Genomic DNA, 72,089 nt, shown 5'->3' on the forward strand with positions numbered 1-72,089 from the left:
AATTCGGAGTAGGTATTAAAATCCATGGAGAAGAAACAAAAACTTTGAGGTTCGCCGATGACATTGTAATTCTGTCAGAGACAGCAAAGGACTTGGAAGAGCAGTTGAACGGAATGGACAGTGTCTTGAAGGGAGGGTATAAGATGAACATCAACAGAATCAAAACGAGGATAATGAAATGCAATCGAATGAAGTCGGGTGATGCTGAGGGAATTAGATTAGGAAATGAGACACGTAAAGTAGTAAAGGAGTTTTGCTATTTGGGGAGAAAAATAACCGATGATGGTCGAAGTAGGGAGGATATCAAATATAGACTGGCAATGGCAAGGAAAGCATTTCTGAAGAAGAGAAATTTGTTAACATAGAGTATAGATTTAAGTGTCAGGAAGTCGTTTCTGAAAGTATTTGTATGGAGCGTAGCCATGTATGGAAGTGAAACATGGACGATAACTAGTTTGGACAAGAAGGGAATAGAAGTTTCGAAATGTGGTGCTACAGAAGATTAGATGGGTAGATCATATAACTAATGAGGAGGTATTGAATAGGATTGGGGAGAAGAGACGTTTGTGGCAAAAGTTCACTAGAAGAAGGGATCGGTTGGTAGGACATGTTCTGAGACATCGAGGGATCACCAATTTAGTATTGGAGGGCAGCGTGGAGGGTAAAAATCGTAGAGGGAGACCAAGAGATGAATACACTAAACAGATTCAGAAGGATGTAGGCTGCAGTAGGTACTGGGAGATGAAGGAGCTTGCACAGGATAGAGTAGCATGGAGAGCTGCATCAAACCAGTCTCAGGACTGAAGACCACAACAACAACAACAACAACAAAAACAAAAAGTTTAATAGTCTGTAAAAATGTCATGTCAGTGGCTACAGTGGTTCCTGAAATACAGGGAAGCCAAGCCACTAAATTTAACATAGTCGGTATAGGGCGTTCCAACTCCCCTTAATATGTCGAATTTCTACCGCAGTCTCCTCACAAAATTATGTTTGGTAGTTGTGTCGCCGCATTGCACTACGCGGAACACAGTGGCTAAAACTAAAGCTTCATGTGCTTAGCATAGTTGCACGTTCTTGCAGTGCATTGCGCAAGACTTTTCTTTCCTTTAGGTCCTTTGCTGGTGCGTTGTATTTTTAATGTTTATCACGTTCGAGCAGTACAGAGCTTCCGTTACCAAAGGAAAGCTATGAAAAAATTTTACGGCCGCTTCACACCACAGTCAGGACAGTAAGTCGTTTACAGTTCTATGTTGCATTTCAAAATTGTCATCGGGTCAGATTAGGTAAAATTTATTTCAAATCTCATTTCTTATGCAGACATTCTTATTCTTGCAGGGCATTGTTATATTAGCGTGTTGTATCATTTAATGTTTGGAATTATTTAGCCAATTTGCGAATATAAATTTACAGTGCATTTTAGTAGAAGCACTCTGGACAGTCTTTTCTTTCAAAATTTGATTGTAATTTTTTGCATAATTTTTATTCTGTTAGTTTCGTGTTGGAACTGTAAGTCACGTACTGTGACGACAAGCATTCTAGCGCTGGTCACTACACAGCACGATGTAGAATTTCACAGGATAGTTTCTTTAGTTTTCAAGTTAATTGATTTAAAGTTAATTAAAACACAGCTCTTCGGTTTCAGATAATTTGGCGACGCTTTTACGATATAACATTTTTGTAATTACACCACTTTCATTGTTTAGGTTCACATGACAATTCATACACACGAAGTTAAAGAAAAGCAAACCAGTTCAGTCTAGTTCGACTCACAACATCAAACCAATTTTTTATGTAAACACGTTAGATTGTGTACGTGATGTTGAAATACTCCCGTGGCCAGCAAGATCCCCTGCTCTGTTCCCGACTGAACATGTGTGAGACCAGCTCGGACGCCACTCTGTCCCAGCGCCACTGCTAACGATATCAGGGCTAGCTACAGCAGTTTGTGCCTTGCTTGCCTCAGTAAGGGACATAACGCATTTATGACAGCCTCCCCAATCGCACCTGTTCCGTGCATCCAGGCCAGCGGGATACAACGTCATACTGATAGGTGGACTTATACTTACAAGTTCATTGTCAATTTGACTCGACATAATAATCACTGAAATAACTTTACACACTTTATCAACTCATGAAGTTTCATTTCGTTTCCTCTTCCCCTTCTGAATATTTCACGTTTTTGTTTTCTTTCACGCAATGCATGTTATAGTAAATTCCGGTATTCTATAATTGAACATGTCTCGAAACCTTCCAGAAATTACAGTCCCGGTATTTCGTATATGATTATGCCTCAGAACCTTCCAGAAATTACAAATGATTAATCCAGAAGAAGGGAACTGCTGATCCGGCACGGTGTCAAACACCTATTAGTGGTGTAAAATTTGAAAATTTCCCGGCGAATCAACTGTTCAAAAAGATTTCTGGCTAGCAGCCGGTCGTCGTAAACTTCACTGCACGATATTTCTGCTGGACAACTGGAGATACGCCGATGATACTTTCATAGTGTGACCCCACGGAGAAGAAAAGTTAATGGAGTTTCTTCATCATCTTAACTCCATCCATGAGAATATTCGATTCACTATGGAACTAGAGAAAAATGGCTGCCTTCCATTCCTGGATGTTTTAGTTAAACGGAAGAGAGACCGATCGATGGGACATTCTGTTTAGTTCGCAGCTCGTGGACGTGCGGTAGCGTTCTCGCTTCCTACGCCCGGGTTCGATTCCCGGCGGGGTTAGGGATTTTATCTGCCTCGTGATGACTGGGTGTTGTGTGCTGTCCTTAGGTTAGTTAGGTTTAAGTAGTTCTAAGTTCTAGGGGACTGATGACCATAGATGTTAAGTCCCATAGTGCTCAGAGCCATTTGAACCATTTTGAACATTCTGTTTATCGTAAACCCACTCGCACTGATTTGTAATTGCATTCTTCAAGTTGCCATCACGCATCCCATGCCATGTGTGTACTTAAAACCCTTGTGCACAGGGCACACACGGGGTCGGATGCAGAGAATCTGCCAAAGGGACTTACACATTTAAGGACGGTGTTCAGAGACAATGGATACTCGAACCGTCAAATTAACAGGGCCTTCTCAACTAGAGCCAGGAACTGGGAAGTGGATAAAAATGAGAACGCGGCAGCCTAGTCCCTAGCTTTTCATCCATTCGTTAGAAATATCTCCTTCAAGATTGCGAGGATTCTTAATAATTTTCATGTGAAAGTGGTTTTTCGTCCGCCTTCTAAGATTTCGGATTTGCTGGGATCGGTGAAGATTGATTTGTTACTGAGGAAGGCGGGAATTTACAAAATACCGTGTCATTGTGGTATGGCCTATATAGGACAGACAACGCGTACAGTGGAAGAGCGTTGTACTGAACATCAACGTTGCACTCGCCTACTACAACCCAGTAAGTCTGCACTTGCGGAACATTGTATTTCTAACGGACATTCAATGGAGTACGACAAAACTTTGATTTTGGCCACAGCAACAACTTTTTGGGACTCCATTATCAAAGAATCCGTTGAAACACGCATTGCGGGATATCTAATGAACCGTGACAGTGGTTACCAATTGAATAACGCACGGAATTCCGTCATCTCCGAAATTTTGTCGAGACGAAGACGCCAGAAGACTTCGATAGCTGCGGCCAGCGACAATACTGAAGCAGCTGAGTATTGCAGTTCCACCAGCGAGGGCGCTGTCGCTGGGCAGTGTGGCCCTTCTGTCTCCGCGACTGCAACGCATGCGCGGCAGTATTATCAGCGCACTATATAAGACGGAGCGGAGAATGTCTTCGTTAACAAAAGTCTGTAGGCTGTAGAGCAGCGTAGTAAGCTGCTGCCAGCCCGCCCCCTTCGGGGGGAATTGAAAATCAATAAAAAAAAAGTCTTCGTCAGTCCTTGTTCGGCTCACTTGAAGATGGCTGGCAGTTGTCCAGCCGAAATATGGTGGAATGAAGTTTACGACGACCGGCTACAAGCCCGAAATCTTTTTGAACACCTATTAGTAGTTTCATCAAGGCGATCAAGGGGCGGACTCCATGCTGTGCTCGGAAGGGTAGGGGGAATAGCCACAGTTTGTTACTTTCCCCACTTCCACTCCTTCAAATATAACTAGCAGTCTCCACCTCGATTAACTAGCAGCTCAAGGCCGTAATATGACATTTTCAAAATCTATAAAAGTTACGTGGCTCTACTTTCTGGAAGAAATGATGTAAAGTATCTGAATGATTAGTGTCCCTGCCATCGATGTGGAAGGATACGATTTCTGTTCCTGATACCTCCTCACATTTTTATCGCAGGTACGGAGGTCTGTAACGGGATCCAGTCAGCTTGTGAGACCGAATAAGCACCTGTTTGAACAAAGGGCGCGCGCATCATCAGGATGGATCTACTGGCGGTAATGGCCGGAGAAATTGGCGACATGCTGGTAACATCTCTCACGACCAGAGATCGCTCTTCGTACTGCCTTGTAGCCAGTAGTCAGCCAGTTGGAACAGGCACAAGGCCTAATCCATAAGCGGTATTCACGTTTTTATCATTTTATTATATCAGCACATTAGCATAAATTGCAAGAAACTGCAGTTCACAAAAACACACTATTTGAAAACAATTCGTTCAAACATTGGTGAATCACGTGTCTCACCAAGCTGCTTTAATAACTGTAACACCACCAAAGTCTCATAATTTTAACAACGTCATAATTTGTTAATCTGATGGAATTACGCTTTCCTGGAGACATATGAGTATCAGCTTTATCTTCGGTAAGGATAGAAGCTGAAGTAATGAATTCGTACCACAGCCAGGACTTGAATCTAGCTCTCCTGCTTATTAGGGAAATGTGCTAACCACTTTTTTTTTTTTAAATCTCATTGGTTCGTTATTGCGCGTTGCATTCGTTCGAGGCGGACGTCCCATGATAACCGTTCAAGTTCATCGTTGATCCGTTCACTCAGTTTTTTTTTTTTTATTACAGAGAGGGACTAACCGTCTGGCCGAACACGCTGGGCTACCGTGCCGGCATCCACTAGACCACCGTTGTACTGAGCCCATTGAAGTTGCACCAACAACCCTAGTCCCGTGCTCTCCCTAACACTCATAATTTGCTAATTTGCACTATATTAAATTGGTATGTGCACACGGCATTATCAGTTTTGCTTAGCACCGTGATTGTGAGCCCAGTTCTGCAGCATACAAAGGGTACAAGAGCATGTGAATGAGGCGAATGCTATTTTTTTTTTTAGTCGTTTCCACCATGCTGTTTTTTTGTTCATGGAATCTCTTCTCCTTTCTGTATTGCCTTATTCATCTTCATGGTGTCTGCCGGTTCGACTAACGCACTCATGAGCAGTGCCAGATTTGTATACGTAGGTTCCGCGGCCGTTTTCACAGTCAATAAAATTCTTCTGGGTTTGAGACCGCATTGTCATCTGTAAAATTCCGACGTTTCGGCTTGGCGCCTTCCTCAGCGTGTGTTAGCAATACACCCTGAGGAAGGCGCCTTGCAACAGTCACCGAAACGTCAGAATTTTAGAGTTGACAATGTGGCCTCAAACCCAGAAGAATTTTATTGACAGTGCCAGATTTGTTGTTCGGCACCAAATAAGGTCAGCCTGTAAGGGGGCTCTTTTTCCTGGGTGGTTAGTTTTCTGCGTACTGTAATGCCTCGAACCGTTTCACAAGCGAGGAGAGCAACTACAATGTATCCACTGTCCAAAGAAGTTGGTAATTTTCGAGAATTTTTTTGGCGTATTAGCAGAATGTTCTATGGAAGGGATCATGATCCCCACGACCCTTTCTACTTGGATCCCTGCCATCGGTGAACGACGTACACCAGGTATCGAAACGTAACTGAAGAATCTCATTCAGCTGATCTTCTGGACCAATCAAAAACATGCTTCAGAATAAACTAAAACCTTTTAAGTACTGCCCACTGCAAACTGATGAGAGAAATTAAGAGTGTCCCCAACAGCCGCTTATCGGTTGCTCTGTATTCAATTCATGTTCTGACGCTGTGTGTATCCTGATAATATGCATGACACACATAAATTAGTAGACAGAACTTTGATATTAATGTTAACTGTCGCAGGTGATAATTGGTTCTACAAAAGGACTGAGTCCATCTCGTAGCTGTCATTTGCTTTAGTATTACGTGCACTGCAGAACTGAGCTATGCTGCGCAGCAGGGGCAGTGAGGGGCACGTTGCAGCAAAAGATATTGTAATCTTTATTATTATTTTTTACTTTAAACTGGTTAAATCTGAAAATGATATTGAGAAATTGCTCGCGTTTACACACAAAAATCACAAATAAAATGTCCGATTCAATCATTAGAATGGCTACAATAAAATATAGAAGAGAGGTTGACATGTGTTTAGACTTACCCCACGAACAGAGATCGTTGCAACATACCAAAATTTCACTGAACGTAGCCTACTCAGTCCGAAACGTCTGACATGTCAGAAGCGCCTTCACTGTTGAGGATATTTTTCTTCTGTCGTTGCAAGTACAAAAATGTGTGATTTTTTCACCAGACGTGTTTCGCTTTATTGAGGTAAAGCATCGTCAGTGGTTATTAAGTTTTTACATTTTGATTTGATTTTAGCTCAAAAACAGTTCGTTAAGAATATGTTGATTTGTAATTACGGCGACTTTCGCTTGATTTCTCACTTAGATCGGGAAATGCGGTCTGCTACCACATCGTTGTTTCTCTGCGTTAGAAACTGATAATTATGGTCTAATTTTTAGTTATTCTGTAGCACTATGCATTGCTTATGCCTTTCTTATGTTTTTCCCACTCTCCCACAACCCCCCCCCCCCCTTCTTTCATAGTTTCATTTCACCTCTTGCTCCTCACATTCTCCTCTAAATCACACTCCATCACACTGCTATACCTTTATATCCACCCGTCATGGTTTCTCCCTCTACAACGCCGAAAAAAATCCCTCCCTAACTATTCCCTCCCTATTCTTACACAGTATATAAATTCACAGAAACATAATTAAATAGAATTACACACATACAATAATCCAATAACAAAAAATAAGAGGTTTCAGCTCAAAGATGAAGTAGTGGAAAGGTTATGTTGGCAACACTACAAAACACAAGCCACAACACACACTTAGAAGTACAAAAACAAACAGAATACAGTGGTGTGCACAAAAGTGTGTTGTGAAAAATATAAGAAATCCGTAGTGTTGCAAATCAACTAAAAATTAGACCAAAATGTCAGTGCCTAATGCAGAAAAACGATGTGCTAGGAGACGGCATTCCCCGATGAAATCGATAAATCAAGCGAAAATCGCCGTAAGTACAAATATTCTTAACGAAATGTTTTTCGAACCAAAATCAAATCAAAATGTAAAAACTTAATTACAGATCACTGATGATGCTTTATTCAATAAATAGAAACGTGTCTGGTGGAAAAATCACGCATTTTTGTAGTTGCAACGTCGGACCAAAAATACCCTCAAGACTTGTAAAGCAACTACGGCCACTATGGCCACACAAATGAAGAATTTAATGTTAGTAGTCATTGGGTCCACAGTCTGCACACACGTATAATGGATCATTATTTGCAGATGACCAATGAAACCATAATTTTCATTTAGTACACTGCGCCCATTCCCCTCCCTTTCTATAAACATCCCCGCAGATCAAATTTTACTCTTCTTCTTCATAATACAAATAGATTGCAATTTCCTTTTGCTGCTAGTTGTGTCTCCCATCTTTCCTTATTTTTCTTGGCGTTCTTCGATGTCTTCTTATAATTTCTCTCCACGCTTTCTTCTTCTAGAGCCTATAAGATAGCACACGTCCTCTTCTTTCTTCCACAGTTGCTCTGTTTCCTTGGTCCAGCTTTAGGGAGAGGGTGAATGTGCTCAGGCGAAAAATGTTTCTCTGCTGAAGGTTCTGGAACAGCGTTGACTGCATTCGCCACATTCTCGTACTTAACCAGAGGATCTGAAAGTGTTTCTTCTGGAACGGGTCCATCAGTCACAAAAGGTGTAGAAACATTACTTTCTTGAAATTTGTCAGGGTGAAATGAGAATAAACCTGTCGCATTTTTATCTGAAAGTAAAAACTGAGATTGAGTAAATGCAAAAGAAAAGAAGAAGGAAAATAAAAGCATTACATTATCGAACATGTCGCTGCGTAAAGTAAGCGCTGGCACGCCAGTCGGGAACAACATAGAAGAGAAGGATGTGACAAGAGGTCAGCCAAACGCACGCTGACTGACCTCCTTCCAGGACGACAACGCGACACTAGCAGCAGCCCCTAGGTGAAGACGACATAAACGCCGCTCCCGACTGGTGGCAGCCCTCTTCTATAGCAGATTCAACGTCAGCTACTTCGTTAGCCGATGCATCGTAGCCTCTTCAGTACCAATCTCTATGTAGCTCAGTTAGACATCAGCAGTCACTGTAGTTCAGTTGACAGACTGTTGTTAGTAACGGTCGCTAGGACCAGAAGTGTTTCTTGTGTTTGTCTATTCTGAGGAAGACTGATTATTTTGTATGTCGTCCTTTGCTTGCGACACATCTGTATAATCGCACTTGTGGATGATCATGTATAAAGGACTACAAGAATTCTCAGATCAAAGTTAAGTATTGGTATTTGTTTTGTTCTAATAAAACTCATTAATACGAGTTGTTTGATTTTTTGTCTAGCGAAACGAGTATGTGGGATTCCTAGACACAACAACATGTACAAATAACATAGTTCTGACGACACAGTAGCAATAACATAGCGACAACCTGTTAACGATTAGAATCCAGAGCTACCAGCTGCCACAGATTGTCTCTGTTTTGTTTTGTCATGAGCTTTTGTGTTTTGTGTGCACCTTAATACTATCTTGTCTTTCCTTTGCAGAGGTATGTTTACATGTTTTAGCAGTGTCTCTTATAGTGTTTTTTCTACTCAGTTTTTTCAGGTGGGCGTTTGCCTGTGTGCTTATTTTTCTCGCTTGCTTTGTCCTTTTATTGCATTTGCCTATTTCAAAACGAGCAACTCACCCCTCCCACCCCCTGCTCAGGCGCCTCAGCTGCAAGCGATAGATGCAACGCAGCTAACACAGATGTTTCAGTTTAAGACACGGTAGACTGCAACCCTTCTAAACACAGTACATTGGTTACTGGCTAACCAAGCAACAAACACAGTGCGACCACCCGACCAACATGCAACAACCGTAGTTCCAAGTGCTGTACCGCCTTCTCGCCAGTTTTTTTTTTTTTTAAAAAAAGGAGGCATGGCTTGAGTGATTGCAGCAGTATTAATCCCACGTCATTGCTCACAAACTATCTGATACTGTGAAACTACATTGCTTTTTGTCAGTGGTAGGAAGTGCAGTCTTTTGCCTCATTCCGAAACTGTTCCAAACGCCTCTCTGAGTGGACTTTCCTGTGATCAGGTTGTAGATTCTCTAACTAACTATTATGACCAACAACTGAATGTGGTGACAGCTAGGTACCAATTCTTTCATTGCAGGAAAAGGTCAAAACAAACTTACCGCGAGTGCGTAACAGATTTTCAGGGTATGACGAGTAAATGAAAATTCAAATGTGCTTGTGGTGCTTTATGTTTAGATGTTAGGTTGCGTGATGTAATCATGTACAATGTAACTGATGTCAAACTTAGAGAACAGATTTGTAAACAGTCAGAGCCATCATTTCATCACTTAGTGCAAATTGTAGATCAGTATGATTTAGGTGCCGTAGCGGCCGATACATTTGAGCAGCCACCAGTTTATCGGGTTGAGTCATCCCTTGCTCACGCACGGCCCAGTGGGCAGCAACAGCATGCATCCGCCAAACCGCGTAAACAGTTCCCTAACAGGTGGCTACATCAGTGAACAGAATTAAGTCATGCCCTCAGTGCTATTCACAGCACAAACGCCAAGATCGCCCGTCCAGACAAGCACAGTGTTACGCTTGTGGCAAGAAAGGTCACCCACAATCTGTATATTTGCAAAGAACAAACATAAACAAAAATCTGGTGACAAGGTCCATGTACTGATAAGCAGTGTATTCAGAGCCTGCTGCAGGCTTTAGCAAAACTAGCAAGCAAACAGTTTCTTCAGTGCTACTCCAGTCCAACAAACTTTTTGTTCTTAGTGGAAAACATGTGAAATTTCAGTTGGACATGGGTGCCTCTGTTACATTGCTAAATCGTAACACATATGAACTGTTAGGCTCCCCATTCGTGTCCAAAACTAGAACCCACCTGACAGCTTATAGTGGCCAAGACATTCCCATTCTCGGAAAATGTACTTAGCCTGCCATGTATCGCTCACATACTAGAACTGTGACTTTCACTGAGCTACAATCATGCGATTGTGAGAACATATTTCGCCTTGATTCGTTTGATTTGTCTGGCTTTCAAATTCAGGACAATGTGTTGTCAGTGACAGCATTCAATGCAAAAGACAGTGTAGGTAGCTTGCTGAAAGAATTCCCTGAATTCTTTTCTGAAGGTTAAGGCAGGCTAAAAATTTTGTTGCACATATTACTATGAAAGACAATGCTCAGCCGAAATTTTGCTGGGCCAGAACTCTTCCCATTGCATTATGGGACAATGTGGCTACTGAACTTAAAGAATCGCAATATAGCGGAGCTATTGCGCCCCAAACCTTCAGGTCGCATTGGCCTCTGTGTTGACTTTAAGTTTACACTCAGACCCACAAACTGTGATTGATACTTATCCATTGCCACCCACAGAGTATCTCATGAACAGATTAGCGCTGGTCGCTACTTTTCAAAAATTGATTTGCACGACGTGTATCTTCAGATACCACTGGATGAAGAATCTCAAACCGTATGTGTTGGGAACACTCATTTGGGCTCGTTTAAATATTTGCATTTGCCTTTTGACAGCACTTCTGCACCCGCCATTTTCCAACGGTATCTGGAACAGCTGACTGCTCAAGTACCAAACTGTTCAAACTACTTGCACAATATTGTCGTAGAAGGTCGTACGTACACCTGAAGAATACATTGTAAATTTGCGTGCTTTATTTCGCGTGTTATCTGATGCATGACTAAAGTATAAACTGGACAAGTGTGATTTTTTTTAAACCTGAGTTGCAGTATGTTGATCATGTCAAGGTGTACATCCTCTTCAGTCACATTTGTTAGCCTTAGGTGACCAGCCAGTTCCTCGCAATGTCACAGAATTGCGGTCAGTTTTAGGAAAAATGAGCTATTATATTCGGTTCATACCGAATGCTGCACAAATCGCAGCTCGATTCCATCGCTTGCGTCGCAAGAACGTCCCCTTTGTATGGACAGATGAGTGCCAAGAAGCTTTTCAGAAGCTTGCTCAGTATCGATGCTTGGTACACTTTGATCCTGACAAACCAGTTGTGTCGCAATTTGACGCTTCCTCTTACGGAATCGGCGCAGTGCTTTCGCACAGATTTGGTGCTTAAGAAGTGCTCTCGCATTTGGTGCTCTCGCATCAAAAGTGTTATCCAAAGCTCAGTGTAACTATTCGCAAATAGAGAAAGGTATTGGCTATTGTGTATCGCGTCAGCAAATTGCCGGCCACTGTGACCGAGCGGTTCTAGGCGCTTCAGTCTGTAACCGCGCGACCGCTACGGTCGTAGGTTCGAAACCTGCCTCGGGCATGGATGTGTGTGATGTCCTTATCTTAGTTAGATTTAAGTAGTTCTAAGTTCTAGGGGACTGATAACCTCAGATGTTAAGTCCCATAGTGCTCAGAGCAATTTGAACCATTTGTCAGAAGATTCCACCACTATTTGTATGGCAGAAAATTGTACTTAGTAAAGGATCACAAGCCACTGCAGTCCTTGTTTCGACCGATGACGCCGGTTCCTGTACGGACTGCCCAAAAATTACAAAGATAGGCTTTGTTGCTGTCTCAATACCAGTACGAGATTGTGTATCGTTCGGCAGCTCAACATGGCAATGCGGACGCACTTTCACGTCTTCCGATTGGCCCTGATACAGACTCTGACGCTTCTGCTGCATCTTGTTGTCACATCGATGCTCACGTTCTCAATTGCTTCAATCCTTTCCTCTGAACCATATGAAGATTGAACAGGCCACGGAAGCTGATTCAGATTTGAAAATTTTGCTAAAATACATTCGCGCATCTCGGTTTCGTTCGTTATATAGCATACAGAACTCCGTAGTGTGCCGCTACTTTGCACTTTGGCTTAGCCTCGCTATACAGCAATGTCTGATTCCTGTTCAAACTGACAGTGGACAGTCACGTGTGTTGATCCCCAAAGCTTTGCAAAAAGAAGTGTTGCAGTTACTTCACCAAGGACACCGGGGGATTGTTCGAACGAAGCACTTAACGCGTCTACACTCTACTTGGCAGCGTATGAACACGCAAATTAAACAGATGACGTCATAATGTCACGCATGTGCGGGAAATCAGTCCGCTCCGCCACAAAAATTCTCTTCTTGGCTTAAGTCGCAATCACCATAGCAACGTGTGGACATAGACTTTGCGTTTCCTTTTTGCAACATTCGTTGGCTGATTGTGATAGACTCTTTTAGCAAGTTTCCTTTTACTGTGCCAATGACTCGACAACGTCATGTAGCACAGTTCAGGTGCTGTCCTCTATTTTTGCCTTGAAGGTTTGCCTGAAGTCATAGTGTCGGACAATGGCCCTAAGCTCACGTCAAATGAATTTGGAACATTCTGTGATGGCAATGGCATACGGCGTCTGACTAGTGCACCGTCCCATCCCCAGTCACACCGCGTATTGGAACATTTTGACAGAATCTTCAAGCAGCAGATGGCCAGACTTCGCACCGCACACACCAGAGATAAGCATTGCAACTGTTTCTCGCCTCCTATCGTTCGCACCCACGAGATGGCCCATCGCCGGCGGAATTGTTTCAAGGCCGCTGCCATCGGACACTGCTCCACCTGCTTCACCCCCCTCATCATCCGGCGCCGAAGGACGGACGCAAGTACCGCTTCACTCCACATGATATTACGTTTTTCAGGGTTTTTAGCAGCAGCAGACGGTGGGGGTGAGGCGAGCTCCTTCGTCGTCTTAGCGCATGCATGTATTTCATTTCAGGCCAAAAAAATGGCTCTGAGCACTATGGGACTTAACTGCTGAGGTCATCAGTCCCCTATAACTTAGAAGTAATTAAACCTAACTAACCTAAGGACATCACACACATCCATCCCGAGGCAGGATTCGAACTTGCGACCGTAGCGGTTGCGCGGTTCCAGACTGTAGCGCCTAGAACAGCTCGGCCACTTCGGCCGGCCATTTCAGGCCCTGACGGATTGTATCGCCGACATCGTAATCGAATTCGCCACTGTCATGTGCACGGTGATCCTTCTGTATCTCTTCCCCCAGATTCAAGGATCCCGAGCACAGCGCAGCCACAGCAGCCGCCAGAGGGTGTCATTAGACACAGCGGGATGACCCCACGGAGACGGAGCTTTCGCCTCCTCCGCCTCCTCTCGTCCTACCGATGGAGATGGACCCGCCCACGCCGCAGCGGCCGACGCCTTCTGCATCTTGGTATGGGCCTCACGAGGTGGATGCGTACCCTTCTGGGCGTTTCCCGTGGGCCGTTTCGACCAGAGCAAAGGCCGGTTTGCAGGACGACCGGAAATCTGACGTTCCCTGCAGTCACAGTTTCCGGTCCAACAGAGCGTCCACGCTCCTCCCTCCTCCCTCCCCTCTACCCCCTCGTTGCTCATTGTCGTGCTCCATACACGGCGACGGTCCATCGCCTTAGTGGAGGGGGGGGGGGGGCAATGTTACGTCGTAAAGTCAGTGCCGGCACGCCAGTCGGGAACAACAGAAAAGAGAAGGATGTGAAAAGAGGTCAACCAATTGCACGCTGACCGACCTCCTTCCAGGACGACAACGCGACACCAGCAGCAGCCCCTAGGTGAAGACGATATAAGCGCCGCTCCCGACTGGTGGCGGCCCTCTTCGATAGCAGCTTCAACGTCAGCTACTTCGTTAGCCGATGCATCGTAGTCTCTTCAGTACCAATCTCTATGTAGCTCAGTTAGACATCAGCAGTCACTGTAGTTCAGTTGACAGACTGTTGTTAGTAACGGTCGCTAGGACCAGAAGAGTTTCTTGTGTTTGTCTATTCTGAGGAAGACTGATTATTTTGTATGTCGTCCTTTGCTTGCGACACATCTGTATAATTGCACTTGTGGATGATCATGTATAAAGGGCTACAAGAATTCTCTGATCAAAGTTAAGTATTTGTATTTGTCTAGTTGTAAAAAAACTCAGTAACACGAGTTGTTTGACTGTTTGTCTAGTGAACCCAGTATGCAGGATTCCTAGACACGACACAACAATTATAAAAAGTTTACCTAACCAAGAGCTGGATACTTGCAACACTGTATTGCAACATGCCCCACTTTGCCCCACCACATAAAACACAAGTAAACTCCCCAACAATCTCTATAAACTAAAATCAGTTATCACATTGTTAAATTACCAAATGGAACTATTTATCACTTGTGAAATTTAATCTATGTCACCGATATGTACATACAAAGTTTTTAAAACTGTAAACAGTTACTCACCAATCCCGATTTAGACCAGAGAAAGAGAACACAAAAGAAAACGTCTTCTACCGCCAACTCTGTTCATCACATTGAAGGTAGCAAGCAGTTGAAGATGTCTACCCACGATGGCAGCAACTGATAAGATACTTCATGCAAAAATGCAAATATTCCAATGTATCCCTGTTGCAATATGCACTTCTCTCCACTACAGCTATGTTTTCAGCCTCTAACGTTGATTGGGACATTGCAGTGCATTACAAGATATGACGTACCCTTGCCTTCCTTCCGCTTCCTTTGACCTTTGGACTGATCTATCCGCCCATTTGCAGGAGAACAACAGTTTATTTAACGTGGACCCCGCACCACGATTCAGCTTGGCGCAACAAATCACCGTCAGACGTGAAAGAAATGATGAGCGGCAGAAAACTTCTCCGAACGACTGACGGGTGAGCCCCGGAGCTTTGCATTTGCGTCCGGACACTTACTCACTTTTTTGTGCTAGCTCTACATGATTACTAAACTTAACAAACGAAAATTTCTCCTTTAAGAAAATTATGCTGGAATAGCACAATTCTTCCAATTCCATCCCAGGAGATAAGGGCTATAAAACACAGTCTTAACCACAAGGCCGCTTATAAAAATAAATCTTAAAATTAAATCTTCCTATCGCTTCTGTTCTTGAAAAAGTAAACTTTTTTGGAAGTTAAAAATTCGTCATAAAATTAAATTCATCCTGAAAATGGAAAATGTTCTCAGATTTTTGAAAACCAAAGCCTGCCTAAAAGCATAAAAATCCTTGAATCGTTCGTTGGTCCCCTCCCCGCATACTGGCCAATAGAAATTCGGCAGAACGTGAAACTTTAGTCCTCTTACTCTAAATAATATTCCTCTTTCCGAAAATGTTCACATCATACAACTGTTACATTTCCTATTAACTATCTTTTCATAAACCGAAACATCTCTTCCAAAATAACAACTTATATGTGTTCTCCACATATTGACAGAATTTCAAAAGTTCATGTCGCATAACTGTTACACCTCATATTAACTACTGTCCAGTTAACCGAAAGATCTGTTCTAAAATAACGAGATATATGTAAGTGTTCTTCATATACACTCGTCAAAAAAAGTTTTTCATCACCCCGGTTCCCAGAACTTCTGAAGATAGACGTTGACTGTGGATATTGTATCACAGACACAGTTCCTTTGACTGTTCAGAGATGTCACGGCTCGTGTTGCCTGTAGTTCATCCATGCCTAGAGGGTCAATATCGCGGTTCGATCGCGTCCGAATTGGTATTTTGTGCCAGGAAGGGCTCTCAACAAGGGAAGTGTCCAGGCGCCTCGGAGTGAACCAAAACGATGTTGTTCGAACATGGAGGAGATACAGAGAGACAGGAATTGTCGATGACATGCCTCGCTCAGGCCACCCAAAGGGCTACTATTGCAGTGGATGACCGCTACCGACGGATTGTGGCTCAGAGGAAGACTGACAGCAACGCGATCATGTTGAATAATGCTTTTCGTGCAGCCACAGGACGTGGTGCTACGACTCAAACTGTGCGCAATGGGCTGCATGATGCGCAACTTCACTCCCGACGTCCACGGCGAGGTCCATCTTTGCAGCGTGCAACAGATGGGCCCAACAACATGCCGAATGGACCGCTCAGGATTGGCATCACCGATGAGTGTCGCATATGCCTTCAACTAGACAATCGTCGGAGGCGTGATTGGAAACAACCCGGTCAGGCTGAATTCCTTAGACACACTGTCCAGCGAGTGCAGCAAGGTGGAGGTTCCCTGATGTTTTTGGGTGGCATTATGTGGGGCCGATGTACGCCGCTGGTGGTCATGGAAGGCGCCGTAACGGCTGTACGATACGTGAATGCCAGCCTCCGACCGATAGCGCAACCATATCGGCAGCATATTGTAGAAGAATTCGTCTCCATGGATGACAAATCGCGCCCCCATCGTGCACATCTTGTGAACGACTTCCTTCAGGATAACAACATCGCTCGACTACAGAGGCCAGCATGTTCTCCAGACATGAACCCTATGGAACATGCCTGGGACAGATTGAAAAGGGCTGTTTATGGACGACGTGACCCACCAACCACTCTGACGGATCTACGCTGAATCTGCCGTTGAGCAATGGGACGATCTGGACCAACAGTGCCTTGATGAACTTATGTATAGTATGCCACGACGAATACATGCATGCATCAATGCAAGAGGACGAGCTACTGCGTATTAGAGTTACCGGTGTGTACAGCAATCTGGACCACCACCTCTGCAGGTCTCGCTGTACGGTGATTTAACATGCAATGTATCGTTTTCATGGGCAATAAAAATGGCGGAAATGATGTTTATGTTTATCTCTATTTCAATTTTCTTTACAGGTTCCGGAACCCCGAGGTGATGCAAAACTCTTTTTGATGTGTGTATTGTCACAATCCTGCGACACTGGATCACCCTCTCGTGTATTCGTCACTTTCCAATTTTTTCCCATGCCTGTACCAGTCCAGTGGCAGCTTATTATAAAACAATCTTTCGGAAGTCACGTAGTGTATCCGTGGCATTTTAATGAAACTGTATTATGCCTTTTCATCAGCTCTTTACTGCTTTTTATCCTAAGTCGACTAAGGCAAAGGTAGGATTTTATTGAAAATTTGTCTTATAGTTAATCCCACGATTCTTAGAAATTATCGAACTCTGATGATTGATGTAATCAAGCTATTCCTAGAAAGCTGCAGATTTTGTCTTTGGAATGAAGGCTACAAAGTTACCCGTATCTATGTATTTACATCGTTTTATGCCATAGAGAAATGCTTCCAATCTGGCAGTAAGACATGTTCATTTCGTATGTAATTTCACGATGTCGTGATATGAATACAAATTTTGTTACTCGTCCGCTTGCAAACCTGAAACTGATCCTCACTGAGTCACACACTGAGTCAACAAAAGTAAAATATTTAGCTTTACACTTACATCTTTATTTTATATACCATAGAATCAAGGCCCGAGGTGGATAAAGGATGTTGTTTGCTTGCGGAAGTGAGGTTGAAGGAAACAACAAAACATGTCCGTATTTTCATAATATTTAGCTTTTATTTAAACGTGTATAACTTCGAGTTACAGTACGGTAGCAAGCCTAGTGTTGAGCGATTGTTGTGATGTATCATCCCCAGACGATGCCGGCACTGCTGTGAGACGGCCACTAGTGATGTTCATCCTGTGGAAAAAGAAAGGCAGAAATATTAACCATAACGTGGAACAAAACGCCAACACGTGTGAAGGTGAAGTTCATGTGGAGCTGTCGTTGCAGAAGGCTTAGGAAATGATCAGTGCATGATGGATGTTACATTTTGGATGAAACTCATCTCAAAACTATGGAATACACCAAGACAACTTGTTAATAAAATAATTATTTCGCGAAAGACTTCGAGTTTCTGAGGCTCATTTGTAAGTAAATGATAATAATACGGAGACCCCTTCCAGTACCGTGGTATGTGAATGTCCTCATTAGATATGAATGAAACTTTTAATAAACTCTAACATGTTGTCTAATCCATTGTTTTTTGTGTTTAAAAGCTTCGAAGAACGACGGGCAAATTCACAGAAAAATGTCTATAGGTTTCTGCATGACCGTTAACCTCTTTTGTAGTGACCTGAGACCTGAAAAACATTCTATCACTGTCTCTATCTAAGTATAGTTTTGAAGTATCTGCGTTGTCTTAAGAGCTTTCCCTGATCATCTGTGTTACATTAATATGTTTATTTTCAATTTCTTGTTGCAACGACAAATGCTTTGGTACCTAGTCAATAATTGGCAAACTCGTTCGTTGCACGGCTATTCCTCAAAGACAGGATTAACTTTAATGAACAGAATCTATGTACTGTCCATTAATTGTGCAGCTATTATGTCTTCAAGTGAGTGAACTGTCGAAATATAGAAGTATTTGTACTCAAAACTCTCGATACACCCGAGAGAACGAAAGAATTGTAGATCCCGTCATACTGGCGCCTAACATAAGTTATACATAATGCACCTCATCTCCACCAACATTTCGGTGGCTGTTCAGAGATATTTTATGAGTATTTTAATACAAGGGACTCGTGGTCTTCCGTGGCTCATTACACAGTAATTGCGTTTTCTTTTATTTCTTACGCACATTTATCTTTGTATCTATATTATATTGAAAATATCTGCACAACAGTATAAGGATGGACAGTATGTGCAGTGTGTGTCGCTTAGAAACAATCTTTTCCCATTTGCCCATGGTACTTTCTGTTGACCACAGTAACACCCACTTTACTCTTCGCCCTCAAGCCTGTTTTCAGTACTGCTCGATTCTGTATCGGTTTCCTTCTTGCGGCAGTGTTAGTTGTATGTTAACAGTGATATACAGCAGTATGAAGAGTTGGGCGCTATGCACCTCGCGTGTGGACTCACTGAATGCAATGGTACATCAGCTAAACGATGCTGATCTGAGAATTTCCCGCAAAAATGGCAACTACATCACAATGATTTGCATCTGTCAGAATGTCGACTGAAGTTCTCAGCTAGATTTTCTTCTGCAATTTAACCAATCTGAGCTTTTGCTCTTCGTTTACAGGCCAGTAAATACTAATCTTTCTTCATTCAAACAGTTATGACAAAGACACCGTGAAACATAACTTGACCTCTTCGGACATAACATCCTAAGAAGGAGAGCAGTGGTAACTAGATGCATTTAAGTTTCACGTTTTCGAAAACGTTTTAATTCAGCACTACAGCGACACCTGCCGAAGAAAATCCGTGTTCATTCAATATACTGGGTGTTTCAAAACTCTACGAATAGCTTCAAGAATGGATTCCTTATGTAACAAGAAAAAGGTATCGAGTAAACATGGGCTCTAAAATGCACACCTTAAGAATTACGAGCACGTGTTCTATATAAGAGATGTGTTTCATAGCAGCGAAGATCAGCAAGAGGTCATAGCTCTTAAGAATGGCTCTGAGCACTATGGGACTCAACATCTTAGGTCATAAGTCCCCTAGAACTTAGAACTACTTAAACCTAACTAACCTAAGGACATCACACACACCCATGCCCGAGGCAGGATTCGAACCTGCGACCGTAGCAGTCCCGCGGTTCCGGACTGCAGCGCCAGAACCGCTAGACCACCGCGGCCGGCCATAGCTCTTAAGGTATGCATTTTAGAGTCTATGTTTATTCGATTCTTTTTTCTTGATCTAGTCCATACTCTCTCCCCTAAAAATATGGAGGGCAATAAGCTAACGGTAGAGGAGATTCGTTTCACAGTAGCGAAGATGAAGAGATGCTCATGTCACTTGAGCCATGCATATTAGGACCCACGTTTAGCAGACTTTTTTCTTCTTGTTATATAAGGAAGACATTCCTAAAGTTTTACCGTCGATTTTTGGAACACCCTGTATACACGGGTCTACGCCTATATAAAAACACCCCTTCATCTAGGACACCTATGAAAAAGTTATTTCGGATGAGCCCCATGTGGAAGTGTAATAAGCCGCTACTGTTCAGAATGGTATGGATATAAAGTTATAAACTTTCTACTGCTCCTTTTAGTAATTTTGATAACGCAACAGACACGGTTTGCAGCACGTGCACTAGTCGAAAGATTACCGCTGATTCGTAGAAAGTGGTGACAGCATTGCGAAATGCTCGTGTGATTGCGACGAAATAAAAAGTAAAATAACTTACGTACAAATTAAATACCATAGAGTTAGCGGGTAGTGGCAGTTATAATCTTACACTTTTCGGAAACGACAAGGTTCTGTACGAAGAAAGTGTTATCTGCTAAAATTTACTGTACTGTCCAGTTAGATTTTGACGAAATATTAATCTTAGACATTTGACAGGCGTTTATGTAAAAAGCTTATAACTGTGCACTTCACGATATGTGTGTTCTGTACTGGAATGCTGCTCAAAATTGCGAAATTCATTTCACGTACACTTTGCGAAATATTCCGAGCTGTTACTCCGTCACCGACTGAATTTTTTGGAGGTGTCCACCGTGACGTCACTGCTATGCAAGGGAGCACGCGGAAACGAAATTTTACTTCAATCAGTAGCCAGTGTGTGTATCGGACCCACAAAGAAACCGCAACCCCCCTTGAAGATGTCCACAGCAGATGGGTACGAAACGTTGGGTTTCCAGAGAAAATGTATTAGACCACGGTATAACAGATCGGAATACTCTGACAATCGTGATATCTGCGAAGCAATTTTCGAGATCTGAGGAGACAGAGTGTAGGTGTAGGAAGAGTCAGAAACTGCTTTTCTCACTGTGGAAATTAGTACGTAGTCTGGCTCTCACCCAGGGCTTGTCGTGATGTGCGTCATGTGCCGAGTGGTGGGGGGCTCCACCGTGGTGGCTGCCGCCCCAGTTGCTGCCCGAGCCGCCATAACCGTCGCTGACGCCGGGCCAGACGGGCTGGCTGGAGCCGCTGGAGCCGCTGGAGCTGGAGCCAGTGGTGCCCGCGTTGTCCTCCTTGATCATGTCGGCCAGCTTCTCTGCGGCCATCACGATGGCGGCCGTAGGGTTGCTGTTGGGCACGCGCGGGAAGATGGACGCGTCGACGACGCGCAGGCTGGAGACGCCGTGCACGCGCAGGCGCTCGTCCACCACGGCCAGCGAGTCGGACGCGGGGCCCATCTTGCACGTGCCCGCCTGGTGGTTCTCGGCACCCGTCGCCCGCTTCACCACGCACGCCCAGTAGCTGTCAAAACCAAGCTATTTGTCATTGCGCGATGCTTCACGCACAGGACTGAATTCATCGACTACATGTTTGGCAAGCGCCCCAGAGAAGATATTAATCAGCCCCTTCGGAGCATTGTAATAGCTGTATAACTGGTACCAGGCGTTCGTGTAACCGTGTACTGCTAAGTCAAAGATAGAAGTGGTGTGTATGTGCTAGTTGGTTGTATGGAATCTGCGCTGTGAGATGGACATGGAATAATGACAGGAATTATCGTCTTAGAACGTGACCGTGACCACACACTAAGCGAAGCCGCCCGACCAGCTCGTGTGTCACTGACCGCGGACCGAACAATACGTTTACAAGAAATGATCTCCCATTCGCACACATATAACGCGTTGTAATAACACTGGTCGTAAAAAAATGGTAACCGACAGTTAGTGGGCACGAGTGTCACGCATTGTCAATGATCATCGGGTTTAAACCAAACAGGAGGAGGACCGTTTTCACAAAACTCAACAACTATAAAATTTTCAAAAATGAGTTACACACATATTTGTAAACTTCTAAATGAGATAAATCTATTACAGTACACGGATTTTGTTAGAACTTACTATTCATCTGTTTCATCTTCCACACAAACCTGTGAAATTGTTTTAAACTCGATACCTATAAAAACTAGTTTTGCCAAATGTGATCTACTGCTTATGGCAGACGTTTATTGTTAGTTTTCGACAAAGTATCCCACTACCCTACTCCCCAGTCAGTGGTCACTTGTGTCCACAGCAAGGACATTTGAGACCATAAAAAAAGGAATTGAGAAAAGTTAAAACCATAACATTTCCATCACACTATCATGAGCAACCGTAGTACCTGTATGGTTCTGGGTGAGAAGTGGCCTGTGTACGATTTAAAGACAACTTAACAGTTTAATAAAAGAGAAGCTACAATTCAAATTCTTATTTATTTAAAAGAAAAAAAAACGCAGTGTCATGTGAAAAGTTGAAACAACGAACTTTTCCTCTCCTATCATTGCTGGAAGTTCAGAAAATAACGTGGTTTGAAGGAAGTCGGTCAACCTTCTCTAATAAAATCTTTAAAGCATGTGAATGTCAAAAAAGCTGACGATGTAAAGAAACTAAAGGGATTGTTTGATATATCGTTAGCAGAAGCGCGAGAGTTCTTCAGGAAAGCTCTAGAATGTCACGATGAACATAACAATGAAAACAATGGAGTACAGTACCTTAATGAAAAAATTCAGGTAAATTACAATTTCTGCGGAAGGTTAAAATAAACTAGAACATTAGTGCCACAAAATAATTAATTCGTATATGTCAGTTTTGGAAAAAGTTCATGATTTTTACTTTTTTTTTCAACTGAAAGCTCATAGAAATGTTTTTCCACCGTTGTACTGTGTATCTAGAGTCTATCTGTGAAATATAATTTTATAAAACATAAGCAATGTGCAGTGTTCAAGAAGTTCAATAAAATGAGTTTCCTGAAATTTATGTTTTTTGTAAATGTTGACTTTTATGAAAAAGGACCTCATAATTGCTGTTATCAACGAATTCAGGGCCATCACAACCAGTTTTAGAACGAACATTGCGAAGGGAATTGTATGCAAAGAAAACATTAATTCGAGTTCCTCTCAAAAGGCAAACTTTGATGTTTGCCAACGACATTGTATGTCTTCAGAGACAACAATATACTTGGAGGAGCAGTTGAACGAAGTGTACAGTGTTTTGAAAGGAAAATATAGGTTGAACATCAACAAAAAGCAAATAAAAAAAAGATTAATTTAACATAGTAGAATTACCCCAGGTGATGCTGAGGGAGTTGTATTAGGAAACGAGACAGTCAGAGTAGTAGATGAGTTCTGCTATCTGGGCTGCAAAATGACTGTTTATGGCCGAAGTGGAGAGGATATAAAATGTAGATTGGCAATGGCAGGAAAAGCGTTTCTGAAGAAGAAAAATTTGTTAACATCTAATACAGATTTAAGGGTTAGCAAGTCTCCTCTGAAAGTATTTGTATGGAGAGTAGCCATGTATGGTAGTGAAACATGGACACTAAACAGTTGACAAGAAAAGAATAGTCTTTTGACACGTGGTGCTACAGAAGAATGCTGAAGATTAGATGTCTTGAGCACATAACTAATGATGAGAAGGTACTGAATAGAACTGAGGGGAAAAGAAATATGTGCACAACCTTACTAAGATATCGGTGGTAGGACACTTTCTGAGCCATCAAGGGATCACCAGTTTAGTATTGAAGGAAAACGTGGTGACGAGGGGGGGAGGGTAAAAATATTAGAGGAAGAACAAGAGGTGAATACAGCAAGCAGATTCAGAAGGGCGTATGTTGCAGGAGTTGTTCGGAGATGAAGACGCTTGCACATAATAGAGTAGCATGGAGAGTTGTATCAAACCAGTCTTCAGACTGAAGACCACAACAACAACAATGTTGATATAAGACAGGAACACACGGGAATCACCAAAATAGGCGTGAAACTGAATACTTAAAAAGAAAGATGCTCAATGCACAGTCGATAGATACTTTTAGATGGGTTGTGCTCTACCTTTCCACTGTCAAGACACGGATTAAACTAAAGACAAATTAGCCACAACAGGAGCTCAAAAAACTACCCAAGAAATTCTGTTTCTCTCATTGAAACGTCTGAAGTAATCCAGCAAGGACTAATATTCTCGCAGGTGTTAGCTGCCAGACCAGCCTGCGGAAATCGAGAGTTGCTTCGGTTCTAACAATTTGGATATAGTTGTCAAGCATCACAAAAACTGTTGTTGTGATATCACTGTTACCTGTCAGAACCGAATTCGAGGTCCTCGCAGCCGTCGACGGGCAGATCGTTGATCTGGAATCCCCACTGCTGGAGGGGTTCAGTTTCGGTCATCCTGATGACGATCTTGATGCCGTCGACGAGCACCTGGACGTCCTGGTCCTCCTGCAGGTAGTTGGGCTGCAGGATGGGGTAGTCGAGTGGGTTGGACGAGTTGAGGCGCAGGTAGCCGCGGCTGAGCGGGATCACGTTGGTCGGCCGCGCGCTGATGTAGCGCTTGCCGCAGTCGTCTGCGATCTCTCCGGATGTGCACTCCAAGGGGTTGCCGGTGGCCGAGCAACGCGCGCTGTAGCCGTCGAAGAACACCTGCGGACACGTGTTCCTCGTGAATTTTCCGCGTCAAAGTGGGAACCGAGAGATAGGGAGACAAAAAGGTCCTAGTGGAATCCCAGACGTTACAAGGTGAACTCGAACTTCACCGATGAAATTTCGGAGGTTGTTTAGGAACATTTTACTCACCAGTAGGTTATGTCTAGAACTACTAACATCTTAGCATACTATTTATTTAACAGTTACTGCACTACAGGCCTTATGATGGTGGTCCATAATTTGAACAAAACATGTAAGAGAACAGTTCTACACTTATCGTTTACTATACTGCACACCGACAAAACATATGTAACACACTGTGAAAAAGGAGTACATGTTACGTCTGAGGGTTGCTGCATTACTTCTTGTTTTGTGTAGTACATTTTGCCTTGCCGCAGTGGCTACGCCGGTTCCCGTGAGATCACCGAAGTTAAGCGTTGTCGGGCGTGGTCGGCACTTGGATGGGTGACCATCCAGGCCGCCATGCGCTGTTGCCATTTTTCGGGGTGCACTCAGCCTCGTGATGCCAATTGAGGAGCTACTCGACGGAATAGTAACGGCTTCAGTCAAGAATACCATCATAACGACCGCGAGAGCAGTGTGCTGACCCTAAGCCCCTCCTATTTGCATCCTCCGCTGAGGATGACACGGCGGTCGGATGGTCCCAGTAGGCCACTCGCGGCCTGAAGACGGAGTGAGTAGTACATTTTGGATGTAATACACGGTGACTGAGCTGTCTTTACCTCTGTGTCTTATGCAGCCCACAACTCCTTCAAAAACCCTGTGCGAGATTTTGATATCCTCTCACTCACCTTGCGTAACCTATTAGTCCTACAGAAAAAAATGAACATTTTTTCTATGGGGCTAACAGTTTGCATGTAGTGAGTGAGAGAATATGAAAATTTACACGTGGTATTTGAAAGTGTTGTGGGTAGCATAACACCCAGCGGTAGGGGCAGCTGAATCCTCCTGTATATCGGAAGAGCAGCTGAACAGAATAGACATCGCCACGAAAGGAGGATATGAGATGAACATTGACGACATTGACGGAAGCATAACAAGTGTAATGGGATGTAATCGAATGCTGACGGAATTAGATTATGAAACGAGGGACTAAAGGTAGTAGATGAGTTTTTCTGTATGGGAGTAAAATAACTGATGATGGCTGAACTACAGAGGATACGAAATGTAGCTAAGCAATAGCAAGAAAAGCTTTTCTGAAGAAGAGAAACTTGTTAACGGCGGATGTAAATTTAAGTGCTGGTAAGTTTTTTCTGAAGGCATTTATCTGATGTGTAATCATGAACAGAAGTGAAACGTGGACGATAAGAATTCAGACGAGAAAAGAATAGAAGCTTTTGAAATGTTGTGCTACAAAAGAATGCTGAAGATTAGAGGGTAGAGAGCGTAACTAATGTTTTGACCAGAAAAGAAATTTTTGGCATAACCTGACAAAAAGAAACCTTCGGTTGACAGGTCATATTCTGAGACATCAAGGAATCGTCAGTTCAGTATTGGAGGGAAGTGTACGGGAGTGAAAATTGCAGAGGGAACCAAGAGACGAATACAGTAAAGAGGTTCAAATAGATGTAGGTTGTAGCAGGCATTCGAAGATGAAGAGGTTTGCACAGGATACAGTAGCGTGGAGAGCTTGAAACCGGTCTTCGGGCTGAGGACCACAACAACAACAACAATTTCTTTCTCACTACTATGAAGGTATTTTCGCAGTACCAAAAGTCGTTCTTTTGGCAAACCGAATACGTCATTATTACACTATTACTCTGTAGTGAACCACTTATACCAAAATACTCACAAAATATCCAAGAACAGTCTCCGAAATATGGACGTTGGTGTTCGGTTCACCATAATTCTCTACCGAGAGAGCAAGAAATGCACCTACGTAGCCATTTTTAACGATAATTTTGAAAACTTCTATCTACAAGTACGTTATTATAACTATAGCACTGTCAGAGCCCCTGGAAAGCTTTTTGAATAGCATCCATAGCATATTTTGATCTAATTTTCCTCTGTGACTTAGACAAGTAGAAGAGTGTTGAAATCTCAACATTCAAAACATTAGGTTTCAACCGGGTGATGAAGAAAGACTGGCTTTGGAAGAGGATGCAGCGCAGTGTGTCATCACTAAGAAGTGAACGCCATTAAAGAATGGAGTAATTAGCTCGAATGAACGCTTTTGACTCGGTTTCAATAAAACTTGTCCAACACCTCTTCAGGAGCAACGACTTGATGGAGCTACAATAGCAAGAAACTTAACAGGGACAATGAGAAATTCAAAACTGAAAGAGAATATTTAGCATGAACATAACTTTTGTGATTACTCCTACGGAGCGTATTCCAGTTAAACTGAAAAAACGAAAAAGGACTGCTTGTTAATTGAACATATGTAAAAAAACGTCGTTTCTATGACGACATTGTTGTTTTTGCTTCTAGTGGAAACAAACTTCAACGACAGAATAGCTTAATAAAGCATTCTTGAAAGTAGACTTGAAAATTAGTTAAAGCAAGAAAAAAATAATGTACAATGAACTTAGCAAAATAAAATAGTACAAATTAACATGAAGTCTTTAAACAAACACTTGATTTTTTAGGGCAGTTGAAGACAACGGCTAGATGGGCAGGAAAAAGAAGCAAACTCAAAAGCTAATATGGACTGGAGTGTTTTTGGTAAAGCAAATAAGGTTCCTTCCTATACTCACAGAGATATGAAAAAACCGTGACGACGGCCTAATTGGTGGATGCCATCAGAAAACGTGCGCAAGCGACATGGCTACATTTCATTTAGAACCGTAATATATGGAATAGTTCTGAAAAGACGTTTTTCCAGCAGTGAACGTCAAATCACCGTAGTGAATATATAAGGAAATGAAGAGTCATAGTAGAGTCTGTGGAAGTCGTAGATAAAGCAAAACAGTCTACTGTAAGGAGATGTGCATTGAAATGAAGTAACCATAAGACTACGACTGATTTGACACTCACAGTGAGCGTGGACAACTGGCGATTGTTGTTCGCTGTCTGGACTGAAGAATTTGTCAGCTGCTGCAGGAGAACTGCGCTGGTTAAACACAGTAACTGCCAGAAATGATATGAAAGATAATCGTCACAGTCACGTGGTATGAACATATACTTGGCGCGACGTTAAGGGTATAAAAGGAAAACGACCTAGCATTTCAATATATTCCAGGAACATTTGTTAAAATGTATCATAACAATGGCGTTCATAGTAATGACTAGACCGTGTTTACTTCAATCAAAGTTTCCACTGCATCTAAAAACAGTTGCGTCGCGTGAGCCTTATAATCGAATGGTGAATACCGCGTAGAACGTTGAAATGTTGACAAAAGTTGACAAAGTAAGAGGTTACGGAATTTCAGACTAGTTGTGTGACTGGACTGAAAAGTTTCTAGCAAACAGAACACAGCATGTCATTCTCAGCACAGAGAAATCTTCAACTTTGGGCATACCACAATGGATTGTAACAGGACCATTACTTTTCACAATATACAGAAATCACCAAGCGGAAAACATCAGGAGCTTCATAATGGTTCAAATGGCTCTGAGCACTATGGGACTTAACATCTGAGGTCATCAGTCCCCTAGAACTTAGAACTAGTTAAACCTGCACACAGGACAGCAGGAGGACCAATCAATGTATGATTACAGTATAGCAGAACAACCACTGGAAGCAGTCATATTTTTAATATGCCTAGAAATAAGAGTATGGAGCAGTTAAAAGTGGAGTGGTCACATAAAACTAATCACAGGTAAGGCAGATGCAAGACTGAGATTCATGGAAGAAAGCACAAGAACCCACGAAGGAGGTACCGTAGCTTACAAAATCTTCGTTCGACCAATACTTGAATATTGCTCGTCAGTCTGGGATGCTTACCAGTTGCTATTGATAGAGAAAATAGGGAAGATGCAAAGAAGAGCAGCACGTTTCGTTACAGGCCTGTTTAGTAAGCGCGAAAGCGTCACAAAGATCCTCAGCCAACTCCAGCGAAACACGCTGCAAGAATAGCGAACTCCATCACGGGGTGGTTTCCCGTTAAAATTCCGAGAACGTAAGTTCGTAAAAAAGTCAATTAATATATTACTTGCACCTACGTATATCTCGAGAAAAGAATATTAATGTAAAGGTAAAAGTTAGAATTGTGAACAAAGTACTTTCCGCCACACACTGTAACGTCGCCAGCGGAGTGTAGACGTAGATGTTCATGTAGTGACAAATATATCGTTGGAAAAATCCGCAGCATTTACTATTGATTTATATAAATGCCTATGTGGCCTGGACGTATCAGAGAACTGGAAGTACCTGCAGGTCGGGAACTCCGTTGGTGGCGTAGGAAGAGAGGAAGAAGCCGGTGGTCTGCGTGAGCCCGGTGCTGGACATGGGTCCGTCGCGGTTGGTGAGGAACTCGGCGATGGAGTAGTTGGTGAGCACCTCGGTGGACGAGTCGTTGATGTAGAAGCCGACGCCCACGGAGACGTGGTTGTGCAGGTTCTGGCCGACGCCGGGCAGGTCGTGCACCAGGTCGACGCCGACGCTGGCCAGGTGGTCGGCGGGGCCCACGCCGGACAGCAGCAGCAGCTGCGGGGAGCCGATGGCGCCCGCCGACAGCACCACCTCGCGGCGCGCCTGCACCGTGTGCTGCGTGCCGTTCGAGTCCAGGTACTGCACGCCGTACGCCTTCTTGGTCGCGGGGTCGATCAGCACCTTGGTCACGTGCGCGTTGATGCCCACCTCGATGTTGTCGCGGCTCTCCGCCGCCGGCCTCAGGTACGACCTGCAAGTGAGCGCGGGATCAGCTACCGGGCCTGTGCGTCAGAGCACAGCAGGAACGAAGACGTTACAGTTAATGTCTCATTCTATAAAACCATTAATATACGCAAAACTCCTTACAGGAAGGGGTTTCAACAAATAATACAACACAGTTTTTCTCGAACAATTTCGGTAGCAAAAATGCAGTCTTTAGTGAGGGGCATAGTACACTATTCCTGCTTCAGCTCCTACAGTTCCATGGAGTTCCGGTAGATGGCGGCACTGTATGTAGCCTTGAAAATGGCGTCTGTATCGGAGGTGCCTTCCAAGCAGAGAGCTGTCATCGAGTTTCTTTTGACGGAAAACCAGAGCATCGCAAATATCGATAGGCGCTTGTAGAATTTCTACTGAGAACTCGCAGTGAACAAAAGCACGGTGAGTCGGTGGTCGAGACTTCTGTCATCATCGCACCAAGGCCGCGCAAACATGTCCGATCTCCCGCTTGCCGACCGGCTGTGACTCCTCCAGTGTTGTAACGTGCGAACCTCTCATTCGAAGTGATCGACGGATCGCAATCAGACACCTCGCTGGTCAACTGTACGGCTTTGTTGGTAATGCTGCCACTCTCGTCCACCAATTGGGGTCCTCAAAGGTTAGTGCCCGCTTGCTTCCTCGCCACGTAACAGAAGACCGTAAAGAGCAACGAAGGACCATCCGCGCGGATCGTGACAATATATTGTCGAACTTCGTTACGGGAACGAAACATGGTGTCATCACTTCGAACCGGAAGCAAAACGGCTATCCGTGAAGTTACACCACACAACTTCTCCTTCAAAGAAAAATTTCAAAGTTGCACACTCAGCTCGCAAAGTCATGGCGAAGGTGTTCTCGGGGTCTGAAGCGGTTATTCTGTTTGATGACCTCCCTCATGGTGCTACTATCAACTCCGAAGTGTATGATACTATTCTCAGGAGATGGAAGACACGACTTCAGCGTGTTCGTTGTCACAAAATGCAAACGATCTTTATTAACTTCTCCACGACAGTAAATGGCCTCACACAGTCTGACCACCCGAGAGGAGCTCACAAAGTTTCACCGGATTGTTCTTCCTCATCCACCTTACATTTCGAATCCCGCACCTTCCGACTTCCATCTGTTTGGCCCAATGAAGAATGCACTTGGCGGGAAGTAGTGCATAGCCAATGGGGAGGTTATTGAGGCAGCAAGACGGTGGCTCTACGTCGACCAATAGAGTGGTAACATCAGGTATAGAGCCCCTCCCAGTAATGTGGGCATAAGGTCGTCGCATGGAGGGGAGATTATGTTGAAAAATGGGGTGTCGTAGCCAAAAGAATGGGAGATAATATGGTGTATTGGAATCCTGAATGCAATCAATGTGCTTTCAGAAAAAGATGTGTTGCATTACTTACTGATCGCCCCTCGTACAATCTCTTTCCTCATGACGACATTGGTAATCAACTATCAAGTCTTGACCATTAGATAGTTCTTCAAGTACCTTCATATCCTCTTGAACATTTTTGCAGTAGTCGAGCACTGGACTGCCTCTTCAACCTATACACTCCTCATTTTCCGCCATTGTCATATTTTGTATTCCTGAAGGATTCGGGATGTATCTTCTCAGCCTCTCCCTTCTGTTACTCAAGTTGTACCACAAATTAATTGACTTACCGTATCGATACAGAACCTCTTCATTACTCAATCTGTCGAACAGATAAAACCTTCATAACTCTTAAAGTTATTTGATATGCTAAGTGATTTATCTTTTTCAGAAAACTTGTTCCCAGTCTACATTTTACACTCTCATTACATCTGCCTTTTTAAATGACTCATCGCCTTATTTCAGTGCCTCATTTCCTAATTTAGTTCATACAAAACCACTTGATTTAATTCGACTACACTACATTATCCCTCTTTTACTTTTGTTGCTTTTCATCTTATATCTTCTTTTCAGGACATTAATCATTCCGTTAGACATTACTTCAAACTCCTTTCCTGTGTCTGACAGAAACATCGCGTAATCGGCAAACCTTTTATTTCTCCTCTCTGAACTTAACCTCGCTTTCCAAATCCCTCTTTGCATTCCTTTACTGTTTGCTCAGTGTACATATCGAATAACACCTGAAATCTCCTACAACCCCTCTCATTCCATTCTCAACTACTGTATCCTTTTCATGTCCCTCGACTCTTACAACTGCAGTCTGGTTTCTATACAAGTTGTAAATAACCATTCACCCGATGTATTTAATCCGACATAGCTTCAGAATTTCCAATCAATATTGTTAACTGTTTTGCTAAATCTAGGAGTGCTATAAATTTCAGTTTTCCTCTCTGTCACTTAAGACAAGTCGTAGGGTAGCATTACTTTAGTGTCTATACACATCTCCGGAACTAAAACTGATTTTGCCCCATGTCGACGTCTACCAGCCGTTCGTTCTTCTGTATATTATTCGTGTCGGTTTGGTTTAACTCGGTTAGGTAATATCATGAAAGCTCCTACCCATTAGATACCTCATAAAAATTGTGACATTCTCTGTACTGAGTAACAGTAACTAGAATCAGTACGCTGAATAATATTTTCAGCGTGTGTAAAAAGCTACTGCCGTTGTTGGTTTGTACTTTCAGTTAAGATCTTTCAAAGCAGTTGACGATAACAGTTACTTCTGATTCGCGCCGTGTGAGAAGGTTCTCGGTCTTAAACTCAAATCAGCCGGCCGCTGTGGCCGAGCGGTTCTAGGCGCTTCAGTCCGGAACTACGCGGCTGCTAGGGTCGCAGGTTCGAATCCTGCCTCGGGCATGGATGTGTGTGATGTCCTTAGGTTAGTTAGGTTTAAGTAGTTCTAAGTCTAGGGGACTGATGACCTCAGATGCTGAGTCCCATAGTGCTTAGAGCCATTTCTTAAACTCAAAAAATCAATAAATAGGAATCTTGCACACGAAACACGTTGAATGGTTGGGACGAAACGGAGAGCTAGCCTAATCTTGGACTGATTTAATGCTTTGCTTCCCCATGCTTCACGAGAGTGGCCCAACAGTGAGCTGATACTCTGCACCGAGTCCATGAGGACACGGCTGCAGTATGCAAGAAGACATCTACATCTCTCCCTTGACCTGATAAAGAAACTTCTACAAACACAACTGTTGATTACAACGGTGTTGTCCTGTAAGGTTTCATCAAGAAAGCTCACGGCGCTGGAATTGGTGATGGACGCTTGCGTTCGATGTATCTGTGACGTTTGACTCTTAGATCATATTTCACAATCTTATGCACAGCTATCCTGGCTACGTGCAGACTAGCGCAGCGACTTCCACACAGTCTGTCTGCTCTGTTGTCTTACCAGCGTACACTGTCCCTCATATCTCTCCTCGATCTTAACTTTTTTGCCTGAACAACGTGGCAGAAGCACACGTTCACATCAGAGGAAAGTCTTTTCTGTCCATCGTCATCACTCAGCCGCTTTCTCAAAGTCCTATAAAGTACGAACCTGACTGGAATGACACCCTCAATGTAACAGAAAACTGACTAACATCTCTAGCTTCAAGACATAATTAATGACATATCTACAGAAACAACAATAATGTCTACGTTTTCCCCTGTTCAAACTCCCTTCCAACCAGGTATTCCTCATTTTCCAGTGCTCTGATGCGGTTTATCAAAGTTTCTTTCCCTCAGAATTCACTATGTCAGAAAATATCGCTTTTGCACATCCATTTGTAACTTTCATATCACTATTATCATTATTATTATTACCAGTGGCATTAGTAGCAGCAGTAGTAGCGATACTAATAGTCTAAAATGTATTAGTTCTTAGTCAGTACTGTTTATTCACATAGTCTCTACATACATTCAAATAATGTTTATTCTATTGACGCTATTTTATTACTGTTTGTCTTATCAAAATATTAGTTGTTTTTGAGGTGACTATTAAGTAAAAAATACGATAAGTATGTTGGAACACGTGAGGCAATAATGACCCTACGACTTATCTTAGAAAATAGATTAAGGAAAGGCAAACCTACGTTTCTAGCATTTGTAGACTTAGAGAAAGCTTTTGACAATGTTGACTGGAATACTCTCATTCAAATTCTAAAGGTGGCAGGGGTAAAATACAGGGAGCGAAAGGTTATTCACAATTTGTACAAAAATCAGATGGCAGTTATAAGAGTCGAGGGGCATGAAAGGAAAGCAGCGGCTGGGAAGGGAGTGAGACAGGGTTGTAGCCTCTCCCCGATGTTATTCAATCTGTATATTGAGCAAGCAGTAAAGGAAGACAAAAGAAAAATTCGGAGTAGGTATTAAAATCCGTGGAGAAGAAATAAAAACTTTGAGGTTCGCCGATGACATTGTAATTCTGTCAGAGACACCAAACGACTTTGAAGAGCAGTTAAACGGAATGGACAGTGTCTTGAAAGGAGGATATAAGATGAACATCAACAAAATGGTTCAAATGGCTCTGAGCACTATGGGACTCAACTGCTGTGGTCATTAGTCCCCTAGAACTTAGAACTACTTAAACCTAACTAACCTAAGGACATCACACACATCCATGCCCGAGGCAGGATTCGGACCTGCGACCGTAGCAGTCTCACGGTTCCGGACTGCGCGCCTAGAACCGCGAGACCACCGCGGCCGGCAACATCAACAAAATCAACACGAGGATAATGGAATGTAGTCGAATTAAGTCGGGTGATGCTGAGGGAATTAGATTAGGAAATGAGACACTTAAAGTAGTAAAGGAGTTTTGCTATTTGGGGAGAAAAATAATTGATGATGGTAGAAGTAGAGAGGGCATAAAATGTAGACAGGCAATGGCAAGGAAAGCGTTTCTGAAGAAGAGAAATTTGTTAACATCGAGTATAGATTTAAGTGTCAGGGAGTCGTTTGTGAAAGTATTTGTATGGAGTGTAGCCATGTATGGAAGTGAAACATGGACGATAAATAGTTTGGACAAGAAGAGAATAGAAGCTTTCGAAATGTGGTGCTACAGAAGAATGCTAAAGATTAAATGGGTAGATCACATAGGTAATGAGGAGGTATTGAATAGAATTGGGGAGAAGAGGAGTTTGTGGCACAACTTGACTAGAAGAAGGGATCGGTTGGTAGGACATGTTCTGAGGCATCAAGGGATCACCAATTTAGTACTGGAGGGCAGCGTGGAGGGTAAAAATCGTAGAGGGAGACCAAGAGATGAATACACTAAGCAGATTCAGAAGGATGTAGGCTGCAGTAGGTACTAGGAGATGAGGAAGCTTGCACAGGATAGAGTAGCATGGAGAGCTGCATCAAACCAGTCTCAGGACTGAAGACCACAACAACAACAACAACAACAAGTATTGAAGTTGATTAGGTTAAATAAACATATGTGTGTACCTGCTGGGCTCGTGTCGGAGCCCCTGGTAGACCATGGCCTGCGCCCTGTTGATGCCCGTCTGGTTCTGGCCGTTGAGGTCGCCCCTGCGGTAGCCGATGGCCTCCCCGGCGGCGATGACGTACTCGGTGAGCGGCGGCGCGTACGGGAAGTGCTGCACCACCATGGGGCCGCCCGTGCCGTGGAAGCCCTCGTCCACCTCCTCCGGGTTCAGGTTGTGCTCGCCTGCCGGGCACGAACTACATCAGCAACGGCCGCGGAGTACACACGAGAGGTCGTGGAACTAAAGAGCCAGTTGGAACTCCCCAAGAAGCTATGCAGCACCCCGCCTGCAATTGCTACATTACTTCCTGTACGCTGCAAATTTTTCCGTCGCTTAGCGTGCATGTGCTATTGAAAGTGTGCCGGTTTCGTGTCAGTGGCTGTAATGAGCTCATGTAGTGAGTCGTGTTCGTGTTGTTGACGACAGTGACAGTGACAAAGAAGACGGATCGGGAAATCCAGTGTCAGCACATAGCCTATTATTGTGTCTCTTGTGAAATATAATGTTAAACGTTTAGCATGGAGAATTCTCAATCAAATCAATGAGAAGAATTAAGTGAAATTGCTGCCCTATCTCTTACTGCTTCCCTATCTCCACACAAAAGCTGTCTCACTCGAAAGTCGGAGATCGAACATACAGGAGGTGTTTCATTCACTTGAAGTGAAATAAAATGGTATGGGGAAGTCCACAAGTACGAAACAGGAAAGCACTGAATCAATGGAATAATTATATGCATTTTCTGTTTAAAACACAATAGAATGTGAGGTACGCTTTTACAGCATGGGATGACACCAATCCACAATTCTGGATTACTTACGGAAATAATAAGCAACAAGAGGTAAACAATGAAACAAGGAATTAAATGTTCATTCGGCCCCAAGACAGTCCTAACTGGTGAAACGTGGGAAACCATCTTACGAAAATTATGGGAGATTGTTGATGACCATGAGAGATACGAGATTCATACACAAAGGGCAGCAAATTTGGCAAACCTTAACCCCTAAGCATCGGTGAGTGGTGTGTAGTCAATCCCAGAGCAAGCTGATGTGCAAATAAATACAGTGATCGCAGTAGTGCAGTAGTACATACTCCCGTAGCCCAACCTGATTCCTACCGATGTGGTTCTATACACGACTGATTCCGTGGTAATGAAGGCCAGCATGTGTTACGTAAAGTGGTGGCAACTACCACACTAATTGTTACAATGATTTAAGAGCATCATAGTGTAGCAATGCCGAATGGGATCCGCAACAATTGGTGTAAGAGTGAGCTCGAGGAGTGGGTTCCATTGTTTTATTGGGTCAGAAGAGACACAGTGAAGTGCGTATTCTGGAAAAATGTAGTTCTTGTAGACAACACTGTCGGTGGGGCAGCACTAACTACTCCTGTGACTATTTAGTTGGAATGGCGGCTAAGACCCCCTGGCATTCAGGATCGTCATTCTGTGGTGGCACCAGGAGGTCAGCCCCGTGAAGCAAAGGTCTCCGTCTGCGGTAACGTGTCTGCATCTCCGATTTGAACATAATGACTGTTCCTTATTCATTTATGTCACATTGTGACCTTCTTAAACAATTTGTTTAGTGGATGGATCTGTGACTGGAAATTATTATTTCTTTGTGAGGGCTGGGCGACACAGTCGCTGAGGCATGGAAAAGCCTCAGGTTTATGCTACAGTTAAGAGTATAACGCTCGCAAGTGGTATCTTACATCATAAATATTCAAGAAACATTTGGTGTCACGCTGCTTATTTTAAAGTACGTTCTTGCAGTAAAATATTTTATTACATAATTTTACTCCCCACTGTGTGTCATCTCTTTTTTTTTAACTCTACTTCTAATTGTCTACTTTCCGACATAATTGACGACGTAGTTCGTTGAAACCGATAATGTAAACCCTTCTTTTTAAACAAAACAAAATTATGTACTGTGATTATGGCTTCACTACTGTAACGTCAAACAAGCATTTACATTTATAAAATACTTCTATTTTATTGGATGACAGACCAGATAACTGCAATTTAAAAATGTATGACGACCGCAAGTTTTGACTGTAGCCCAAACATACTCATACCACTTATACGGATTGTGTCATATAAGTCCTCTTTTATTCAGTTTCATTTCATTTTTTTATTCTGTTGACTAAAGAAACGATGGCTGTTTTATGTTTGTATTTCAAGTATGTATCATGTTGAGCAGACACTAGGAAATGGCTATACAGGCCAGGCGACTGTGACCGCAAGTCTGAAAAGTGTGGCAATGGGTATGAAAATGAGCCAAATAGTGTGCCTTTCAATTGTTTCCACGTACTTTTTATCTCTTAATGGAGGGTCTTTTCCTTTCTGTTTTCACTTACTCCATTTTCTGCGGCTTGTCTATTCTGAAAGTGGACTTACGAACGATTTCGGATTGTTGTTGGTAGCAGGTACAACCATCCTGAGAATGTGCGACTTTACCTGACTTGAATGGTATCGGTCAGATGCTAAGCCATTCACATGGGCAGGCGCCCACATAAGAAAATGAAAAGTGCCTTGGATTAAACGCAGCTTGATCCTTATAGGGTTCCTTGCCATTTTCGACTCTCTTACTCTTCATGCCACTTTATACTCCGAAAGTTAGCTGTGAGATTAGGAAATTGACGCATGTACAAATATTTAAGTGAGTTATTTTTTTGGGGGGCCATGTCCCCAGCCGTTGGATAAGCGCCTGAGTCACACCGAAACTGTTCAGTTATGAAAAGGACAAAATAAGAGGCTACTACAATCCAACTTATGATAGCCAGTGAACTTCAGAACTCAAATATGTCCTCCCAAAGCACTTCGACGCAACTGTCAAAAGTACTCAATAAAATCGACTTCGATGTTTTCCGATCATTTTGAATATGCTAAACAACGGTGTTCTTTCAACAAGCAGCGTGGCTATGTGGGAGAGTGCTTGCCTCACACACGGGACGCCTGGGTTCGAATCCTGGCGGAATCAAGCTTTCAAACAAGTGTGCATGTTCTAAGAGCATTTACGTGAAGTGTAAAATAAAAAAAAGATAGAAAAAATTAACTTGTAATTTGTTTAATTACACAATCATGATTAACGATCTTCTATAACAGATTGGTAATTGATAATTTTTGTTTATAACGAAAACTGGATTTTTGTGTGCAATAACAAATATTAAAAATAAGAAGACGTGCATTTTTCATAAAATGATAGTTAGAAGTGTTAATTAGCATATATTTGATGAATTTTATATTTAAATGCCGTAAGTATCTGAACTGAACAGAAAAAAAGAAAAAAATATTGACCGAAATGACACTCTATCTAGCGATTACCTGCTTCGTGCGCTTTATGTCCTGTACGCTTCACAGAAACGCTCGTAGAAGCACTTTCGTTCAAAATTTGATTCCATTTGTAATCAAATACCGTCCCCCTCCCCCCGCCGCACCCCCCGCCCAACCCCGCCGCATACTACCACATAGCCACACTGCTAGTAGTCGAAAAATAAGGACCTTATTTTAGCGATTTAAACATCGTTGGAAAACTTCAAAGTCTATTTAATCTAGTTTCTTTCAGAGTTGCATTGAACTACTCTAGAAGAGGTATATTTGAGTTGTGAATTTCACGTACCATAAATACAGAAAATTACAAAAATCCGATTGCCGTATGATCCCGTATTAAGTGCTCTTAGCAGAAGTTGGACAACCACGCACTGTGGCAAATGGGGAAGTACTTGTGTGATTTTGGCTGAATGCATTAAAGAAAAGGAAGCGCCGCGGCAGGAAGCACTCACTCTTGATGAAGTAGGGCAGCACGTCGTCGAAGCCCCAGCCGGAGTTGCCGTTGCTCGCCCACTCGTCGAAGATGGAGCGGTGGCCACGCGTGTACATCATGCCGTTCAGCGACCCGGAGCCGCCCACCGTCTTGCCCCTCGGCCAGCTGCACAGGCCGCCCTGCCCCAGGCAAGCGTTCGCCTGGGCTACCTGAGGACAAAACAGCCACACCGCCTCAGCTCCCACACCTAGCGGCAGCAGTGTGTTTATCACTGTGGTACTGAAGTGGCCCCTAAACCTGAGCACAGGACAAACTAAACTAAACCGTGTGGCGTTGCTGTACTCCGACTTCGCCCCGCTGAACAAACGCTGCTTCCATTCTCCCCTGAAGCATCAACATACAGCATTAGTGAAACACTACCCACCTCCGAAGCCAACGTCCCTAATGTGTAACTACACGATGGCATTCGACTTGGTGATACGCCAGTTTGAATCCTGATGCTAGATGAAAATTTCACTGCCACTATTTGGCCAGCAAAGGGAGGAGACGTGGCTGCTTAAAGTTCTTGACTACCAGACTTAGTACCATTATACTGGATTAAATTCCAAACCTCTCCGCAGTGTTCCATGAAGTCATGTGACTCTGTTAACGGTGTTCCGTACTTCGGAAGAGCCCGGCAGCCCCATTGGTGTCATTCGGAAGGAGTAGACTATATGCCGACACTGGGTTTCACCCTCCCCCTTCTCTCAACATCGTCACACAAAACAAACGCAATACCGTATTATGCACACACCAGTTACACTTTCCTACACTCAGTAAATACACACAAGACACAGTTGTCACATTCCCACAAGGAAGGGGGCCGTCGTGCGCGACAGAAGAAAACTCTTTCCGACTAGGCGGCCCAACCCATTTCTCAGGGTATCTCTACATAGTAAATGTATCTATAGAATGAGCATAGCCTGCTGTGCATGTTCTCAATATGAAACAGGGATAGTCATGTGATTTTAGGACGACGCTACTTGTCTACAATCTGCTGTGACAGCGAAACTTGAATATTACACGTATTCGCCTTGTTTTTTATACGTTCCTGCACGTTTGAGTTTTAGTACCAGCTATGGTGCAGTATTGTAGTTGCTGCACATGTAAGGAGAAGTATGAGTAAGGACGACCTGTTACTTTGCATAAGTATGTACAACAAATGTATAGTTGGATACCTATATGAGCCACTTAATATGTTGAAACACACCGAGGCGCAACATTATGAAGTCCATTGTAGAGATAATTTCTGCGATTTTATGGCCCTTGTTTAGCAGGCAAGTGCTGGATGAATTTACAAGTATGTTCGAGTAAATTATCACGCACTGTATATATATATCATGTGCAGGTAAAATTTATAAATGACAGTTTGATTAATTTCCATCCGATTTATGCAGACTCTCAAACTCTTGTGTGTATCTAAGTATTTCTACATCAGACAGTTTCCTATACAGTGTCACTGCAACGTAATTAATTAGCACAGAAATTCGATAGTATGAATAAGTACAATATGAAACGTAAGAAAATATTGTTGACTGTCAATTCTTTTCCTGTTACCGAAAAAAGGTAAATAAAGTGGAATCAGGGCTACGATACTGTGGCGAGAAAACATAATACCATTGCTCTTCACCTCTTTAAGCCAACTTCAGTTCATGGTATTTTATTGTTAAAATGTCTGTAAAACGCGTATACAAAGTTTCACGGCACTTCTGAATGTGAGCTTGTGAGCTATCTGTAGTGGCGAAGTAATAATACTCAAAGTACGCAAGGCGTTATACGGGACGCTGTCCCAAACTCACGTGACTTGAGCTGCAGGAGATGTTGTGACGGAATTCTCGTTCTGCGCATCCTAATGCTCACTCCATACATATTTATACTCTATGGGTATCCCAGCCAACCATGGCATATGGATTTACTTTTTTTTATTAAAACACTCCTTTCTTCCAGCCATTAATGTCGGCTTTTAAAACCGGAGGTGACATTCTTCTTTCAAGGAGCTCATGCTCGCGAAGAAGTTTATTCCGGTAGTACTAATGTAGATCGGTGCACCTAAGTAACAAACTCGTCATGGACCTATCTATCCTTCTAAAAACAAAAAATCGTCTGTTTTTCATGTGATTGTGAAATGGAAACGCGAGGAAACAACCACAGCTAAACTAAGACAAATCAGGTTTGATGTAATGACGCACAAGAACCATTGTGCAATGCAGGGGGTACTTGTAATAAATCCCATGAAATCACCTTAATGAATCGTTCGTGAGTTCCAAAGTGTTGCCAACATTCCAACTAGGACAACGACTGGGCACAACGAGTTAAAAAGAATGTTGATACCATGGTCGAGCAGCTCCTCCTAAGCCAGATATTTCTGCAGTCAGAGTTAAATGACGATTGAGGTGGTGTAAAGAGCGACGCAATCGGACAGTGGATGACAGAAAACGTGTAATGTGGAGTGATGAATCACGCTATACCGGTGGAAATCCGATGGAAGGGTTTCGGTCTGGCGAATAGCTGGAGAACGTTCTCCTTCACCACGTCAAGTGTCGACAGTGAAATACAGAGAACGTGGTATTACCATATGGGTGTGTTTTCGTGGCTTTTGTATGGTCCTCGTATTGCTGTTAAGAAAAAGACAAATGCGGAAGGATCTGAATGCATTTTATAGCATCGTTTACTGCCTACAGATATGACGCAGTTCGGATAAATGATTGTTCGTATCAGCATGACAATACACCTTGTCATAAATCAGCATTTGTGAGGCAATGGTTTGCGCACAGTAACATTCCTGAAATGGACTGTCCTCACAAGAGACCCTATTTGAACCGGATGGAACACCTGTGGGATGAGTTGGAAAGTCGACTCCGTTCGAGACCTCAGCATCGAACGTCACTATTCCTCTGGTTTGGGCTCTTGAGGAAGAATCGGTTGCCATTCCTACACAGACATTCAGACATCTCATGGAAAGTGTACCCAGCACATTTCAAGCTGTCATAAAGGAGAAGAATGGTCACACACTATACTGACGACTAGTAAGTGTCTCGACATTTTTAATCACATAATGTAAGTATGAAGAGTGTTTTTTGAAGTACTGTATGTAGTGATAGCATTCACGTAACGTCCAGTTTGTTCTGCATTGATGCAGATGACCTGAACATCTGAATTTGACCAGAATTGATAGACTAAATGACATAATAAGATTAGTTGTATATTATATTTTGCAGTTCCTAAGAACCAAAAAATTCATGACAAAAGTTAATTTTTTCGAGTTGATAGATGTCTAAGGTAAAGTACACTCGTATAGTATGAATGGCTGAGAGACAAAGAAGGGTTGGTGTAGCTGCCTGACATCGAAAGGTATTTTCCATCCTTCGCAGCGATGGGCACCTTTCCTTCACGAAATGTCAGTATTATGTGCTGTTGTGTTAAGTGCAGTTGACTGTAATCGATGTGTGTCTAGTGTGACGTCATGTGGCGCCGGCGCACAGCCTACTCCTCCCTAACAGCACCAACGGGTCCACCGAGCTTAACGTCCCCGTGCAACAGTGTTGCATGCCCCCATTTCATGAGAAATTTGAAAATTAATCCAGAACACTGGCACAAAAAATGGTGATCAGGGCCATCACCTCTCATGTATCCCCGCCCCCAATCCTCGCTGTGAAGGCAAAGGGAAAGTTGTCAACAGCGCGCGGCCTACCCCGATGGTCACCCATCCAAACAGTGGCCATGTCCGGCGGTACTCAACATCCACCATCTTACGAGGCGTGTTTTTTAAGTAAGTACCGTTTTGAAATTAAAAAAGACGTGCTAAGATATCTTAATAATTTTATTTTTAGATGAAAGCCTGTACCTTAATCTACGCACTGACACCATTACCGTCTGATTCTTCCTTGTTTACGTTGTGTACTGAATGTTAAAGATGCCTCCGATAATCGTGAATCCCGCCGACTGTGAAGTACGGTCTGTTATAAGATTTCTTAGTGCTAAAGGCCTAAAAGCGATCGATATTCATCGTTAGATCTGTGCAATTTACGGAGAAAACATTATGAGTGATGGAATGGTAAAAAAAGTGGGTGAGAGCATTTAAAGATGGCCACATAAATGTGCATGATGAACAACGGAGTGGGCGTCCTTCGGTCGTTAATGAAAGTTTGGTGCAGGAAGTGGACAATAAGGTAAGAGAAATCAGACGCTTTACGATTTCCTCCTTGCGGGATGGCTTTCCTAATGTTTCTCGTAGTGTTTCGTATGGCACTGTGGCCGAGCACTTGAATTACCAAAAATTGTGCGCACGTTGGGTACCGAAAATGTTGACGGATGTGAGCAAAACCAAACGTTCAGACAGTGCATTGACTTTCCTTGAGCGGTTCCACAACGACGGTGATGATTTGTTAAGCCAAATTGTTAGGGGCGATGAAAGATGGGTGGCCTACGTCACATCAGAATCACAAATAGCTCTGAGCACTATGGGACTCAACGTCTGAGGTCATCAGCCCCCTAGAACTTAGAACTACTTAAACCTAACTAACCTAAGTACATCACATACATCCATGCCCGAGGCAGGATTCGAACCTGCGACATTGCTGGCCTGCTTACCGTGGTGTAGTTCCAGTCGACGACGGTGCCGACGCCGGACATGGCGTAGGTGGGTATCTCGGTGATGGTGGGCTCCTCGGGCCCGGCCTCGAGCAGCAGCACCGTGCTGGCCGCGTCCTCGCTCAGCCTGGCGGCGAGCGCGCTGCCCGCCGGCCCGGCGCCCACCACCACGTAGTCGTACGCCGGCACGCCGCTGTCGCCGGCGCCGGCCTGCAGCGAGGAGGCGTCGTGGCCGGCGCGCCGGCACGCGTCCGAGATGTCGCAGCGCGCCTGCAGCAGCGCCTGCAGCGCCGTCATGAACGCCACGAACGAGCTGCCACACGCCTCGCCGATCAGCGGCGCATCGTAGAACGAGCACGAGCTGCACGTCACCGCCGACATTGCTGGCCTGCGCAAGGTGTCAGTGCCAGTGGCGTCGACAAACAGCTGAAACCGCTGAAATTTAACACAGCTCGAGGGCCGGAAGGAATCCCTGTCGGATTCTCTACCGAATATGCGGCTAACTTTCAATTATTGTACTATCGAGACATTGGAGAAGAACTAGTACTCTTTAGCGTAAATGATTAAATTCTAGATTATAGGAGAAAGTAAGACGAACACTTCGAAAGAATGGAGAGTGGCAGACTCCCCTTGGAGTCTAGAAATGACACTACTGGCCATTAAAATTGCTACACCAAGAAGAAATGCAAGTGATAAACCTGTCCGCAGCCCGTGGTCTTGCAGTATCGTTCTCGCTTCCCGCGCACGGGATCCGGGTTCGATTCCCGGCGGGGCCAAGGATTTTCTCTGCCTCGTGATGACTGGGTGTTGTGTGTCTTTCATCATCATTTCATCCCCATCGACACGCAAGTGGCCGAAGTGGCGTCAACTCGAAAGACTTGCACCAGGCGAACTGTCTACCCGACGGGAGGCCCTAGCCACACGGCTATATATATATATATATATATATATATATATATATATATATATATATAACGCGTATTCATTGGACAAATATATATTGTACTAGAACTGACACGTGACTACATTTTCACTCAATTTGGGTGCATAGATCCTGAGAAATCAGTACCCAGAACAACCACCTGTGGCCTTAATAACGGCCTTGATTCGCCTAGGCATTGAGTCAAACAGAGCTTGGATGGCCTGTACAGGTACAGCTGCCCATGCAGCTTCAACACGATACCACAGTTCATCAAGATTAGTCACTGGCGTATTGTGACGAGCCACCATCGACCAGACGTTTTCAATTGGTGAGAGATCTGGAGAATGTGCTGGCCAGGGCAGCAGTCAAACATTTTCTGTATCCAGAAAGGCCCGCACAGGACCTGCAACATGCGGTCGTGCATTATCCTGCTCAGATAGGGTTTCGCAGGGATCGAATGAAGGGTAGAGCCACGGGTAGTAACACATCTGAAATGTAACGTCCACTGTTCAATGTGTCGTCAAGAGGTGACAGAGGCGTGTAACCAAAGGCACCCCATACCATCACGCCGGATGATACGCCAGTATGGCGATGATGAATACACGCTTCCAATGTGCGTTCGCCGCAATGTCGCCAAACACGGATGCGACCATCGTGATGCTGTAAACAGAACCTAGATTCATCCGAAAAAATGACGTTTTCCCATTCGTGCACCAAGGTTCGTCGTTGAGTACACCATCGCACGTGCTCCTGTCTGTGATGCTGCGTCAAGGGTAACCGCAGCCACGGTCTCCGAGCTGATAGTCCATGCTGCTGCAAACGTCGTCGAACTGTTCGTGCAGATGGTTGTTGTCTTGCAAACGTCCCCATCTGTTGACTCAGGGATCGAGACGTGGCTGCACGATCCGTTACAGCCATGCGTATAAGGTGCCTGTCATCGCGACTGCTAGTGATACGAGGCCGTTGGCATCCAGCACGGCGTCCCGTATTACCCTCCTGAACCCACCGATTCCATATTCTGCTAACAGTCATTGGATCTCGACCAACGCGAGCAGCGATGTCACAATACGATAAACAGCAATCGCGATACATTTATCAAAGTCGGAAATGTGATGGTACGCATTTCTCCTCCTTACACGAGGCATCACAACAACGTTTCACCAGGCAACGCCGATCAACTGCTGTTTGTGTATGAGAAATCGGTTGGAAACTTTCCTCATGTCAGCACGTTGTAGGTGTCGCCACCGGCGCCAGCCATGTGTGAATGTTCTGAAAAGCTAATCATTTGCATATCACAGCATCTTCTTCCTGTCGGTTAAATTTCGCGTCTGTAGCGTCATCTTCGTGGTGTAGCAATTTTAATGGCCAGTAGTGTACAAGTGCCAAGGAAGAGAAGATAGAAGAAGACCCCGACGACGATGGGTAGCGTAACAGGCAATTTCTCCTAATACCTGAAGAGAAGAAGAAGATGACACAGTAGATTCCTCTTACAAAATATCGTAACCAGTAGTTCGAAGAAACCACAGTTTACACACGTCTACAACAAGGCTACCAAAAGCGATCCACTAACTACTGTCCAACATCATTGACGCCCATTTGTTGCAGAACCTAAGAACATAGTCTGATCTTAAATGTGATGAGCTACCTCGAACTGTACGACCTCCCTCACGCCAACAACGATGGATTCCGAAAAAATTGATCGTATGAAACCTGACTCGCGCTTTTCCCACGTGACATCCTGAAAGCCACGTATCGAGGCAGCCATTAAGGTGCAATGTTTCTTGACTTCCAAAAGCCGTTGACAACTATGCTCACTATCGAAAGTACTGTCATACAGTGTACCAAGTGAATTTATCACTGACGACTCCTTGGTGGGGAGAACACAGCATGTTACCTTGGATGGTGAGTTATCGACAGATCTAAATGTAACTTCAGGTGTCCCACCGGGAAGAGCGTTGCTGTCCATGTTGTATATTGACATGGCAGATAATTCCTCAGAGTTTTTGCAGGCGGTGCGGTTATCTACAGCAAAGTACCGCCTAAAAAAAGCTGCACTATTATTCAACCGGATCTTGATAAGATTTCAATGCGGTGCTAAGATTAGAAAATTGTTTTAAATGTTCAGTAATGTAAAATTTTGCAACGTTCGAAACGAAAAAAACTTAGTACCCTATGACACAATATCAGCGAGTCACAGTTCCAGTCGGTCAACTCATACGAAAAGCTGGCTGTCCCAGTCTGTAGTGATATGAAATTGAACGATCATACATGCTAAGTCACAGGTAAAGCAGCTGGAAGAAATCGCTTCATTGGTTGAGTACTAGAGAAATACTATCGATCTACAAAGGAGATTCCACTCATGCGGTCCGTCCTGGTATATTGCTCAAGTGCGTGGGATCCGCATCAGATAGGACTAACAGGGGATGTAGAATGTATACAAAAAGAAGGCTGCACGAATGGTCCGCAAGTTTGTTTGATGTGTCGGAGAGTATCAAAGAGACTGAAGAAACTGACCTGGCAGCTGCTTGAAGATGACCCTAGAAAGTTCCAATAGTCAGCATTGGGTAATGAATCTAGGAACCCCCTAAGTATCGATCCTGCAGAGATCGCGAGGGCGAGGCTAGACAGCGCGAAAAGACCTACTTAAATATTTTTCCCACGCTCCACACGTGCATGAAATGTGAAGTTCGAACAACTGTTATAATGGGAAGCACCCTCTGCCATGCACTTTGTAATGATTTTCAGAGTATGGTTATAGATATAGATGAAATACCGCATACTCTACTCCATTATCTGCGGCTCACATTTTAATTGCCTTGTAAATAAGCATTGTCAAACGCACATCTCCTCCGCGTAGATACCACACCATCTGAATTAAACTCCTTCGCTTGCGTTGTGGTCTAACAAAAAGCAAAAGCATATAGCGCGTGGCGCGAAGACTGTGAAGAAACAGGACGGCACAAAAGCCATTGTTACTAATATCTACATCCCCATCTCCATCTATTCTCCAAAGTCACCTTATGATGTGTTGCGGATATACTTGGTGTAGCACTGCGTCATTCCCCCCTCCCTGTTCCAATCGTAAATGGCGCGCAGGTAGAGCGACTGATGAAAAGTCTGAGTACGATCTCGATACTCTCTAATTTCACCCTTATTGTTTTTTCACCAGATATCTGTACAGAGACAGACTGCAATTACAAGAGTCGAAGGTCGTGAAAGAGAATCAGTAGTTGGGAAGGACTTGAGACAGTGTTATAACCTGTCCTCGCTATTACTCAGCATGTACATCGAGGAAGATGTGAACGAAAACAAGGAAAAATTTGGAATGGGAATTAAAGTTGATGGAGGACAAATAAAAACTGTGATGTTCGCCGATGACATTGTGATACTGTCAGAGGCGAAAAGGACTTGGAAGAGAAATTGAATGAAATGGATATTGTCTTGAGAAAAGGTTATAAGATCAACATTAGTAAAAGTAAAATAATGGTAATGGACTGTAGTCGAATTAAATGAGGTTAAGCTGAGGAAATTAGATTACGAAATGAGACACTAAAATTGTTACAGGTTTCACTGTTTGGAAAGTAAAGTTGCCTAAGAGATAGATGATACTAAATTCTGACTGTCAGTAGCAAGAAAAATCTTTCTCAAAAAAGAAAAATGTGTTGAAACCAAACAATTTTAAACGTTAGGAAGTTTTTCCTGAGGGTACTTGTCTGAAGTGTTGCCTTTCATGGAAGTAAAACGTGGACTATGAGCACTTCAGGCAAGAAGAGAATAGAAACTTTTAAAACGTGGTGTTACAGATGAATACTGAAGATTAGATGGGTAGATTGTGTAGCCAAACAAGAGATGCTGAACTGGATTGCGGAAAGAGATATTTGTGGCACACCCTAAGTAAAAGAAGGGATCGGCTGGTAGGGCATATCCTGAAGCAAAAAGGCAACACCAATTTGATAATGGAGGAAAAATGTGGGTGGATGAAAACTGTGGGGGAAGACGAAGACTCGACGACACTAAGCAGGTTTCAGTGCGTGGTGGTTGCAGTAGTTAGCAATGGATGAAGAGGACAGAGTACTAAAGAGAGTTGCAACTAACCAATATTCAGACTGAAAACCACAACGACGACAACGACAAGTACAACAACAACAATAACGACAACATGTGCGAACGAACCGTTGTATTAGCTGACTATTCCACTAAAGTACGATCCTGGAGTTTTGATAGTAAGCTACACATTGATGCATAACGCCTCTCTTGTGGCGTCAGCCACTGAAGCTGGATTACCATCCCATCTCCGTAACACTTTCGCGCCTATTGAACGAAGCCGTGATAACACACGAAGTGCTTGTTTGGATCTTCTCTATTTCCCCTATCGACCTTGTTGGGTGATTAGCTCACACTGAGAAGTACACTCAGCGAGGGTTTTGAAAGCTACCTCCTTCGTAGGTGGACTACTGAGGATTCTTCCAGTGAATCTCCATCTGGCATCTGCAATTCGTTTGACGTAGACGTTCCGTGCACATACCCCTGCGTATGTAATGAATATAATTGTTTCCAGGCATTTCTCGGCAATAGATTAATCAAACAATAATAGATCTCCTCATGTACTTATACGTAGTACGTTCGTTACACCTAGGTACGTTGAGGGTCGATTAAAAAACCCTGCACCAAACGTCGATCTGATACAGGTCTTCGTGCACTTCGCTGCAATTTTCTAGTGTTAACGACTTCTCTGTATACAACAGCATCATTTGTAAAATGTGCCAAGGAGCTACCAACATTATTCACTAGGTCTTTGCATGCTAGCAGCTACTTTCACATGTGAATATTTCTCTGAGTTAAGAACGACATGCTGTGTTCTATTACTTTCCCTCGAGCAGGTACCAAAGACCCACAAAATTACTGAAAGTAGATCATTTACGCCATCGACTCAATTATTTTTCATTTTCCATTTCTGGTTAATTTTGGCTATTTTGGAATTTTCTCACGGTAGTCGACCTTCATGAGGATATGCCACCGGTCTATGGAAGGCAAACATAAAAATTACAAGTAATCATGCGAAAACTTGCCTTAAGGAACAGTTTAAAAGCAGCTGCAGAAGCGAGGAGTCCGCCCGGTGCTAGTCATCTGTAATAATATAAATTTTCGTAGCCGCTGGCAATCGTCAGACAGGCAGTAAGTGCACTTTTGGGCGTTGATCCCGTTCGTGTCAACGCAAAAACTGCCATTACAAAGGCGACTCACAGATCGCAACAAAATTTGAAAATCGAAAAAATTAAAGTGTGCTCTTCTCGTTTTAATAAACCCCGTTAAACATTAGTCACCTATCATGGGAGTATTTACAGCACGAAGTAATAAGGAACATTTTCAAAAAATGTTCAAATGTGTGTGAAATCTTATGGGACTTAACTGCTAAGGTCATCAGTCCCTAAGCTTACACAATACTTAACCTACATTATCCTAAGGACAAACACACACACCCATGCCCGAGGGAGGACTCGAACCTCCGCCGGGATCTGCGGCACAGTCCATGAGTGCAGCGCCTCAGACCGCTCGGCTAATACGGCGCGGCAAGGAACACTTTACTATGCATGCGCATCTCCTTACAGAAAGTAACAAAAGCAGACAATCAAACGTGTCACAAAATTTGTGAGAGCTGTCTCCTCTTCGTTCAGTTATTTTTTCTTTTGCTTATTGCGAATCTGTTGCCCTACGTCATCGAACTTATTGATATATTCTGCAACAATTCTATTTTAATGCGTTTCTCTATTAAGAAAACTCATTTCCTCCACCTACTTGCGAATTATGTAAATATTGGTGTGTAAAAGGCTCATATGTGAGGTGAACACAGAATTTTCCAGACATACCGTAGTTACATGCAGAAAAGCGTCTTGGTCCCGCTGATAGCAGTTACACGGTAGGATTCCAAGTGAGTAACACATGTTCCCGGTTATCTGACGGACGGTAAGTTAACTATAGGGGAGAGCAGTCGCTAGCTGCTACACGTAACCTGCGGATATGAGGCATAACTGAAAATTATAAATTATTCGGAGTGTTTAGAGAAGGGTATTAACAGCAGACCTCCAAAACAAGTAGATATCGGCAACGGGTTTAGTGTTCTCTACCGGCAGTATCACACCGTTCTTTTTCTCATCATCAGTAAAATTAGCGATGTTGACAGTAGGTAGCCGCAGCTTCCCGCGAAGTCATTGTAACACCGCACTTCGAATTGGAAAATGACTGTACCTAATCATGTGACCCAAGTTAGTTCCCGCTACGGCCGGGAAATCAATTCGCCTTGGCCGGCCGGGGTGGCAGAGCGATTCTAGGTGCTACAGTCTGGAACCGAGCGACCGCTACGTTCGCAGGTTCGAATCCTGCCTCGGGCATGGATGTGTGTGATGTCCTTAGGTTAGTTAGGTTTAAGTAGTTCTAAGTTCTAGGGGACTGATGACCTCAGAAGTTAAGTCCCATAGTGCTCAGAGCGATTTGAACCAATTCGCCTTGCCGCCTGATATGTTACTTGTGTTTTTGTGCTACAGGCGCTCAACAAAACTGTTATCCGCGACCGTTTAAACGGGAAAAGCAGACACGAATTTCGTAGACCAAATTCACAGCAAGAGCTTCATGAGTCCGTCTTTATCAAGTGTCGCTCTCCTTGGACTATGTGGTGCCAAATAACGGATCTAAAATGTGTCCATATTTTGCATAATGAATCTACTGAATTTGGCTGCCATCCAAAAACTTGGTTAGGTAGCTCAACAAGTACTTCGCCGCACCGTAAAACAGCGGGCTGAATCAGACACAGGTCGAATTACCACATTGCATTAATGACTGTAGATCTGTTTAAATCGTCTCTCTGAGTGTAAATTTAGGTGGTTTGCCACGATAGTCTAACTTAACACTGGGCTCTTGTTCGCTATCTCGACCTTAGAACATTCTAACATATGGAACAAAATGTGCATATTTCTCTGAATAAAATTGTGTGTGAGATCTTGCTCTCCATCCAGGTTAAAAAGACGACGGAGTGACGAACGGTTTGCGAGTGCGCACCGTGCGACGACGCCGAAACAGGAAAGGCGCCACGGAAAGGGCGCTCCGAGGACGTCGCGCCACCACGAAGAAAGCATACTGCACTACAAAGATAAAGACTACTTGAGAACTCTATAGTCAGCTACCAGCTTGTGTGTACCTGTCAGAGAAGGCTGCTCAGACGACGGATGCTGTACTGAGAGTGTCGCTCTGTTCCCGGCGTCAGCTTCTTATAGCAAGCACAGGCAGGCGACGTCGAGGAGGTTGCGTGACGCACGCTGACTCGCAGGACCTTCCACGCAGCTCAGTTTCTGTTAATAGATTGTATGTACACAAGTTGTATTCAGCAGAATCATTTCACCACAGCTGTCGGTGTATTCCGATCGCTCGCGATGACGCGCGTAGGAGCACTTGTCCAAATACTCTCTGGCTGCTGGTGATCGATTGCTAGTCTGAACCGGCGCGAGACAACACCTGTCTCCACTGCGCCTGGTGCGAATCGCTATTGTTCCGCCGGCGTACACACGGGCGGCTTTGCTTGCGCTGCAAATACACGTAGAGAGTAACGTGAGCGACCGATAGTGTTGGGACATGTCGACACCAAGATTTGTGTTCTAGTGTTTAATGTTACGCGGCGTTCTGGACTATTCACACGTATGCCTTCCTTCCGGAGACTGATGCCACTCACGGAATCAATCCGTTACTTTTTTTTTCGAAATATCCGCTCTGCTGCAATTTCGTGACAACCTGAAATTGAGAGCCGCACAGGGATTTGAACCGGAGAGCCTGGCTTTGAAGGACAGTAAGCCTACTCTTCTGATTGAAATCGAATAGAAGGGCAGTGCTTAGGAAACGCAAGGTATCAGATTCGTGTACAGACATACCGACGAAAGATTTTACGTAGTCAGAACACACGGAACTGGTGTGTACTATCAGATAAAGTGTAAACTAACTATGAAATAACTTCCAATGTTAATCTTCAGCAATTTCAGTCAGAAATGAAATTACCACCGATTATTGCGGATGAGCATTTGATAAACATCGTCTTTCAGCGATGTATGTAATACGTAAGTGTAAATGCTGTAGTTCTAAGCGATCATTTGCGTGAGACACTGAAAACACACGATTGGAAAATTCAGTTTAGAATCAGTCTCCATGTGGTTCAATGTACGCTACATAATCAGGATACACAATATAACCAATACGGAAAAATTACGAAAAGTGTAGGAGATACGTGTAATTCACAAATTAGTGAAAATAGAGTTCAAAGAGAAGCGTCATAGAAAAAGTTACTATGTAGCATGTGGTAAATGAGCGTTTAAATTTGGAGTAACTTTGTGCTGCGGGAGTCAAACAGGGAAAGTCTGACTCATGTATCAGGTACAATACGAGCTAGCCACCCAGCCAGTCAAATATGCAACGAAGTTGTTGGCTCATCGTAAGATTAAGTAATTAATACTTAAGGTATGACTAAACTAAATGGTCTTTCGTGTGAATCAGTTTACCATCTGCTCGTTATACATATCCACATTTTGCAAAATGAATACTCGGGTACGAAAAATATCAAGATTCAATTTCATAGGATATTTTACAATTCACACTTTTTACTGTACTTATGAATGACTACCACTACCATTTGAAGTTATAGTATTTAAAGTGAATACCTTCCACACTATCGAGAGGAACCGATATGTTTAGAGTCCGTCACATCTCGTCCACCTCCTGTGAAGTGCACCAATTATGGAATCCTTGGTGATGTTAGTTGTAGGGGCATTAGGCCGCTGTCTGACGCATGCTTCTGTGACTAATATTTTGTGTCATAATGCCAGAGGAGACATCATCAGAGGCTACAAACTCGGGTACCAATCCCTCTCACACGGATAGATACATTCACAAAAAGCTGGCCGTTGTGGCCCTGCGGTTCTAGGCGCTTCAGTCCGGAACCGCACGACTGCTACGGTCGCAGGTTCGAATCCTGCCTCGGGCATGGATGTGTGTGTTGTCCGTAGGTTATTCAGGTTTAAGTAGTTCTAAGTCAAGGTGACTGATGACCTCTGATGTTAAGTCCCATAGTGCTTAGAGCCATCTGAACCATTATTCTTTCACAAAAATTCCAAACTCCAGCCCAAGCAGAAAAGATACGTTATTAATACATTGGAGAACCGGTCTCAAGGAATCAGTGAGCTATAGTACTTGGAGGAAGAGCTCATCATTTAGAACTACTTTCAGAAGAAATTGCTGCCCTGACAAAAAGATAAGTAGGGCATTACATTCAAGGATCTAGCGAAAAAGAACCATCTAAATGAGAAGTTTTACTCGGATTCATATAAACGGTCACAGATCGCTTCGGTAGTGGGATAAAAAGATGCAAAGTTGGCACATTGTTCAAACCAACAAGAAAGGTGCAGAAACATTTGAAGACTGGAAAGTACCTGTGCCCTACGCTTTCAGCAGCATAGTTACACAAAATCCCTTGTGCACGTGGTCAAGTGTACATTCGAACTACTTAAGAAACATTAACTAATTGCAACTGTTGCCTGGGAAACACGACTAAATCAACATTAGCAGATCATGCTTTGGGAGTATGAAAGCCACCACATTCGTTGCTCTGTTACTGTAGTTTTATCAAGGTCCAGTCATTAGAACGTTAGGGTGAACGCAGGAGCCACATTAATTCAAAAGCACAAAAACAACTTTGGAAGAAAAGGAGGAGGACTGAAATTAGACAAGTTGTGATCCTCAGTGCTAAACAGAGCAAATAGCTCCGTAACTAACGTCGGCGCAACTCTATGATGTCAGGAAGATGTATAATGACGTCATGACCCGAATGTTGGGGGAACGGGTGCATGATCCACGCCTCCGTAACCGAGCAGTCTTAGCAAGTAACAGGAGCCATGGCTCCCGAACTACTTTACCAGCGTGGGTTCATGTTTGAGTATACGGCGGATCTTTTCGAAATGAACATACCCACCGACGCTGTTGCAATGGGAAGGAAAATGCTACTTCGGAAAGATTATGCTTTCAGATTCCAATAATTGTCAAAAAGTGAATGGCTGTGCAACATTAAGAAATGCAAAAGCTTTTGTAAAACTGCCTCCCTTGAATACACAACTGTGCTCGACAGTCGAGAAAACCCAATTCCAAAGAAATAGCTAATGACAAAATTCAGAGGTAGAAAATAGTTTGTGACCTAAAGAGGAAAGCTACAGAAGATATGTGTTAGAGACCATGAAAACTTAAATACAGTCAACTGACAGGAGAACACACGGAAGAAAAAACCATTGAAGATGTCGACAGCTTTCGTAAATCCATTTACAGAGCTTGGCGAAAGATTCTGCCGAAATTAGCTATAAGTATTCAGGAGGTTCGTGGTATTCCGAACACATTAACTGTGGAAACGACAAATGGGGCGGATTTGTTGCTTCATAATGACACTGGAAAGAACACTAATATTCTCTGAAGCTCAAAACCTCAAAATGCTTAGTCAGTGTGACACAATATACGTTGATGGGACTTTCGAGTAAAGCACAAAGTTTTTCTGTCAGCTATTTATGATCCATGGGTTTGTTAATGGACATTACTTTCCAATGGTTTTATCTTTGTTGGGCGACAAGGAAACTTTATTTTATATGCGTGTCTTTCCAATAGTTGTTGATAAATGTGATAATCTAGATCTGAAATTGCCTCCATCAAAGATGTTTTCAGACCTTGAAGAAAGCATTATGAAAGTTCGAAGTGAAGTGTGGACTGATGTAACAGTCGAAGGATGTAAATTTCATCTACTACAGAGTTCGTAGTGAAAGATATAAACGTTGGGACCTACACATGACCGCTATTCCAGAAATCGTAACCGGGAAGCTTCTGTTTTTTATATAACTGGTTTACCAATGATGAATCGTAACATGCTGGTAACTGTTTTGCTGAAGGCTTAACGTCACTTGTGTCTGGATAACTACAAATCCTTTACTACTACAGACGAAAAGGCACTCTTTCCTCCGGCCATGTGGGCAGAACTAAGTTGCAATAGACAGAGGACCACCAATGTGTTTGTTCTACTCTTGCAGCACAGATATGCACAGTTTTATTGAGGTGCTGAAGCAAATTCAACTCAACTCCAAAATTACAACAGATTTCACAAAAAGAAAACAAGAAAAAAGAAAGGTCTTGTCCGGATTTGAAATTCATGAAGCACTAGGTGGCGAACTTCAAATGTGGAAGAATTACAAGTATCCAATATATGATATTAGTTCCCTAGAAAGTAAAACCTGGAATATACAGACTAAAATCAAAAATATTGCTAATTTCAAATATGGCTGTACATTGTAGTTTAGTAAGACAATAAATTTTGCGATATACTAAAATTACAAAGAAATGTAAAATTGTAAATCACTAATTCGTATTTATGCATTACAGGCTCATTTTCTTTTGATCTCAACGTGCAGGATAATGAGAGCCCTTTTTCCTTATTACTTACAAAAGAAAAGTGTTTCACAACTTCGACTGGGGGTATGTATGCTGCAATCTGCATTGAACGGGAGGACAGGGTGACCGCAGGAGGTGTGGGCCTGTACCAGCATTGATACCTATAAACAATTCGGCTTCCTGAGCTTGTTTAAGTCTGGAACTATTATCTAAGACTTCATAGCTTCTGATTATGTCTCCAGCATTAGGAGATTAACCGTGCCTTAGATCGCGGCCTAGTGCCTATAAAACAAAATCACCACAGATGCAAATACCGAGCGTGAAAGTTTGTATTTTATGATCAATTACGACATTGTTCCAGTTGTTCAGAATTATTTTCTTTCGAAAACATTTCGCAAATAATTTGGCGATTTTTTACTGTATGGTGTTCTCTCTACCTGTAGCCATTTGTTATGAAACGCTGTCACTCCGAGTGCCTTCCCTGGCCTCTTACTTTAATCTGTGTCTAGCACTCCCCCCCCCCCCCCCCCCGTGTAACATTACTTCCGAAATCGTATTTCTATGTCTTCATGAATCATCCTTGTAACTCTACAGACTACATAAAATTACCTTCGTTGGTCATTATCAAAGCTCTCTATGGCTAAGAAATGTTTCCAACATGCAGCTGCGAAAACATGCGATAATTTGCTCAACAACTAACATATCTAATAAGTAGCAAAGAAAACATTAAACCTAACCTTAAATATCTGTCTGAACAACTGTTCATATTCGACAGATGAACATAAAAAACTTTGGCCGCATGTATGTGTAGTGCAATCGAAAAAATAGGTTTAGTTTGCTATCAAATTGTGTTTTACCTGTAACATGTGTAGTGACACAGAGTTATTTAATATTCTATAATGGTCAGCATACAGTCACACAAAGAAACAAATTTGGTGTAAATATCCCGTAAACTGTCACATTCTACATCATTCCTGCGAAAGTTTTGTAAATGTTCTTTGGAACACATAACTAACTAACTATTGTTAATATTTCCGAGTCAGTGACTGCCATAAACGTCGGTATTGAAATAAATAGCATCAAAACATGGTGGTGTTAAGAGATCCACGCCGCTGGGTCGTCGTTCCGCTGTTGATGGTGCCCAAGCTGCCACACAACTTCCGGAGGAAAGGGACTTCTATGCAACGTACGGATGATGGGTTGGTTTTTCCGTAATCAACCTAAAGTGTTTTTTAACAGGAGCCAACTTGAGTGGCTTAAAGGCTGGTAGCTTTCCCCTGGAGAGAGGAATTTTGTAATGCCTGCTGGAAACAAACTAGCAAAAAGCCCTGACGAAGAGAAATACTCTGCACCGAGGAGAGTCGTTGGTGGGTGCAGGAGATCACCGATGGAAGTGCCTGCACCATGTCCTGAGAGTGACTGGCTGAAAGGCCTGAATATTGCAACAAGTTTTGCTTGGAGCTCACAAAATCGCGAGTCAGGTAACAGCCCCCCTGGGTGTAGGTGGCACATCCTCGGCCCCATAAAGCAGAGGTGATATCTTGCGTGTAGCCTGTATCACGTAGTGAGCACCGAGTGAGGTGGCGCAGTGGTTAGCACATTGGACTCGCATTTGGGATGACGACAGTAGTTCAGGTCCTCTCTTGGTCATCCAGATTTAGGTTCTCTGTTGTTTCCCTGAATCACATGAGGCAAATATCGGGATAGAACTTTTGCACGTGGACGGCAGACTCAATGTGAGTAGTTGCATTGGCTTTATTGAGCTGCGTTTTGGCTTCCCATACTTCGTAGTACCTCTTGCGGTCGGTACGTTTGTGTTTACGATTCTGGGGAAAACAAAATGTGTATGAGACAGCCGCACTGGCACTTTATAGACAAATATTGTCATTTACTAATTTATGCTTTACATTTCATACAGCTAGAGATATACTGAGTGTCTGCTTTTCCCATTTGTTTATTACGTTTTCGTATTATATTTCTGTGTTTCCGTTTTCCATTCCTTGTCTCGTCTGCTATAGACAGTGTGTGAAAGTCCATGTGTGGAGTTTCTACGTACTTTTGTTCTTGGGCTGGGATTTTTGAGTAGTAGTGGCAGTTTAGTCAACTTTCGTGGAGAGGTAGAGCAGCCTTCTACTGGGCCAATAAAGCATTAGAGGAAACTGGTCAGCAGCTATTGTGTAAATTGGCACAGGCAGCCAGTACGTATTTTCTCTGCCCATTTCCGCTACTACCTGGCGACCTCGGCCCGATAGCGTGGAACAGGACTGTTCGCTGGGTCGTCGGAAGGTGAGGTTGTCTGTTCTGGTCATCTCTTATAATGTAAGTTAGGTAGTTGGAATCAGCAAGGATTTTGTTGAGATTGAGATGCTAATACGGTTCCTAGAAGTATAATAATCGTCGAATATCACACCAGAGTATCTATTTCAATAAGAAAGTGCAACGACGCTTATTAATATTTCAATTAATTAACGCGATTCCTTGTCCCACCCCTACTTAGTCATGGGGAAAGAGCTTCGTTCAACCTGTGTCTTGTTTCAGTTAGTGTGAATCTCAAAGTGTGAATGCGTTGTGTGTGTGTGTTATTTGTTTGTCATGTTAGAATTCTTTTTCCATGTTTTACTTTTAAATTCAATCCGCGAACTCGGTGTTTCTTTGTGTTGGTTAGCTAAACTAGACCACGTGCTTTTCCGCCACGTGGAGAGCATTCAGCTCAACCTTCCTATTCATTCAAGGGTGCTATTGAATTGAATTTTGGATCGATTGAGGGTTTCCTGTCATCCTGTATATTTTCTGCATGTTTTGTACCTCGGAGTTGAGGAATTTCTACGCAAGGTATCGACCACGTGGTTGATAAGTAAATCTAACGTTTCTCTGCCCCATCGTGTTTCTGTCTGGTATACAAATGTATATTTATGTTCTTTTCTTTTTGTGTGGGTGTTGTGGGGTGAATCTGCGTGTGCTTATAGATAAGACGAATCAACTCTTGTACCAAGCCGAGGCCCTTCCGACGTATTCAGAAATAGTTATTGAAATAGTTACTGTGCATACATACAGAATCGAGCATTCTTACCTTGATCTTTATTATGCGTAATTGATGTTCCTGTACGAATTGATTCTTGAAATAAATGTTAACTGGCCGTTAAATCGTGTTCGCGACGTTAACTGTGCAACCGTCAAACTTCTGGCACTCTCAAAATCATCTGATCTAATTAATTAGGTCTTTTTTTTATATTTCATTTGATGTTCATATGACTGTTTTACCCTGAATCTAATCCAATACTAGTCAGGGAGGTAGCGTTCCAGTGATTCAGGGAAAGCATAGTTGATTTAACTAACAATCAGTTCATAAATTAATAGACTGCGGCTTACTCTATGCAAACGAGCATAATGCTCGCTTTCAGTCCGACCATTCGAAAGGCATATGTAGTTGTAGCACGAGTAGGTGTCATTCAAGATTTCCTTCTTCGTCTTTCTCCACCCTTCGCTAGTCCGAGGTTGTGCTCCGTCTCTAATGACGTTAAACATAAATCTTCCTTCCTTCCTTCCTTCCTTCCTTCCTTCCTTCGAGAGTGAGTGATCTTCAGTGATCGACAAAGTTGTTTTCCATTACAGAAAACTCAAAAAAGTTCGCAAGTGCATTATTGCACGCAGTCCAAGACTCGAATCAGCCATTTTCGATTTCCATTGGAGTATTATGGCTTAGTGCGTGACAACGTGATTGTGCGGAGGGATTTCGTACCACATTCTGGGCCATTCTAGTCGTCAGGGACAAAGGTATACTCAAGAATTCCCCACGGAAGTGTGGTAAAACCGCTCTTGTTTTCTACATAAGCAAGCGAACCGACGGGTAGATGAGCAAAAATCTGCGACTGTTTGCTGTAGTGTACTGAAAAGTGTCGTTGTTGAGTGACTGTAAAAGGATACAAGATGACTTAAGTAGAATTCCTTTTTGACAGCTTGTTCTAAATGCAGAAAAGTTTAAATTAATGAAGATAGTAGGAAGAACAATCCTGTGGTGTTAACATACAATATCTGTGGTTTGCTGCTTGACACAGTAACGTCGATCAAAGATCTAGGCATAAGGTTGCAAAGTGATATGAAATGGAACGAGCACAGAAGTTCGGTAGTAGGGAAGGCAAATGGTCGACTTCTGTTTGTTGGGAGAATTCTAGGAAAGGGTAGCTCATCTATAAAGAAGATCTCGTACAGAGTATTAGTGCGACCCATTCCTAAGTGCTGTTCGACAGTTTGGGGTGCGAACCAGGTCTGATTAAAGGAGGACATCGCGGAAATCAGAGGCGGTCTGCTAGACTTGTTGCCGGCAGCTTCGATCAACAAGCGGAAGTTACGAAGATGCTTCGTGAACTCACACAGGACTCCCTGGATCTAAGATGCCGTTCTTTCCGCGGAACACTATTCGGGAAATTTAGAGAACCGGCATTTCAGGCTGGCTACTCAGAGGTCCTACTGACGCCAACGTACATTTCGCGTAAGAACCGTGAAGAGAAGAGGAGAGAAAACAGGGCTCTTAAGGAGGCTTGTAGACAGCCGTTTTTCCCTCGCTCCATTTGTGAGAAGAATAGGGAAAGGAGTGATCTCTCAGATTTTCTCGGCGCGATTGGTTAATAGCGTGCTTCCGGGTTTTCTGCCGAGTAGTTGTTTCCAACAGGAAGCATACTGTTAAGGAAATGGAGTGACTAATAGTGCTACTTGGAACTCTCCACCACACACGTATGGTGGCTCGAAGAGTTGTATGTAGTATGTCTGGAAGTGGTGGTTAATGAAATATTTAATTAAAACTAAAAAAATAACACTTTTTCCGTGGAAACTGTATATGTGGTGATTTTCGTGATATATCCTGTTCTGTCTCGGTGGAGATTGTAGTTAAAAGTCGCTAGAAACCAGCAGAGAAGGTGTGTTGTGTATTAGTGGTGTGCGTTATCCAGACCGGTGGCGGATTCTCAGAATCTTTCTGAGTGCGGTTACGTAGCTAAGCATCATTGGTTATGGATCACTGACAAGCTTGCCCCTGTTCCGCGGGTCAAAGCAAGGCTGTCGACCCGTATCGAGACATTTTCTAGACCTTCTTGCAAGCGTGGCAGTGCGTTAAATTGAGCCGGGCCCACCAATAAAAATTTTCCACTTAATGTCGAGGGTACTATGTCGCGTAATTTGTGTCTCCCGCGCCGAGAGCGCGTGGATTACGGCCGCAGCTGTGAGGTTACGGAGACTTCCAGAACAAGGCGAAGGAACACTTCAGTCGTAAAAGTTACACATAACTTAAGTACGCTACTGCTTGTGTCACTTGCCCAACGTAAAGGCCACATTCGCTCCGGATACATAAATCATTTCCCAAAAACGTACTTCTCTCTAGAAAAAAGTTTCATAAAGGTCCAAAAAAATAAGCAACCTCTAATTCTTCTACATCTACTTTTCTTCTCATTTTTTCCTCTCTCTCTCCTTTTTCCAGAATCAAATTACTTACACTTTCTTGCTATAAGAGTTTCATGCCTCATTTCCGTTTTCACATTGTTCTTTTCGTTAAGCTACCTATACTACACTTGCGCCGTAAATTAATAGTTCAAATGAGAGTTTCATTCAATAATTTATAATTGCGAGAGAAAGGTGCTTAAATCAATCGGCAGAATTTGAAAATCTATGAAAGAATGAACAGGTATGGCTAAACAATGCGAGAAATCACGATTAGCACATCTGGATACAACGGGCCTGGTGTCCATCGAGACGAACAAGTATGTCTGAATAAAACTGTGCGTTACACGTTTCTCTGGGACAAAGATGAAATTTTTTGTGTCTTGGGTATGCCGTGTGGAACAGCTGATTGAGCTCCCTCTGTAGGCTTTCACAGCCGGTACTGTATTTATATCCTTCATGTTTTTTTTCTTTATTTGGACATTAGACCGTGTTCTAACACATTTTTCTGTGCTTAACGTTTCAAAAAAAATGGTTCAAATGGCTCTGAGCACTATGGGACTCAACTGCTGAGGTCATAAGTCCCCTAGAACTTAGAACTACTTAAACCTAACTAACCTAAGGACAACACACACATCCATGCCCGAGGCAGGATTCGAACCTGCGACCGTAGCGGTCGCGCGGTTCCAGACTGTAGCGCCAGAACCGCTCGGCCACCAGCGGCCGGCCTTAACGTTTCATATCCTAATGTTGGAGACATCATCATTGTTAGTATATTCGACTCAAACAAGCTCAGCAGTCCTAACTGTTCGTACGTAACACGCAGCGATCAGATCGTGACGTCATCAGACGGCAGAATTCCACGGAGATACGTTGTTCGGAAGACTTCACGATGTTTGCTTTATTTATCAAGATGGCCCACAAGCTCTCTAACTTCACAGCTTCTTTTCTGTTAAGGTCATTTTTGCGCCTTTTGAATTTATATGGCCTCTCTCTACATCCTAACATACACTCCTGGAAATGGAAAAAAGAACACATTGACACCGGTGTGTCAGACCCACCATACTTGCTCCGGACACTGCGAGAGGGCTGTACAAGCAATGATCACACGCACGGCACAGCGGACACACCAGGAACCGCGGTGTTGGCCGTCGAATGGCGCTAGCTGCGCAGCATTTGTGCACCGCCGCCGTCAGTGTCAGCCAGTTTGCCGTGGCATACGGAGCTCCATCGCAGTCTTTAACACTGGTAGCATGCCGCGACAGCGTGGACGTGAACCGTATGTGCAGTTGACGGACTTTGAGCGAGGGCGTATAGTGGGCATGCGGGAGGCCGGGTGGACGTACCGCCGAATTGCTCAACACGTGGGGCGTGAGGTCTCCACAGTACATCGATGTTGTCGCCAGTGGTCGGCGGAAGGTGCACGTGCCCGTCGACCTGGGACCGGACCGCAGCGACGCACGGATGCACGCCAAGACCGTAGGATCCTACGCAGTGCCGTAGGGGACCGCACCGCCACTTCCCAGCAAATTAGGGACACTATTGCTCCTGGGGTATCGGCGAGGACCATTCACAACCGTCTCCATGAAGCTGGGCTACGGTCCCGCACACCGTTAGGCCGTCTTCCGCTCACGCCCCAACATCGTGCAGCCCGCCTCCAGTGGTGTCGCGACAGGCGTGAATGGAGGGACGAATGGAGACGTGTCGTCTTCAGCGATGAGAGTCGCTTCTGCCTTGGTGCCAATGATGGTCGTATGCGTGTTTGGCGCCGTGCAGGTGAGCGCCACAATCAGGACTGCATACGACCGAGGCACACAGGGCCAACACCCGGCATCATGGTGTGGGGAGCGATCTCCTACACTGGCCGTACACCACTGGTGATCGTCGAGGGGACACTGAATAGTGCACGGTACATCCAAACCGTCATCGAACCCATCGTTCTACCATTCCTAGACCGGCAAGGGAACTTGCTGTTCCAACAGCACAATGCACGTCCGCATGTATCCCGTGCCACCCAACGTGCTCTAGAAGGTGTAAGTCAACTACCCTGGCCAGCAAGATCTCCGGATCTGTCCCCCATTTAGCATGTTTGGGACTGGATGAAGCGTCGTCTCACGCGGTCTGCACGTCCAGCACGAACGCTGGTCCAACTGAGGCGCCAGGTGGAAATGGCATGGCAAGCCGTTCCACAGGACTACATCCAGCATCTCTACGATCGTCTCCATGGGAGAATAGCAGCCTGCATTGCTGCGAAAGGTGGATATACACGGTACTAGTGCCGACATTGTGCATGCTCTGTTGCCTGTGTCTATGTGCCTGTGGTTCTGTCAGTGTGATCATGTGATGTATCTGACCCCAGAAATGTGTCAATAAAGTTTCCCCTTCCTGGGACAATGAATTCACGGTGTTCTTATTTCAATTTCCAGGAGTGTAGTAATTATTGGATCCTGAAGAAACTATAGAATCGGGAAACGAGTTTTGTGCTTCCCTAGTTCCAGTGCATGATCTGTTATTGCTGATCTACCCATTTCCCAGGTGACAATAACTCTTGTGCGCTTGATGCCGGGTGTTTGCGCTTCTCTTAATTCACTGCTTGTACGCCAGATTTTGTATGACCCTGCTGTGAAAAATGGCAGGCATAGCGCCCTTGCAGCACCTTTCTTGTCGCTTCGCCCACTGTGTAAATACCATCTCTTTTCAACGCTCTGCTGATTCGATCTGTGACTGTTACAACTCATGGGAGGATATACTTTCGTTTAGCTAGTTCTCTTTCGCAGGAAGATCCAGATATTTTATGATACAGTTCTCTATTTAGCACTTTGTCATAGTAGTTAATTCCTCTAAAGGTAATTCTTAAATGATACAGCTCTTTCTCGGAGTTCTGTGTTCAAAGCTTATTGCAATCCGGCTCACTTCTGTTTTGGACACTCCACTTTTCTGATGCTTAACAGTTATCTTTTCTGGTGGAACGACTTTCTGCAGACTTTGTGACCTAAAATTCCATAAGTTTTTATAAATACTTGTACATCCAAAAACACAGTTTAACATTATTTTCCTTTTTCCACTATAATTTCTGTATACGAGTTAATACCATTCAGAAAATTTACAAATTCTGAGAGTTCTTTTTCTCCGAGAGCCGTTAACGTAAGTTCAAATGGCTCTGAGCACTATGGGACTCAACATCTGAGGTCATCAGTCCCCTAGACTTAGAACTACTTAAACCTAACTAACCTAAGGACATCACACACATCCAAGTCCGAGGCAGGATTCGAACCTGCGACCGTAGCGGTATTAACGTAAGTATCATCAACGTACCGAACTTCCAGATCCTCTGAAGGGCTGCTACAAATTGGTCCATATCGAAATTGAATACAATTGTGCTGAGTGAGTTCCTCATAGTCGCGACATTACATTTCACAATGAATATGGTGTCCATTGAAACGTGAGTCAACAATAACACTGAGATGATTCGTGAGTCCTTAGGTAGAACTGGCAAATTGTAGGAATTTGAGTAATGGAAGACGGAGAGGGAGAGATCCTCCAACAAGAGAAACAAAATAACAGAGTGACTAACAGCCGGCCGGAGTGGCCGTGCGGTTCTAGGCGCTGCATTCCGGAACCGAGCGACCGCTACGGTCGCAGGTTAGAACCCTGCCTCGTGCATGGATGTGTGTGATGTCCTTAGATTAGTTAGGTTTAATTAGTTCTAAGTTCTAGGCGACTGATGACCTTAGAAGTTAAGTCGCAAGAGTGGTTCAAATGGTTCAAATGGCTCTGAGCACTATGGGACTTAACAGCTATGGTCATCAGTCCCCTAGAACTTGAACTACTTAAACCTAACTAACCTAAGGACAACACACAACACCCAGTCATCACGAGGCAGAGAAAATCCCTGACCCCGCCGGGAATCGAACCCTGGACCCCGTGCTCAGGAAGCGAGAACGCTACCGCGAGACCACGAGCTGCGGACAACCAAGAGTGACTAACACCCTTACAGTAGATAGAAACGACTGAAAGAAACAGTATGAACCCCATTTACACACTCGCATGGCCATAGTTTGTTGATATATGTTCACTATCATAGTGGTAAGTGAGGTACAGGTAACCGAATTTTATGTGTTGCAAATTATGAAGTTGTCAAAGTTGCGATAGTTTGTTGCAATTACAGTTTTTAAATTAATTCCACCACTTCTCAAAATTGTGGACTTTTTTAAATCAGGAGGTACATATCTCTGACCTGAAGTTTCTTGGATGTTATACTAAAGCGACGTACTATGCTCTGTTGCAAACATAGCATAATTTTTATATTGAAACATTTGATATAAGTTATTGTTATTAAAAAGTTAGGCATATGTGGCAAATTAAAAGTGAGGTGAGGGCGAGTTATATTTGAAGGGGAGGATGGAAAAGAGAGAGACAATAAAAAACGGTAACTACCCTGTCTCTGTTCACTTCCATAACATAACCGTGAATCTGTGTCTCAATGGTGATCAAACATTTATCCATTTCATATGACTGTGTAGATTAGTGATGAGTAACATCAGACTGATAAGAAGCCAACTTTTTGTGTGTGTAGCCCTTTTTAATTCTTTCCTCTTCCCGCGTTTCTAACTTCTGAGACACCAGTTTCCCCTTCTTTTTGTCTGGTCAGAGGTAGCATGTTGTTCCGTTATTATATTGTATAGTATTGTGTGGAACTGGGGACCTAGAAACGACGGAGGGGCTTCGTCCCCGTCGCAGCCCTCAGTGGTACACAACCCCACAACAGGCTACAGCAGTCCACTCACCCACCGCCACCCCACATCGAACCCAGGCTTATTGTGCGATTCGGCCCCCAGTGGAACCCCCCGGGAACGTCTCACATCAGACGAGTGTAACCTCAATGTTTGCGTGGTAGAGTAATTATGATGTACGAATACGTGATGAAAGTGTTTGCGCAGCAATCACCGACATAGTGTAACTGAGGCGGAATAAGGGGAACCAGCCCGCATTCGCCGAGGCAGATGGAAAACCGCCTTAAAAACCATCCACAGCCTGTCCGGCACACCGGACCTCGACACTAATCCGCCGGGCGGATTCGTGCTGGGGACCGGCACGCCTTCCCGCCCGGAAAGCAGTCCGTTAGACTGCACGGCTAACCGAGCGGGCTATTCTGTTATTAGTGGAAGCTAATACTGATGGCTCAAATTACTTTTTCTCCTGTCCATTCGTTACATTTCGCGAGGATATCTGAAAAATCCCCCTTGGTGATTACCATCGATTCCCAGGCTCGCGTCCTGAGCTGCTTACACTAAAATCAGTTGTAAGTTCTAAGCTCTCTCATTATCTTTCTCAGGATTAGAATCAGATAGACGCAGACACTCTTTATGTATGCGTGACACAGGTGACATCACAGTACGGCTCACAGAACTTTAACGGCTGTGGCGAGAGTGAGGAGTGATTCTGATATAGAACTGGGGATGTTTTCATTACAACAACAGCGAGAAATTAATCGTTTAGTCTACTTGCTTGGCGTGACGCCCATTGAAATTCGTCGTCAGTATAGTGGGTCGTGTGGCGACGGTGCCATGAATGTGAAGAACGTGCTTTCGTGAGTGTGACAATTCAAACAAGGCCAAACGTCTTGTGTCAAAGAACCAAAACAATCTCGGCCTCGCACTATCTTGTCTGACAACACACTCACGCGAGTGGAGACCGTCCGTTGTATATGAAATATGTTGTCGCCGTGGATGACATTTGCGTGCCTGTTGAACCGAAAATCAGGAAAAGTGACGAATTCAAGGCTGCTCGCTTGGCAATTTACCAGGCGATGTTGAAATGTGGTAACAGCATAAATGGGATTTTCTATTCAACAGTTTTGACAATGAATGAGACATGGGTATCGTGTTTCAATCCTGAAAGAAGCGCTAGGCAGATCAGTAGAAGCACACAGACTCATACCCACAAAAAAATTCAAGTAAGGGCCAGCGCTGAGAAACTGCTGGTGGCCATATTTTGTGACAGCTATATTTTAACACTTATTATTTGTGCTCAAATGACACTACAGTACCAAGTGTGAGCTATTGAGATGTTATAAAGAACGAGATCGTTCCAGCATTGAGAGAAAAACGGCTTTAAATGGCTGCACGTGCGATCTTTGCCAAGACAATGCTCCAGTGCATCAGGCGAACGCGAAACAGAATTTTGTTCCTGAAAACAACTTTGAAGTGGTTTTTCGTGCCCTTTATTCAATTGTCGTGTTTCCTAGCTATTCTTACCGTTTTCCAACGAGGAGAGATACACTCTGTGGTCGTTCATTCTCCAGCCGCCCTGCCATTGCATCATCGATTTTCCAGGGATCAAAACGAACTTCTAAAGAAACGTCCGCAGCTGGGATGGAATCATGGCGTCGATGTGAAAAGTTTGTACGGCTGGAGGCAGATGACACTGAAAAACATCAGAAGTATAAAGTTTCTGTGTGGCTGTTTTATGGAAAATAAAATCGGAGAACTTCGAACTCAAATGTAGGGGACTGTTGTTGCCTGCACAAGGTCGTGGGGTTGTGTTGGTTCAAAAGGTTCAAATGGCTCTGAGCACTATGGGACTTAACATCTATGGTCTTCAGTCCCCTAGAACTTAGAACTACTTAAACCTAACTAACCTAAGGACATCACACACATCCATGCCCGAGGCAGGATTCGAACCTGCGACCGTAGCAATCGCGCGGCTCCGGACTGAGCGCCTAGAACCGCTAGACCACCGCGGCCGGCGGTTGTGTTGGTATAAAAGAACGCTGGCGAACAATGATTTTATGCCTGCGTTGTCGACAGATTTATGAGCAGGTATTCCTGGCTGCCTTGCTAGGGCATGACAACGAGACACTCCTGAACATATTACTACTAACTTGGATTCCAGAACTGTTGCTGTATTGAGAGTATCAATAACTCATTCACTTGCCACACCTACTAAAAAAATAGCACCAATCAGAAATTCTGAAGTGCTGTCTCAGTGATTTTTGTAATCTGTATGGTGTTAATACTGCAGGAAACAAATGTCATATACGTGAGACATAAATCAAAGAACATAGAAAGGAAAAGTTTTTCTGAGTGGAAAGGAATTGTTAACGGAGTTCCACAATGTTCCTCTTTAGGTTCACTATGTTTTTATTATAACTAAAAGTGACTTTCCATATAATTCAAAAGAGACAAGTTTTAGTTCATTTTGTAGATACACGTTTTAATTAATTCCAGCTGTAACTTGCAGAAGGAGAAATTTTAAATACTGACTTAAAAATATTATTTATTGTATTTTTGATAGTGTCCTCCACCTCTACCCTAAATTCTGTTTTTAATACAGTTTCTATATTCCTCAAACTTGCATGATACAATACTAATAAAAATTTAATACAAAACAATCAATAGTAATAACTAGGGTATGAAATTTATAAAAAAAACTTTGTAGATATTAATGGTAATTCGATATAGGACCAAAATGGTATGCAGCAACTTCGGAAGCAACTCACAGCGCTACTTTTATAGTTTGTGTTGCAGATTTCAAAGAGAAACAAAGCACAAGTACCAATGTTTAAGAAAAAATTCTGTCATTCGTTTATCCGTGTTGAAGGTGACTGGTCCGCCTTCATAGCCGAGTTGTCACTGTAGATGGCCCCCCTGCGGAGGACCCGCGTTCGATTACCAGGATTGCTGAGGAATTTTACTTAGTGGAAGCACTGGTTCGAGATACACCCTGCCTCGTGCTGCCAGTTGAGAAGCTACCTGACTGAATAATAGCGGTTCGACGGTCTAGGAAGTCTACAAAACGGTCGAGAGAGTGGTGCGCACTCCACATGCCCATCTATCCTGTATCCGCATGACGCTGCAAGGCAAAGAATGACATGGCGGCCGATAGACATTCCTTCGGCCTTCGTGGCCTGGACGAAGAACTAATTTTTAATCGTGACTGAGTGGCTGATCTCCGTGGCTGTCGGTTGAATTCTTTCATTGAAGGAATAATGTTGGTATCGAAATATATGATCTGATACCTAATTACTTAAAATTCCTGTGACATTGTTCAATTTAATTGTAAAACAATGTAACTCTAGAAAATAACTTGTGTGTAATTCACAAAGAAACGTTTTCTCCGAAACTTACAGGTTTGTTCTGCAGATATTAAACCTAAACATTATTTCCATTATATGACGTCGTCTGAAAGACTAGAAGTATGCTAAACAGCTGGTTAACATGCCGTCTTTGGCGTATAACTTAGAAATTACCCATCTGCAGCCAGTATGTAAGGGAAGACTACTCAACTGGTTTTTCAGAAATAGCATTTGCCTTTGATTGTTTGTGAGAAGATCGTCTTATACTTTTCTTAAGCTGGAGCAAACGGCTAAAGTCATGTATCCGAATTGGACTGCGGCAGGAATGTGCGTGGCTAATTTCGTCTTCCATCGGTTTACTTTTGAGAAGTCCGAACTACCAGCAATTATTACGACCCGCCATAGTGACGACTATCCAAGTTAAGTAGTATAAATTCGTAGACATGCGCTATTCGCCAAGTTTTTCCGATGACAATTTATATCTCACCATTTGTGGTCGCTTGTTTTGGCCGCAGTTTATCTTGTGTTACGATTTACTTGACATAATGCGGAACCTGTTTGGTCATGGCCACACAGCATTATCGGCAGACTGTGAATACGATTGTTTGAGTAAGCGATTGTTTGAGTAAATGACGTAGTGGCGGCTCGTTGCACAATCTCTTAGCACTTAGTTAAAGTACTAATCATCCAGCGAGCAAACGTCCTCAGGCCTGGATGAGGAAGTAAGCGAAAACGTCGGCGCCAGACAAGGGACGAGTGGTGAGGGCTTTGGGGGAGTGTTCTCGCAGAAAGCTCCTCTTTAAGGATGTTCCAGAGCTGCTGGAGTTAAATTGTATCGAGTTTTCCACGACAGTGGCGGTTACTGAAAGGCTTGAGTTGGGTGACTGCCATGTTCGGCAACAAGTACGCAACAACTTATGCAATGGGGCGAAGTTCAGGGTGGCTGTAATTAAACTTTCGCTACCTGAGAAGGTCCAAAGACAAACGAGTCATCGCAGCACAATGAAAAGTTGTGGAAACATTTGTCAGAACGAGAAATAACGAATCAAGCATTGAAAGAAATACACTCTAATTTCCACATGAAAGTGTAACATTGGTTAATTACGTACTATATTTACTTTCCAGGCTATGAACGTTGCTCAGTGTGGCGACCGTCTGCATGCACGACAGCCTGGAACCGTACTAGAGACGGCTCTACTGCTGCCCGAAACAACAGTGGACAACGGAATGTTCAACTGTCATCACACACGTCGTGCACTGACTGGAGATCGCACACTGCGTCCAATATCCTCAGCTATGGCAACACTAACTTCAACAACCTTTTCACAATTGGCTGTCGGCCTCTGCCAAGAGGAATTCCCAAATTGCCTGTTAACTCGAACTTCTGAATCATGTTCTTCAACCACGTTGCGGAATGAGGACCTCTCCATATTCGTTTAATGCTTCGATACTCCCGAAGAGTAGCAGCACTGATAAAAGGTCTTTACGAGCAAAGCCTTCTCACTTGTCCAGACCCATGATGACTGTCTGCAACTCTAAGGCACACTGGTGCTTGTTTTTCAACCCCACCAGTACCGTATCCCAAAGGCGAGTCATGACACTGACACTTCTAACGACGGATATTCTGTAACTCACAGTTTGAACATTATTCCTATAAACATGGTTACCCATCGATAAATGGCATTCCTTCTACACTGGATCAACTAGCCAAAGTTGTACCGTCCCCTAAAGGCGAGTCATGACACTGACACTTCTAACGACGGATATTCTGCAACTCACAGTTTGAACATTATTCCTATAAACATGGCTACCCATCGATAAATAGCATTCCTTCTACACTGGATCAACTAGCGAAAGTTTAATTACAACACTGCAGCTAACAACAATGTTCAGAACCACAACACTTCCAACAGATGCACATGGCGTCCGAAACGTTTAGGGTCATAATATAGAAGCAGTTTTGAGTAAAGTAATCAATATTTGTAAATGAATATTTCATGAGCTTCAAACTCTTAAAACGCACAATGTGTTTGAAATACGTACTTACGATTCATAACTTACAACCGCTAGTCATAACGTGTCAGTTATCACTATAAAAATCAAGCCACGGCCATGAAAACTGGTGAAAGTATTAGCTCTTTCCTGCCTACTAACCCCTCAATGCAACTCATTTTTCTCAACGCTGGAAGGCTTAGCGACTGTCTTGGTTGCAAAAGTTTGCGCTTCAGCACTTCAGGAAACGTATCACCTCGAAAATCAGCTCCTCCTCATCCTGGAAATGGTATTTGATAGCCCAAAGAAGCAACAAGTGTGACTGTGCCCAGGACAGAATGTCCTGGAGCATTGTCGTGGAGCGGAAATTCTACTCCCCACGATGCTTCGTGTTGACAGCCTCCCATAACCTCGGCAGTGCACTCCTCTGACAGTTTCCTCTTACGAGCATAACCTTTTAGCAGTATCCGTGACAGTCCTCTTGGCCGATGATGGTTCGGCCTTTGCCCTTTCTGGAAGGTAGTGAATCCACAAGTTTCCGTTGCTTTCTTTGTTCCTTTGTCTCGATGTCATAATGAAATACCCAGCGCTTATCCATGGTGATTAGGAGGCTAAAGAAGCTAGCTGGATTGGCCTGAACTTGCTGCAACATTTCAGCACCTGCTCGGTTCGTCGGGCTTTTTTTAATGAATGAGAGCAGTCGCTAAACCCAGTGTCTGATGATCATTTTCTTCTTACAGACGTCTTGCAGCATGTTGAGAAATGATCCAGTGCTAATTATCAGTGTTTCCACTATCACCTCGCTTGTGACCGACCGGTTTTCGAGCACCGAGGCATCCACCTCTCTTGCGATTCACCGTTCTTCACAGAGAGAGGGTCCGCCACTAGCTTCTTCGTCATTAAGACTTGTTTGACCATACTGAGAGCGTCTGCACCACCTAAACGTCGTGTCATATGGTGGTGCCGTACACCTGCGCCAATCCAGCACGAATAGCTACAGCTTTGAGAGTGAAAATATCGTCCAACTAGCCTGTATTCTTTTTTCATCCGTGCACGGTTAATAAAAATAATACAGCCTACTTGAACAGTGTTTTCATCTTCAAAACACCTTGAGGCCGTGGGCCCGTAACAAAAATAATATTTTAAAATCTTAATTATGGAAGCTGAAGAAATGAACAAAAATTTATGTCACGGCCCGGGT

The 72,089-nt window shown here is 43.5% G+C and overlaps 1 protein-coding gene across 1 annotated transcript; it reads right to left on the bottom strand.

Moving 5' to 3' along the window:
- Positions 1-17,612: 17,612 nt before the first annotated feature.
- Positions 17,613-51,250, bottom strand: LOC126259985 (glucose dehydrogenase [FAD, quinone]-like). Its single transcript, XM_049957117.1, has 8 exons — positions 51,128-51,250; positions 43,014-43,401; positions 38,404-38,593; positions 34,586-34,808; positions 28,750-29,221; positions 24,070-24,413; positions 20,869-21,271; positions 17,613-17,758 (listed from the first exon to the last, which is right to left on the bottom strand). Exons 2-8 carry the CDS (start codon positions 43,392-43,394, stop codon positions 17,744-17,746), a joined length of 2,028 nt encoding a protein of 675 aa, XP_049813074.1. The 5' UTR covers positions 43,395-43,401; positions 51,128-51,250; the 3' UTR covers positions 17,613-17,743.
- Positions 51,251-72,089: the final 20,839 nt, after the last annotated feature.

This window comes from Schistocerca nitens, chromosome 5, assembly GCF_023898315.1.
Source record: "Schistocerca nitens isolate TAMUIC-IGC-003100 chromosome 5, iqSchNite1.1, whole genome shotgun sequence".
Classification (NCBI taxonomy): Eukaryota; Metazoa; Arthropoda; class Insecta; order Orthoptera; family Acrididae; genus Schistocerca; species Schistocerca nitens.

Coding starts and splice junctions, on each gene's coding strand:
- LOC126259985 (XM_049957117.1), bottom strand. CDS start 43,394: ATGTCGGCGGTGACGTGCAGCTCGTGCTCGTTCTACGATGCGCCGCTG. Junction 38,594..43,013: donor TCGACTGGAACTACACCACG/GTAAGCAGGCCA, acceptor TTTTGTCCTCAG/GTAGCCCAGGCGAACGCTTG. Junction 21,272..24,069: donor CTCGAATTCGGTTCTGACAG/GTAACAGTGATA, acceptor TGGTTTTGACAG/CTACTGGGCGTGCGTGGTGA.